Source organism: Centroberyx affinis, unplaced genomic scaffold (assembly GCF_046629955.1).
Source record: "Centroberyx affinis isolate AG114_WGS23_722 - 3 ecotype Tasmania unplaced genomic scaffold, CSIRO-AGI_Caff_v1 ptg003056l_1, whole genome shotgun sequence".
In the NCBI taxonomy this organism is placed as follows: Eukaryota; Metazoa; Chordata; class Actinopteri; order Beryciformes; family Berycidae; genus Centroberyx; species Centroberyx affinis.
Window position 1 is genome coordinate 2,245 of NW_027281143.1, and position 63,336 is coordinate 65,580.

General features: G+C 45.9%; 3 protein-coding genes across 3 annotated transcripts; 1 reads left to right on the top strand and 2 right to left on the bottom strand.

Moving 5' to 3' along the window:
• The first annotated feature begins 3,633 nt into the window (after positions 1 to 3,633).
• Positions 3,634 to 22,532, top strand: LOC139659255 (AT-rich interactive domain-containing protein 1A-like). Its single transcript, XM_071537470.1, has 17 exons — positions 3,634 to 3,717; positions 7,733 to 8,018; positions 9,573 to 9,662; positions 10,281 to 10,454; positions 11,095 to 11,395; positions 12,147 to 12,304; positions 12,442 to 12,551; positions 12,682 to 12,891; positions 13,053 to 13,257; positions 15,456 to 15,588; positions 16,216 to 16,391; positions 16,478 to 16,613; positions 16,763 to 16,882; positions 17,082 to 17,178; positions 17,378 to 18,197; positions 18,790 to 18,920; positions 19,080 to 22,532. Exons 1-17 carry the CDS (start codon positions 3,634 to 3,636, stop codon positions 21,009 to 21,011), a joined length of 5,163 nt encoding a protein of 1,720 aa, XP_071393571.1. The 3' UTR covers positions 21,012 to 22,532.
• A 20,454-nt stretch (positions 22,533 to 42,986) lies between these two features.
• Positions 42,987 to 46,104, bottom strand: tpbg1b (trophoblast glycoprotein 1b). The gene is made up of 2 exons (XM_071537478.1): positions 45,645 to 46,104; positions 42,987 to 45,094 (listed from the first exon to the last, which is right to left on the bottom strand). Exons 1-2 carry the CDS (start codon positions 45,896 to 45,898, stop codon positions 44,245 to 44,247), a joined length of 1,104 nt encoding a protein of 367 aa, XP_071393579.1. The 5' UTR covers positions 45,899 to 46,104; the 3' UTR covers positions 42,987 to 44,244.
• Positions 46,105 to 47,141: 1,037 nt separating this feature from the next.
• Positions 47,142 to 56,728, bottom strand: tmem222b (transmembrane protein 222b). The gene is made up of 6 exons (XM_071537479.1): positions 56,589 to 56,728; positions 54,997 to 55,081; positions 53,505 to 53,536; positions 53,202 to 53,298; positions 52,981 to 53,111; positions 47,142 to 51,421 (listed from the first exon to the last, which is right to left on the bottom strand). The coding sequence occupies exons 1-6, from the start codon at positions 56,705 to 56,707 to the stop codon at positions 51,334 to 51,336; spliced, it is 552 nt and encodes a 183-aa protein (XP_071393580.1). The 5' UTR covers positions 56,708 to 56,728; the 3' UTR covers positions 47,142 to 51,333.
• Positions 56,729 to 63,336: the final 6,608 nt, after the last annotated feature.

Below are 63,336 nucleotides of genomic sequence, written 5' to 3' on the forward strand. Positions count from 1 at the left end.
CCACCAATCCCCATCCCCTGCCCAGCCCAGCTCCGCTCTCCTGCTGCAGCTAAGCTTGTTTTTGCGACATAGCTCTGGAGCAATCAGCCTGACAAGGCCGGCCCACTTTTTCTCTCCTACCCAGCCCAACCCCCCTCCCATGCTTTCTCTCTCTTCTTTTTTTTTTTCTCTCTTCTCAATATTATACTGTATTTTTTCGCTGCTTTTGCTCCCTCTCTGTCTCAGTTCTTTTTTGGTTTGACTCTCTCTGCCTCTCTCTCTCTCTCTCTCCTTCCTCTTTCTATCTAAATTCTCGTTTTCTCTTTCCCTCGCCTGCGCGCGCCCTCCTCCCCTCCTCCTCCTCCTCCTGTTCCCTCCCTCCCTCGTTCTCTCTCTCTCTCTTCTCTCAGTAAATCAGCTTTCGTAACGCTGTGCAGCTCAGCCTTGTTTTGCGAGGCTCTGTCGCTGCAGTATTCAGAGTCCGGGGCCAGTTTCCTGTTGCTATTCTGGGGCCCTTGCTTCCTGTGTGGACGTGTCTTATTCAGATTCCAGGGCGCCCCGCTCTCTCTCTCTCTCTCGCTCGCTCTCGCTCTTGCTCTCACCCCCCCCCACTCTTGTCCTCTCTCCCTTCTGTCTCTCTCCCCTGCTCCCTCTTCTGTCTCACCCTTTTTTCCCTCTATGTGATTTTTAATTAATGTACTTGAGAAAATTCAATCTGCTGACAAAGTGTATTGTTTTGCATTTGCTTCAGTGAATTGTTTTTAGGGCTGCAAAAACCCAAGCCCTGTTTTGCTCTTGTGAGCACACAGACACATACACACTCCCTCTCCCTTTTTGCGCTCTCTCCGCTCCGCTCACACTCTCTCACACTCGCTCACACACACACACACACACACACACACACACACACACACACACTCACTCTCCCATGCCCCTCCCCTCTGCCTCCATTTCTGCTGGGCTGAGCTAGTTTTGCAGCACAAAGACTGAGGCTGACTGCAGCACTGTCTGTCCTCTGCTTTCTCCTGCTCTCACTGGAGCGAGCTGCTGAGCCCGGATGGATGAAACCAGCCTCGCAATGAAATTAACTCGCTCTCTATGAAATAACCTTTATATTATTCTTTTTTTTTTTTTTTCCCTCTCCCCAGTTAATTGAGTGGTGGTGTCAGTTGCTTTGGCAGCGCCCTCTAGATAGGGTTTTGCTGTGTGCGTGTATGTGTGTGTGTGTGTGTCAGTAGGAGGGGAGGGGCGGTGCTGCTCTGGAAAAGCAGGCAGACTGGCTGTAGGGGTCTGGAGCCTCCCCACCCAGCCCCCCGCCCCCCACCCAGCCCCCTTGGCCCTCCGTATCCCAGCACCCCTCACCTCGGGCTGGGCAGCTGCCTGCCTCACTTGGGCATCTGTGCGCTGCCCTGGGACTCCCTGCTACTATTGTGATCGGTACAAAAGGCCCCCCACACACACACCATCGCTCCATTATTCACAGCAATCAGACCGCCACCCCCCCCCCCCCTTTCACCACCTCCCTCCATCTACTCTGTATTAGCTACACACAGGCTGCTGCAGTGTGTGTGTATGTGTGCGTGCGCACTCTTTTTACCCCTACAGAGAGGCTCAATTAGGCATATGGGAAATGTTTATAAAAGGAATACCTATTTATTGATCAGGCTTCATAGTTGGCCTTAATGTTTTTTCAACAGCAACCCTGTATTATGCAGGAATGTTAAGACTGAGCCGTATTGGTCAGTGGCAAACGCAGTGTATTTTTTTCCCCTTAGCAATTTTTAATTTTGCTGCTTCACTCTTTCCTTCTGCTACTTTTGTCCGTGTTATTAGCCGTCCCATGTGGCCGCCGGTGATAAAGTAACGGTGTAATGGCGGTCCCTGGGGAGCCGGGGCTGGCGAGGAGGGAGCTAGCCTGTTGAGGGGAGCGCACATTGTTTCTATAGCAGCGACACTTCAGACAAGATATCTAACCCCACCAGGGTGCTCCCAGGCTCGGGGCGTTTTTGTCCTCACGCCGCTGTCGTCGGAGCCGATCCCATGTGCCGAATTTACCTCCGCCTCGGCCAGATGAAATAACAACACCCCCGTGCGTTCATTTCAGCCGCCGTCCGCTTTCCGAGCCGCCCGCCGTCGACGGCCTCGCGGCCCAGGTCAGGGACGCACGGCGCGCCTATGGGGTGCTACAGCAGTGTGTAGAGAGTTTCTCCTCAGCCCTGTGCTGTGTGTGTGAAACCCTGTAATGGCTGCTGCTGCCGCTGCTGCTGCTGCTGCTGTATGAGGCAGGGGCCTGCCTTGCTTCTCCTTTCTCCAGTTCTTCTTCCATAGTGGGATGGGAGTGCCCCCTTATGGTTGAGCTCAGCCCTGCAAACCTCGAGCCGGGGCTGGAGCCTGCCTCTCTCCAGGCCTTCTGCACATACCCAGAAGCCTCCCCGCCCCCCCCCCTGCAGCTCGGCCCGGGACGCGGGGCGGACCCGTGACCGGGGCGGCTATGGCGTCGGCGACACCCCTATACCCTTCAATCCTCCCTGTCCGGCTCGAGCCACCGGGGGTAACGGCGGACATTCCTGCTGTCATCCTATGGTAATGCGGCGCTGAGTGATGGAAGACGGTGCCATGCGCTCGACTGATTGAAACCGGGCGGCCCAGAATGTTCCTTCGCCTGAGATCTGACAGCCGATAGATGGCGGCCAGGAGATAATACGCTCCTGGGCTACCGTCGGGGTCAAGTCGGAGGCTGAGCTGCGAGGAGAAACGGAAGGGAGAAAAAAAAAAGAAGCCCTCTTGAAAAACGTGTGCAGAAAAATTCACTTGATCTTAAGCATAAAAGGGAAGGGACGACTTTTCCCATGCCCCCGTTTGAATATCAAAAGCCCCGCTCTGCCCCGAACGAGAGGTAAAAAGCGCTCTCACCAGCGAGGTCGTAAACATTATAAACATAAACACCGGGGACAGAGGCGAGGCGGCGAGAGCAGTTCAAGGTTTTTTTTTTTTTTGCTGTCTGTATTTGTCCACTGTGTGTTCAGCGTGTGTGTGTTCAGCGTGTGTGTGTGTGCGTGTGTGTGTCTCCCAGGCCTCCTCAGCGCAAAGGCCCGGAGGCTGAGTGTGTAATTAAAGTGGTGGCGGTGCAGGGGGGGGGGGGTGGGGGAGGAGGAGGATCACGGCTTTGGTGTGTCTGCGCTTCCTGTAACAATGACGGGCCTCTTCTTTTGTAGTAGCTGACTGCACCGTGACCCTGCCAGGCACACGGGGAGGCCGGGGGGGGGGGCGGGAGGGAGAGAGAGAGGGAGGGAGAGAGAGACCTAGAGACAGACAGAGAGAGAGGGAGAGAGATAGTGGCCGATGGGGGGTGGGGTGGGGTGGGGGGGGGAGGGACGGTGTCTGCTCTAATGTGTCAGCCCACGTGGATCGCGGTAACCATGGCAGCCCCGGAGATGCAGCCAGCTTTTTTTTTTTTTTTTCTTTCCTTTTCCTCCCCTATCTCCCCATTCTCCCTCCTGACTCTCTCTCTCTCTCTCTTCCTCCAGCACATCACTTTTCCCCCTTTCCACAGAGGAAGTGCGAGCATGTGCGCAAAGTATGCATTTCTGGTATGAGAGCGCATTTTTTTTTTCTTTTTTTCCTTTTTTTTTTTTTTTGTATATTGTGTTTAGCATGTGGAGGCCTGAGAACAGGAAGCCTGCCAGCCAGGCGGTGGGCGAGGAGCCTGAGGCTGAGAATGACAGAGAGAGAGAGAGGGTGAGAGTGGGTCAGGAAGAGTGTGTGACTGAGGGATGAACTCTGCACCCCCCCCCCCCCTTCACCACCACCACCAGATCTAGTTACACTACTGGCCAGGGTCACACATTCCTGATTCGGTTTCATTATCTCAGGGCCGATGCGCTACCTTCGCTTCCACTTTCTGTTTCTCATGACCGAAAAGAAAAAAAAAAAAAAAAAGGAAAGAAATCGGCTGGCTTGGCAGACTAATGGCTTTGGTCGGGCTTGATTGATTCAGTGAAGTAATCTGCAAATGGAATACATTAGGACGGCGGAGGGGAGAGCAGATGACTCAGAGACGGCATCGCCACACTCAGAAGAGCAGCGGAGAATATGGGAATCGTGGGAACAATCAAGGCTGCTGTCATTTTCTACATTCGCACGCAATAATTGCATCAAGTATTTTTTATTTGACTTAATTTTCCGATTCGTTTTCGGCCGCGCTCGTCGCTCGAATCCGTCTTTTTTTTTTCTTTTTTTTTTTTAAATTTCGTTCCTCCCCCTCGACCCTCAAAAACACTGTTTTGTTTTTTTTTATTCTGCAGTTCTCAGCTCTGAAGTTCCATGTTAGGCAGTGCTGGGAAACACAAAATGGCTGCCGTGGAGGGGGAAGCTTGGAGCTCCACAGAAAAAGAGCTGCGGCACTCTCTCGCTCCCTCTCTCTCTCTCTCTCTCTCCATCTCTCCACAACACGGCTCGCCCCGGCTTTCCCCCCTTTTCTTGCTTGCGCGCGCGGGGGAAAGGAACGTTATATTTCTTAAAGACAATAAGTGCTACAACCTCCCCACCCCATCCATCCATCCATCCACCCACCCACCCACCCACCCACCCATCCAGCGTGCTCGTACACTCCCGGCACCCCTCTCCACACACACACACTGACACACACACTCCAACTTAGCCACCCCAACGTCCCTCAACTCCCCCCGCTTTCCTCTGATCCACGTCCCCTCTATCATTTGCCTTCTGTAATAAGCGGTTAGTGCGTTGAATAGCAGAGCCAAAGCAGCTTCAGTATTTAAACCCCCCCCCCCCCCCCCCAACTCCTCCACCACCACCACCACCGCCCCCCACCCCCAACCCCCCCTCCCCTCCTCCCCTCCTCTCTCCTCTCACTGTCCGGCTTGTGCAGTCAGCAGAACAGGCTGGTGCTGTGCAGTATTGAGCCGGGAAAAATCAATGACTGCAGAGTGGGAGTAGGCAGGAGCTTGTGTGTTGAAGAGAGAGAGTGTGTGTGTGTGTGTGTGTGTGTGTGTGTGTGTGTGTGTGTACGTACACAACGCTCCTGCCTATCCGGGGCTGAGGGATCAGAGCTGTCAGTTGTCAGATATTTACAGAATGTTAAAGAGCCCGCCCCGCACACTGCATACGTGCTGGCGGAGCGGGCGTGGGTGTGGATGCTTAAAACATGTTTTTTGCACATTTGCCATCGTTTTTTTGTTTTTTTTGTTATTATTATTAGTCATTTTGGGGATGGCTTCACGGATCTCCACATGCATTAGGGCCACAGACTCGCATCTGATAAGATTTAGTCCCAGGGAATCCCAATAGATTTTTGTTGTTGATTTAGTGTTGAATTCTATACCTGTCTGCACTGTACACGGGGAGAAAATAGTGGTCAGAGTGAAACCTATACATTCTGGAAGCGTAATCATTTCTAGTAAATATCAGTAAGGAGACAGTGATGGTTCCTCGTTCTGCTCGGAAACCCCCTCAAGGACCCCTGAGGGGCCCCCCCAAAGCCCCACTTTGAGAATCGCTGCTTTATATCACCATGAATCCCGCCTCGTTATTACAGCCTCGGTCCCGCGCAAGTGTTGGAAGTGTGTGTGTGTGTGTGTCTCGTGCGGCCGTCTTCCCCCGCTGACCTCCTGCTGCTGAGGTGAGACTCCCCGGCGTAACTCCAGGGATCGACCTTTGGCCCCTGCTGGTCTGGGGGGTGGCGGGGGTGGGGGTGGAGGGGGTTGTGCAGTCTGAGAGCCCAGCATCAGATGACTCGGTCTTGTGATGTCTGCATGGAGGTGCGGGGGGGGGTGGAGGTCAGCTGACGGGCCCCGGCCGCCGGAGCAGGATCCCGCCACGGTCGTTTAAGCAAGGAATGCCCCCCCCTCTCCCCCCCCCCGCCGACCGGTTTCTTAACATTTCTGAGCATTAATTGGGTAATAGACACCCAAAGAGTCGGTGTGTAATACCCATACATACCCACCCCTACCCCACACACACACACACACACACACACACACCCTCCTCCCGCTGGTTCCGCATGGTCACACAGCACATGGTTTTTTTCGTAGCTGCCACATCTCCTGTGCGGGTCAGACAGGCTCGGCTCTGCGCAGTCAGAGAGAGAGGGAAGGAGGAGATGGAGGGAGGAAGGGGGGTGGGGGGGAGGAGGGCAGAGGGAGCAGGGTGGGGGCGGATTGGGGGGGAGGGGGGTGGCGTCTGAATCAGCGTTCTCCTCCTGTCGCTCCCTCTGGGGTTCCTCCATCAGGTCACATCCCAAAAATAGCAACGGGCGCCGTTTCAAGTGCAAAAACCGCCGGCTTCGGGGCTGCAGCCAGCCTGCGAGTGTGAGATTTCTATGGGAATAGTTGGCCACCTTCCAATGAGTGTTTTTTTTTTTTTTTTTTTTCCCATCTCCTCCTCCTCCTCCTACTCCCTCCCATTTTTTTTTTCCCTCCTCCGATGTGACTGGCAGATGAGCTTGCATTTCTGAGCAGCACATGGGATCCACGTGAGCGGGCCGGTGTGTAAACATTCACCTTCCCACAAAACAATCATCGCCCCGCCGCCCGCCTACCTTCCCCTCCCGCCCCTGCCTGGCTGTCTTTGTGCCACGGCCAGCAAAGGCTCAATAACAACGCCACATGGCACCGGCGACCGTGCCCAGCACCAATTATTTCAACTGCCTCCCCAGATGACTTGTTTCAAATATGGTTCTTTTTTTTTCCCCACCACCCCCCCATTTCTCACCGCAAGCCACACGAGCGGAGCCCTCCTCGCCGAGACACACAAGTATTTACGGAAGCGATGTGGAGTAGTGTGAAAGCCACTGTAGCCTCAGAGTGTGTACGCAGCACGGTGGGGCCGGCACTCCCGCACGAGGAGAACGACACGGACACACCCCGATGAAGGCCGAGATTGCTGTAACGCTCGTTTGACTTCAACTGACATAACACACTTCCCTCATCCTCCCCATACACAAACGCCTTAATGTCCGGAAAAGCCTGATTACGCCTGTCTTACAACCCCGCTGACACACACACACACACACACACACGGCATACCAGACTCTTTTGCCTTTGACATGGTGTATCAGTTTTCTCCCTAACTTCCCTGTTACTCCCTTGTAATCCCAGCTTCCTGAAACGCTCACAGAGGATTGATAACATCTCGAAGCTTTTGTTGCTTTGAATCATTAAAGCGAACGTGCTCCCGTCCGACTTTCAACATAAAACTTTTGAATTGTTGCAAAATGTAAAATGTGAATTCGGTGCGTTTCCGTCGGGCGGGTTGAAGTGAATAAAATTTGTCTTTCTGAACGTGAAAAATTTGAGTTATACAGAGGAAATTTTTATCAAATGTTGCCACTTCCGTTCTTCTTTCCTATGTCAACACATCATTATTCATAAGGAATGAATTAGGAATATATCAAAATTCAATATATTGCAATACAAAAATCTGACAGTATGTATCGTGGGGCAGAAAAATTAATTGGGATATTAGCTCCATTTTATTCTGCTGTAGAAATCAGAAATGAGACGACTTGTTCATCACAATTACACAAACTCTCCATTGAAATGATATTATTTGCACTTTGTAATGACATTTTTAAATTGTTGTTTACATTCTAGCGAGCCAATGCCATCGCTAGAAAGATCTGTGTCTCAGAAATGAACAGAATTCTGCACAGTCAGACTTTGTTGTCGTTGAACTTTTATTTATTACATCGCATCGTGGTTCTATTGAATCGTGAACCACATGTATCATCCAGTCCGTTAACTGTATCATTAACCCGCCGTTGCTCCTCCTGTTCCAGGACCTGTCCGGCTCCATCGACGACCTGCCGACCGGCACGGAGGGCGCGCTGAGCCCGGGCGTCAGCACCTCGGGGGTGTCCAGCAGCCAGGGCGAGCAGAGCAACCCCGCCCAGTCGCCCTTCTCCCCCCACACCTCGCCCCACCTGCCGGGCATACGCGGGCCCTCGCCGTCCCCCGTGGGCTCTCCCGCCAGCGTCACCCCCTCCCGCACCGGCCCCCTGTCCCCAGCTGCTGTGCCAGGTAAAGACGGAGAACTGACAAACAGGATATCCGCGGTCTGAAAATATCTACTTTTAGGGTCTTTAGAAGTATTAAAATGTAATTTGAGATGTTATTTTTTTCCCCATGTGTAATAACTGGTTGCTTTGTGCTGCATGTGCACTCTTAGATTAATACAGAACAGGGTTAGTAGTGCAATATGTATCTTATCTGCTTTACTAAGCACAATTGGACTTCATGTCCCTTAACAATTAATTTCCTGTTGTCTTCCCATTCATAATTTCACAACTTTCATTATGTGTGTTGAATCAGAATTAGGCTGGTTCGCCAGCTTTGTTTCTTTATTTTGGTTTTTCGATTGGTCTTAAATTCAAGGAGCATTTAAGCAGGTAGCATGGAAAAGGTCTTTGGCAGTCTTAAATCTAGCTTTAAAACCTGCAGATGCCCTGGGGAAACAGGCACTGGTGGAAGGACAGTCTTAAATTTATGCACGAGGCATCCGGGAGTCAGATGCAGTCTTATTGAGGAAAAGCAAAGATGACTTTCCAAAGACGAAAAGTTGGTTACTTAAATCATTCTGTATGATCACGAGATGAAACTTTACAGCAAAGAAAAATGGAATATAAACAAGAATATAGCAAATGAGGATTAAAAAACATGGGTTACAGCATTATGAAGGTATGCAAAGTAATAGCAGCAGAACTTACTGACAAAGAAAATAATGAATGCAGAATATGTATGATAGCAAAAAAATAGAAATATGTGGAAATATTATGAAATATCAACATACAGTGTCCAAAATGTACTTTTTGGCCCACCTGCCAATGGTTGGTAAACTAAAAAATGTACCTCCTACGAATAATATTTGCCGGCCAAAATAACTGAAATACATTTTTCATTGACAAAAATGTCCTACCCGCTTTCAGTGCTATTTTGTGTATAGAATCAGGTGCTGTGTGAAACATTCAATAAATAGACAAGTGCAGGTTTAGAGTTTTAATTTAAAACTTGGTCGTTCACGTATACAACGGAACGAGTTTGTAATTAATCATTAAGTGACTCACCACATTGGAATAATGTTAAGTTTCAAGTTTCAGTTAAGCATCCAGGCAGCAGAGGAACTCTGTGCAGAGCATTGTAACAGCCAGCCAGTCAGGAGCCTGTCTGATACAGAGCCATTGCTTTGCTTTGCTTTGATTTGATTGGCTCACGGTCAGAGTGAGTTTACAGCGGCCAGCAGGGACAAATTTTGAGGACAGGCACAGACCAAAGACTGAATATAACCGAGGCATGCATATGTTATCGTCCCAAAGTTGCCAGCCAGTGTAACAAGTGACTTTTATTGATTTATCCACCAAAAACCAGCATTTGCTGCTTGCCGATTGCCAATTTCTGACTGTGAATATACTGTATGTGCAATATATAACAATTGGAATATGAAGAAAGCAGAATGTGCAGAATGTGCTGGTTTGGATGTTGTTAGTTGTCCCCTTTATCAAAACTGTGGATGTAGGTAGAGACTCATAAATGCTCTAAATAAAGTTTCTGAGCCTTGCTGTTATTGATGTCCTGCAGGTAATCAGATGCCCCCCCGGCCGCCCAGCGTCCAGTCAGACGGCATCATACACTCTTCCATGAACCAGTCAGCCATGGGCCAGGACAGGGGTGAGTAGGGAGGCACACACACACACACACACACACACACACACACACAGCGGCGCGTAGTTTCAGGAGTTTGTGAACGAGACGTGGACAAATCACTGTTGAGCTAAGCGCTTAGCCCCTCGTCTGCTCCAGTGCAGTCGCTCAGTGGCCAACAAGAGTGTGTTTCTGTCTACTTGGCAACTCCTAGGTGGGATTGTTTGTTTGCATGCATCCCTCCCTCCCTCCCTCCCTCCCCTGCAAACACTCCCCCAGGCTGTGGCTTTAAATAAGACTGTGTTCTTGGGGGCGTCCTGGTGGATCAGCAGTCTAAGGCTCATACCATGTAGCTGTGACGTCCTGTGTCCTCTCTTTCTCTCTTTAAAAAAAAAAACAAGTTTAAAAAGACTGTCCTTAGTCAACTTGCCAGGTCAAATGAGGGTAAAATACGACAGACACACTGTACTGCTGTAAAGAGCTAAGTTCTTCTCTCTTATATTGTGTGATTTTAGTCCTTTCTGTGAAGCAGGTGCAGAGGTTTTAGAGAAGTGATGTGCATGAGGTGTTTGACAAATGAAGAAGTGTGCATCTAATGACGTTCTCCCCTCCCCTCCGCCCATGCAATCCTCTCCGGCTCTCCAGTGTACATGCGTAACCCTCAGATGCCTCCTTACGGGTCCCCTGGTCAACCTGGCTCCGCCTTATCTCCACGCCAGTCTTCGGGAGGCCAGATGCACGCTGGGATGGGGCCCTATCCTCAGAACAACTCCATGGGAAACTACGCCGGGCCTCAGGGGGGCCAGTACGGCCCACAAGGTGAGTGCTGCGGGCGAAACGCAGGGGGGGAAAAGGCTTAAGAGCAGGTGGGGAATCTGGAGACGTAGTGGTGTTATAACTGGCCCTCTACACCGGTTTAGAACACGGTGGATTGTAGAGCCGAGCGCTGTGCTCCTTCACGTCACGCTGGTTTGTTTGAAATGCTAAAAATACAGTTTTTGAACGAGTTTACAGTTGTCGTCCTGTGACCATCACAGAGGTAGCCTAGATTCAGAGAGGCTTTGAAGTTTCTTCTCACTACGTAGATTTATGAAATTGTATCACTTCACTTTGAAGTCTCAGATGGTTTCTGTGGGCTTTGAAGAAGTTGTGCTATTAGTCATATCAGCTAACAGCGAGGGCCAGATAAAGCCTGCCTCATCAGGCTGCTTGTCAGAACAGGCAGCACAGAGGTAAATTTAGAGCTGGACTGCTGAAACTCTTGTCTAGTCAGGCAGAAATGACTAGAAGTTCCTCCAAAGATTTCTCTGTTTTAGACTGAAACTCATTTTATAAATAAAGATCCCCTGATACTGGAGGCCCACAGTAGGCTGGTGTGAAAAGGTGTCAGATGACTGAGTGAAGCAGCCCGTACCAGACAGTACCAGTCTAAACGTTTCTCTTTCTCCGACCCTTCCAGGTTACCCCAGACAGCCCGGCTACAGCGGGATGCCCAATGCCAACTACCCCGGAGGTCCCGGCATGGCCGGCTCCATGAACCCCATACCTGGTCAGGCCGGCGGGGCTCCTTATGGAGCCATACCTCCCAGCAGAATGGGCCCGGGGCAGATGGGCGCTCGGCCCTACGGTCCCGGGATGGGCCCTAACATGGCCGGCATGCCTCCTCAGGTGGCGTCCGGGATGTGTCCTCCCCCTGGCATGAATAGGAAGGAGGGTGGCCCCCCCATGCACCACGGACCCTCCAACTCCATACACAACAGGTGGGTGGCTGCAGCTACTGGCTGCTGCAGTGTCTCAATGAGACACCGGGGAGCAGTTGACTGTCAAGGGTCATTCACCAGCACTGTTGTATGGAGACTAGCGTTAAGACTCTTGAGCCTGGAGAGTTCTCTTTTCATCTTTTTAGCGGAATAACAAGTGTGTGTGTGTGTGTGACAGTGTGTCTGCGTGTTTGTGTGCACGCTTGTATGTGCTTGTATGTGCTTGTATGAGTGTGTGACCCTGAAAAATGATTGGTTCCTCCCATGGGCAAGCCAGGCTGTGGTGTATGTTGGTGCCTGAACAAGCTGCAGAGTAGATGGGAGTAGACCAAGCATCTACCAATGAGAGAGACAGAGAAAGAAAAATGGAGAGAGAGAGAGAGAGAGAGAGAGAGATGGCCTCTGAGATCAGTGAATCACATCCTTCCCCAGTCAGGAAGCCAGCTCAGCCTACAGAGAAACAATCAGGTGGGCTTGGCAAACCCTGGAACCATAGGCAGTAAAATTATTCCTGCAGAATAAGCTCAACCCAGTAAACACATGGCAAGGGAAAGCAGAGCTTTGTAACAATATAAAGACATCTAAGTACAGGAAGACATGAAAAGTATAGAAGACTCTTACATTTTCTCTTCATTTCATGTAATTTCATGATATGTTTTACTGTGAATGCCATGACATAATGCAGAATGTCTGTTGGCTAGTGGTATCTTTTTTTTACCAAGTGTTATTAAACCACCACTCCCTTCTCTAGGCCGCCCGGCTACCCTAACATGTCCCAAGGCATGATGGGAGCAGGCTCTCCGTATGGCCCTGGCATGAACAGCATGCAGGGCATGATGAACCAGGGAGGGCCAGGGCCAGGGCCCGGGCCGTACCCTATGGGAGCGAACATGGCCAACAACACCCCCGGTGAGTGACCGCCATATTCCAGTCCTGCTCAGGCTGTTATGGTACCGCTGCGGATTTAGACCTTTTTGTCCATAAAATAGTTTTATAGATTGGTAATGTGTTTTATATTTTATACCCTCCTCTTATCACCTCTTAAGTCCCAGGGATGGCTCCCAGTCCGGAGTTTGGCATGGACAAAATGAACCCTGCCCAGAAGATGAACAACAAAGTGGAGGGCACTCCTAAGCCTGAATCCAAAAAGGTAAAAGTGCGTATACTCGAATTTTTCTAATCTTCTTAGTTCAAAATCCATAGGATCAAATTTCAGTCTTACATCAGGTCGGTGTTGTCCGATCCCATCTCACAATTTCCTCCCATCTCCCTCTCCCGCCCTGCAGAAGTCGAGCTCTTCCACCATCACCAACGAGAAGATCACTCGCCTGTACGAGCTCGGCCCGGAGCCGGAGAGGAAGATGTGGGTGGACCGATACCTGGCCTTCGCCGAGGAGAAAGCCATGGGCATGAACAACCTGCCCGCCGTGGGCCGCAAGCCCCTCGACCTCTTCAGGCTCTACGTGTCCGTCAAAGAGATCGGCGGCCTTACCCAGGTACGGCCGCATTGCATCCAAATTTCTTTGTGCTTGTGCGCGATAACTCGCCCGCTGGCAGGTGTTCTGTGTTATTACAGATCAGAACAGATACCGTTGCGATTGTTGTGAGGTTTGCTGTGCGCGGCTTTGTGAGCCTCCCCCTTGCTTCCGCCCACCAGGTGAACAAGAACAAGAAGTGGAGGGAGCTGGCCACCAACCTGAACGTGGGCACGTCGAGCAGCGCGGCCAGCTCGCTGAAGAAACAGTACATCCAGTGTTTGTACGCCTTCGAGTGCAAGATCGAGCGCGGCGAGGACCCGCCCCCGGACTTTTTCAACACGGACGCCAAAAAGAACCAGCCCAAGATCCAGCCTCCCAGCCCAGGTGAGCGCCGGAGTCCTCCCGCTTCTCATCACCTCCCTTCCCCCACCACCCCCTCCTGTCCAAAACTGAGTTACACATCGAATTACACTCAAATCGAATGAATGAAAGTTTATTTCATTTTTCCTTCTGTCCCTTGGGTGTAGTGCGGTTTCTATGCAATTCATCACATCCTCCTCGCTCTCCTTGCCTCACATCATCTGCCTATAAACTAGTGTATTTTATTGTATCCTATTAATTGCGATGTTAAAAGGCAATCTTACACTGTCGTTTGTCATCTCCTGTACGGGCTGCCATCCCCTATAAATCATGGCTGTTTTGGCTTGTGGCGGAGGAGCTGTTAAACGACGGCGGCGTAGCAGTAAGTCACCGAAGTGCGCCGCGTCCTCTGGACAGTTTCACGAGCGCGTCTCCGGGGGAATACTCCCTGGCATTTGCACAGGACGCGCCGATCGACTCGTCCTTCCCCGACTCCCCGTTGGGTCTTCGGCGCAGACTGCCGACGCCCCCGGCATGCCAATCCTCTGAATGAACTTAGAATGTTGGTTCACGGGCAAAAACTCTATGAAACGCCGTCAGTGCAGTGTGTGTGTATGTGTGTGTGTGTAAACTGGCAGTGTGTCATACCAGAGGTGAGGGGCGGAGGGAGGGAGGGAGGGAGGGAGGGAGGGAGGGAGGGAGGGAGGGAGGGAGGGGGGGCGGGTGTACTTGGGACTGCGTTGTCGCCTGGAAGCTGTTTGTTTTGGAGGGATTCCTCTCATATCCATAGCTGCCAGGCCATGCCAGGACCAGCCACGTGCTGCTTTGGTTGGGCGAGACCCAGGCTGTCAGACACGGGGCACTGAGTCAGCGTAAGGGGGAGGGAGGGAGGGGGGGGGGTTACAGGAGACATCAGGGAGCTTGTCAGCTGGCATCAGCCCTCTAGTATGAAGGAAGAGTGAGTGCGGGGGTGGGGTGGGGGTGGTGTGGGGGCGGGGGCGGTGTGATCTGGCGATAGCGATGCCCCGTCAGTGGCTCGTCCTCCCTGCCTGGTGCCTGGCCCTGGGCTACAGAGGCAAGGCAACACTCCCTGGAGATTAGTGCTGAGCCAGAAATGATGAATGGGGGGGGAAAGGCTTGTGTGTGTGTGTGTATGTGTGTAAAAATCACACGCTTTTTTTTCCTCCCTCTCTCTCTCTCTCTCTCTCTCTCCCCAACACGCTATTTTTTTTTCCCGCCCTCACGAAATCCCTCCCCCCACCCCCCACACCCCCCCTTCCTCTCTTCATCTGTTGTAGAGGGAAATCCCTGCCCAGAGGGAGGGAGGGAGGTGGGGGGCGGGGTAGCGAGTTGGTTAGTGTGTGTGTGTGTGTGTGTGAGAGAGAGAGAGTGAGAGAGGGTGTGATGTGAGAAAATGTGAATAAATGTGACCTGCCAGTGACCCCGGTGTGTGTGTGTGTGTGTGCATGTGTGTGTGTGTGTGCCAGTTTAATGAATGGGAACCCGTGAGTCATCAGACTGGCGTGCTAATAGTGAGAAGTCCTGAGCTGAGGTTAAGGATGAGCGCCACCACGTCGCTCGCACACACACACACACACACACACAACACAAACAAGCGATCACTCACTCTCATGCACACATGCACAACTCTCTCTCTCTCTCTCTCTCTTTCCCTGGCTGTCTCCTCTCTCTATAGGCCAGGCGGTAATCTGTCAGAGTCAGGGTTTAGATCATTGTTTCCTGGTGACTCTAAGAGCCGGAGGTGGGGGGGTGATGTGGTTGGGGTGAGGGTGTTGGCATGCTGTGATGAGCTGAAGGATTCAACACTCTCGGCTGGCTGCTCGCTCCAAAGCCAGTCAGCTCCGACACAAACGGCGCTCCTCCGTGCAGCGCTCAGGAATTTCTTAATGGGATTTAGGATTGCCAAAAAAGCAGCATGTGTTCCAGAGAGCCCCCAGCAGCGCTCGGCCTATCCAACCACAAGGCTATCCCGCCTCCGTATCAACTATCAACTCCCCCCCCCCCCCCTCCGTTATCCTTGGAGTAAAAAAGAGCGGGTGGAGGGAGGGGGGGGGGGGACTGGATCCTATCCTCAGGCGCTGGATTCTTCGAATTCTTGGGAATCTTTGAATATTACAAGCTGGCAGATTTTGGTCCTCGCTTTCCCCGGTCTCGGCTTCTGTAGTCAAAGTGTGTGTCGTCTGTGTGCTCTTGTTCCGCAGCGGGCTCCGGATCTCTCCAAGGCCCCCAGACTCCCCAGTCCACCAGCAGTTCGATGGCGGAGGGGGGAGACCTGAAGCCCCCCACCCCGGCCTCCACCCCGCACACCCAGATGCCCCCGATGCCCGGCGTCAGGTACGAGTCAGGATCACATCCCGCATGGGTTAGGTTTCTTATAATGGTGACAGTGTTAGGAATAAGCATAATGATGGTGATAACATAAAACTCAAACGATCCCCATGGGGAAATTGGGTCGCTGCAGCCGCAGATGGTAATAGAATACAAAAAATAGAATGTAATCAAGAAGATAGCAAAAGTTAAAAGGTATGGGTTAAAGTTTTATTATGGTTTGCAAAATAACAGCAGCAGAACTTTATGAGAGAGACTGAGCACATTTTACGATATGAAAATATACAGAAGATATGAAACATGCAGTATGAAAGTTAAACAAAATGTCCAATATCAAGATAAATGTAATATACAGCGTTCCCTCACAGGTCTAGAAAGTCTATTTGCTAATATCCAAGGTATCCATACTTATCCAAGTTTGGAAAAGTATGGAAAAAATGTTACTGTCCTGGTATACGTATATGACTACATATGACCCCTATCATCTCACATATTTTTATATATCTCGATGTGAAGAATAATCTTCATCTACAGAGTGATATGGCATAGTTAGTAGGAGCAAAACGACTCATCAGCAAATCATATTGAAGGCTATGCATATATTTTACTAATGAGCCTCCTGTCCTTGTCTAGGAGTAGCGTGAACCTGCAGGACCCCTTTGCCGACAGCGGAGATCCAGCGTTTGCCAGAAGGAACGCCATGACTCCCAACTCTCAGGGCTACCAGCCTGGGATGGGCGGGCCGGAGATGATGGCCCGGATGGGACCCTACGAGCCCAACAAGGACCCCTTCGGTGGCATGAGGAAAGGTGAGGGCCGGCCGACCCGCCAGCTCATCCATGAATATACAGTTTGAGCTGAATCTGACAATATTGTGTCCGTGTTTTTTTTTCAGCTGGAGAGCAGTTCATGACACCAGGCCCTAACAGTGGGATGGGAGAACAGTATAACAGAGGCCCACCAGGCCCTATGGGCAACATGCAGATGGGCCAGAGGCAACAATACCCATATGGACCGGGATACGACCGCAGGTAAGCCCTCCACGTCACGCTGGTCTTTACCCAATTAGGATACCCATTTTAGCGTTTATTTTAATCATAAAGGCTAGTGCTGATTAACATCCCAGACACCTTTCTGTCTGTAACAACATGCTGATGAGCATTGTTTATTGTGTTTACAGACAGGAGCCAGGCATGGGCCCCGATGGCAGCATGGGACCAGGAGCTCCCCAGCCCAACCTGATGCCTTCTGGAGCCGACACAGGGATGTATTCGCCCAGCCGCCCTCCACAGCAGCAGCGGTCAGTACCGTTCACCTTAGACCACACAAGGCTATGATTGGCTTTTATTATGACTGAAGGAAACAGACGATAGTTTTAAGGCATATTGTGATATTAAGTGAGAGCAGGATTATCGACATTTTTGCCTAGAAATTCCTGTGCAGTTCATAGGAAAAAGAAATGAAATGACGTGTGAAATGTTTTTTGTTGTTGTTTGCAGGCATGAGACCTATGCTAATCAGTACCCTGGCCAAGGAGCTCCCCCTGGTGGCCCATACCCAAATCAGCAGCCAGGAATGTATCCACAGCAACAACCGGTAAGAACATTTTGTTCGTTGTTCGCTGTGTTCCCATCGCAGCTTGATCGCCCTTGTAAATGTTCCATTGATTTAAGATACATTTCTTAAATATTACTATCTGTGCTGGCTACATGATTAACAGGTTCATGCTTTCAATTCCTCTGATTATTATAAGGAAAGCCATTGTAATTGATAATATTGTCTCGTCTGCTGACAGAACTACAAGCGGCCTGTAGATGGAGGCTATGGCCCTCCTGCCAAGCGTCATGAGGGAGAAATATACAACGTCCCCTACAGTGGTCAGCAGCAGCCAGGACCCCAGTCCTCGGGGCCTCAGGGCCAACAAGACATGTACAACCAGTACAACGCCTACCCTGGGGGGGACCGCAGACCACCAGGTCCACAGAACCAGTTCCCCTTTCCCTTCGGCCGGGAGCGAGGACCGTCCTCCGGAGGGCCCAACTCCCAGTCCCCGATGCCTCCCCAGATGATGGGAAGCCCCATGCCTTCAGGTCCCGACGGCCCCCAGGGCCCCATGTGGCAGAGCCGCAATGAGATGGGCTACCCCAACTATCCCAACCGACAGGGACCTCCTGTACCGGGCCAGGGCCCCGGCTACCACGGCATGAACCGCTCCGAGGAGATGATGCCGGCAGACCAGCGCATGAACCACGAGGGTCAGTGGCCCGGACACGTCAACCAGCGGCAGCCCCCGTACGGGCCCGGAGGCTCTGGACCGCCCATGTCCAGACCCCTGCCGTCCAACTACCAGACCACCCAGAACCACATTCCCCAGGTGTCGAGCCCGGCGCCCATGCCCCGGCCCATGGAGAGCAGGACGTCGCCCAGCAAGTCCCCCTACATGCACTCGGGGATCAAGATGCAGAAAGCCGGACCCCCGGTGCCCGCCTCCCACATTGGCCAGGCCCCCGTGCAGCCACCCCTGATCAGGCGGGACGTGGCCTTTCCACCCGGCTCCGTGGAGGCCAGCCAACCCCACCTGAAGCCCCGCAGGCGGCTCACCATGAAAGACATTGGTACAGAACTCTTGTCTGGCGTCTCACTCTATACTTGTCATTAGAGGTGCACGGATACCAATTTCTTCAGAAACGATACAATTACTAAGTACTCAAGTAGATCAGCCGATATGAATACTGATCCAAGTGCTAATAATAGGCTACATAACATAAGCTAGAGGATGAAGATAAAGAAAAAAAATATTGACAGACTCAAAAACTGCTTATTCAGAATATGTTAACATTTAAAAACAACAGATAAAGAAGAGTGTGGTAGGTTAAGCCTAATATAACAGAATGACATTTTGCCTGTATAGCCGACGTTCCTTGTCTAAACAACAGATGCTCTGCTTATGAACTTCACAAATATCAGCATTTTCACACGCCAGGAGACGTTTTTCCTCCTGCCGGAAAAGTTTTACGATCTGATATCCTTAACGTTTTGATATCGGACAGCTTTGTTTGTTGTTCCAAGTACGATTACTTGGATCGATGCCAAACCAATACTGAAGATGCAATTGGTGCGCCTCTAATTGTTGTTTACAAATGAAATAACTGATCATGATAAAGAAGCTTAGTCATCCATGTTCATTCTATTTTTGTCTTTTCACAGGCACTCCTGAGGCTTGGAGAGTGATGATGTCCCTAAAGTCAGGCCTACTAGCTGAAAGCACTTGGGCCTTGGACACCATTAACATTCTACTGTATGATGACAACAGCATTTCTACTTTTAACCTTTGCCAGGTAAGTTCCATGAACCCACATCCATTAAAAATACATGTAAAGCATTAATATAGTGACTAATCTAAGACGCCTGGTAATGAAATGTCACATGGTGCATGTTGATTTATTTATGGGATCGTTTTGGTAATAACCTTTTTTTTTTTAAAAATGGTTTCTCAGCTGCCTGGATTTCTGGAACTGGTGGTGGAGTACTTCAGACGTTGCCTCATCGAGATCTTTGGCATCCTGAAGGAGTACGAAGTGGGAGACCCCGGCCAGCGCACCCTCATAGACCCCAACGCCGCCGAGGACAGCTCTGACGACGAAATCCCAACCGCCGAGGTAGAGGACATGGACACGGACGAAGAGGAGGAGGATGACGAGGAGGAAGAGGAAGAGAAGGCTAACCCGGACCCCTCCTCGCTGGTCCAGGTGAAACAGGAGGAGGAGAGCTCCCAGAAAGAGAAGACTTCAGAGGAAGAGGACGAGGAGAGGGAAGGGGAGTCCTCCTCCAAGGAAGCCAGCGCCCCCGCCTCGGGGTCGGCCCAGGACCCCGGCGTCCCCTCGGAGAAGCCCAGGCAGGCCAGCAAGTTCGATAAACTCCCCATCAAGGTGGTGCGGAAGAAAAATCCCTTCCTGGCGAACCGCGCCTCCAAGTACGGGCGGCGGCAGAGCTTCGACAGCGGCCTGATACACTGGAGTATCGGCGGGGGCGACACCACCGAACACATCCAGACCCACTTCGAGAGCCGGGCGGACCTTCTCAAGCTGCGGAAACGAACGCCAGCAGCCACTGCGAGCCGCAAGAAGGTCCAAGCGCTTGAGACGGTTACAGAAAACGCAGAGAAAACCAAGGCCAACGGGGAGGATAAGCCTCCGCAGCAACAGCCCCAGTCTTCTGAACCTCAGAAGTCCCCCGCGGAGAAGACCCCCCCTCCTCCTCCCCTTCCTGTCAGCGCGCCGGTCACCGCCACCATTGACGACGTGCTGTCCGCCCGCCCGGGATCGGTCACCGAGGAGGTGGTCCGCGGCGGCGCCGAGGAGCAGAAGGAGAACGGCAAGTACCTGTTCAGCATCAACCCGGACCTGCAGAGCCGCCGCAACATCAAGATCCTGGAGGACGAGCCCCACAGCAAGGACGAGACGCCGCTCAGCACGCTGTCGGACTGGCAGGACTCGCTGGCTCGCCGCTGCATCTGCGTCTCCAACATCGTGCGCAGCCTCTCCTTCATCCCCGGCAACGACCAGGAGATGTCGAAACACCCAGGCCTCCTGCTGCTGCTGGGCCGCCTGGTGCTGCTGCACCACAGGCACCCCGAACGCAAACAGGCACCGGTCACCTACGAGAAGGAGGAAGAGGAGGACGAGGGCGTGAGCTGCGAGAGAGACGAGTGGTGGTGGGACTGCCTGGAGGTGTTAAGGGAGAACTGCCTGGTCACTCTGGCGAACATCTCGGGCCAGCTGGACCTTTCTATCTACCCGGAGAGTATATGCCTGCCGCTGCTGGATGGCCTGCTCCACTGGGCCGTCTGCCCCTCGGCGGAGGCCCTGGACCCCTTCCCCACGCTGGGGCCCCACGGCTCACTTTCCCCCCAGAGACTGGTCCTCGAGACCCTCAGCAAGCTCAGCATCCAGGACAACAACGTCGACCTCATTCTGGCAACGCCGCCGTTCAGCCGCCTGGAGAAGCTCTACGGCTCGCTGGTGCGCCTGGTCGGCGAGCGCAAGGTGGCCGTCTGCCGGGAAATGGCGGTCGTCCTGCTGGCCAACTTGGCCCAGGGCGACAGCCTGGCGGCGCGGGCCATAGCGGTGCAGAAAGGCAGCGTGGGGAACCTGCTGGGCTTCCTGGAAGACAGCTTAGCGGCCACGCAGTACCAGCAAAGCCAGAGCTCCCTGCTGCACATGCAGGGCGCCCCCCACTTTGAGCCCACCAGCGTGGACATGATGCGGCGGGCGGCGCGGGCCCTCCACGCCCTGGCCAAGGTGGAGGAAAACCACTCAGAGTTCACTTTGTACGAGTCGCGGCTACTGGACATCTCGGTGTCCCCCCTTATGAACTCTCTGGTGTCCCATGTGATCTGTGACGTACTGTTTCTGATTGGCCAGTCATGACAGCCGTGGGGGGTTTCAGCTCCGCCTCTTTCCGTTCCCCCTCCCCCCTTTTTTGTTTTTTGTGTGTCTGTTGCGTGTGAGTGAAGAGAACTAAGAGCAAAACTGACTGTCCTTTTTTTTTTTTAATTTATGCAAAATCACCTCGGATTCCACTGTCTTTCTACCCCCCTGCTTCTCACTAAAGGAAGGAATATCATGAAGTAGCTGTGGATTTTAAAAAAGTCGGGACGAGAAAGATACTGGCAAGAAGAGCAGATTGGGACCCAGGCATAGGAGAGAGTGCGCTGCCCTGCGGGAAAAAGGACTTGTTTTTTAATGAAAAGAAAAATCTTCAGAAAAAAGAAAAACAAAAAACTGTAACCAAAGTTGCTGTCTCGTTTACAGTGAGTTTGGGGGATATGTGCCCGCTTTCTCCCTCGGGGGGTCGGCAGGGGGAAGAGGGCATGGACAAAACAATATTCTGGTTCATGTTTGGAGGCTAAATAGACTCATGGACTCTGGTGTGGTATAATTGCTGTAACTTGGATACTATATACTCAGCCCCACAGGAACCACATTATTGGCTGTGAACAGACATCTGTCATGGGAGGCCTGTGCAGTAGATTGTAGGACTTTTTTCTGTACTGTACACCTTAAAAACTGTAAACATACTGTAATAATACTGTTTCACACTGAGATACGCTGGCTTGGCAGCAAACTGTAGTTTTTAAAAACAATTTTAGTTAATGTCGAGAGAGAAAACGGCTTTCCCCCCAAAGTATCGTGAACCTACAACACCCCGACCTCTTCTCTTTGTCCCTTGATTGTATGACTTGACCCTTATATGAAAAAAGTCACCTCTTTAGGACTGGTCCTCAACTCTAGATGCAGTCCAAGCTGCAGTGTATATATGATGTTGTACATTACACTTCTCTCTCTCTCTCTCTCTCTCTCTCTTTCTCACCTTCTGTTGCTCTTCACCATTTTTAATCTTTGATGAATTACCAGTTCAGATTCCCCCCTCCCCCCCGCATCAAGTACGCCATGTGATTACTTGACCCCACCCTCCCATCCCTCACCCCCCCCCTCTCCGTTATTTTTTCGGCACCTCACCCTGCTCGTATCGCGCTACCAGGGGTGTTTCGCTGCTGTCCAACGCAAAAACCCCCAACAACCACCACAGTTTTGACTTTTCAGTTCGTCTCCGGTCCGGGTGTAGAGAATATAACAAAAATCATGTCTGCGGTTCCATTTGAGCTCCTTCAGAAATGACAAACTAGACCTTGATGAAGAAACCATTTGAATTTTTTTTTTTTATTTTATTTTTTATTTTTTTTTATTTTTATTTTTTTTTCCAGTGATGCGGATTCTGCATATTTGTATTTCAGACGATGTAGCTAAAAACTTGATGTAAATTCCTCTTCTTTTTTTTTTTTTTTTCCTTTTTTTGGCTTAATGAATATCATTTATTCAGTATGAAATCTTTATACTATATGTTCCACGTGTTAAGAATAAATGTACATTAAATCTTCGTAAGACGTTTGCTGTGGATTTATTCATTATTATTCCCCTCATGCATGATACATGGCGCTTTTTGGGTCGAGGCAACAGTAAATAATAAGAAAAAAAAAACAGTCCTGAATTTTTCATTCAACTCGCACTTCGGTGACAATTTGATACGTCTTTTGCTGAGGCTGTTGATATTTACACATGCATGGATAGGCATAACACACACAAACACACACACAGCTCTGTTGAGGATGCTGCTTATCAAATGCACAGCCATGTTTTCCATCCGCGCATTGATTGACATCTCACCCCAATGTTGCATGCCTCTCCTTGTCCCTGGATCATACATGCTGATATTTACATACATATTTACATTAGTAGGGAAATGTGAGCAGACGAGAGGAGCTGCACGCTGCATACAGATAAGCTGGGAGTTCTCATTCGCTGAAGGGTGGAAAACAGTCTTCTTTCCCCCCCAACAGAATATTGCCTGTGAATTTCATTTATGATCTTTGGTTAACACAAATCAGCAGGGTAGAGGAAGTCATTTTTAGAGGTGTTGGTAAATAGGTGCATATAGATGAATGCCTCATAAGCCCTGATGTTAAAATCTTCATATTCATCAAGACTAAAGCTGGCAGTTTGACATGCTTGTGAAGAACACTGAGCCACATTTGACTTCATTTTGGGGAAATAGAAAAATACACATGGAAAATGTTAGTTATAGCACTTACTTCCATTGTGGTCCTTGATGGAAGACAAAATAACTCAACATCCACTAAACAGTCAATCATAAGATCATGAGAACCAGATGAACATGGCACTAGCTCAACTGTCTTCTGATTGGCCACTTGTCAATTTGTTCCAAAGTAATGTTCTCATTTCCTTTTTACCCATTGCTCCAGTAGGACAGGCTTTGATTCGGTGAAACCCATGAAATGCATTTGGCTGTGCTGATATTGTGGAAAAGATTGGGCCTGTTTTCACCATTAGAGCCTATTTATGAACTCTAACAGAGACAGGAGACTTCTCATAGACTGGGTTTCTTAAGAACTGCAGACATGATGTGATGCAACATGAGTTTTCAATTGTTTTCTAGCACTCTGCTACATTTTTGTGTTTGGCTTGAAGTCCACTGGCTCATTTCACATGTCAGTGCTATTCTTAGGTTCCTTTGGCAGTAGTGGATAGTAGTGCTTTCATTGTCTGTCCCATTGCACTCTCTAGAGGTCATGTGTGGGTAATGGCACAGCAGCTCAGGCCCTTATGGGGGAAAGAATTATGATCAGTCAGCTTGCATTCAGACAGATTGCATTTGAAAAATGAATATAGGAAAAACACTTATTGACATTCCAAGAATTCCAGCAGTGAATTACTTCATTTGAATTAAGTAGGCAAATTGTTATGTTGTTATGCAGATATAAACACAATTTCCACAGCAGGCATTCAAAATACATTTTTAATTACTTCTGAGTATTTTGTAATTTGCATTGGGCAGACATGAGAAAAACCACAATGGAAGCCTGATTTTACTTTTAAGATTCTTCAAAAGAGATACCACTGTAGACACTTGATGCTACTTTGACACATTTTGTGATTGTGATTTTAATGAGGGATGAGGCATTTCCAAAACATATTTCCTCATGTGGCACTACTTGAGTCGATTTCTATTTTGCTCGTCTTTTAGTCCAGTTTGACAACAAACCACACTTCAGTGCTAATCAATATTGCGTGCGGCGTACTATTGTACCGCAGCTTTTCAAGGTGCTGAAGTGCTACTTGTACAGCTCAGTGTTGCCATGGGAAGCTGAAGAAAGTACTCAATGATATTAAATGACAAAACAACTAAGTGCCCAACGGGATGAAGTTGTAGAATGAATACTGTGCTGCTATGAAAGGCCATAGAGCCCTTCTGCAGCTCCATCCAAGGCTCTTGTAAACTCCCAAATCGAAGCAATAGAAGCCGCTAAAACAACCCCAGTTCCTCTCAGTCAGAGCGTTTCATTGATGAGCATGAGGATCTGCGCTTTGACTCCCTCCCATTCACATCAGCGGCACCTGAGAGGCTCACTGAGGCCTGAAGACGTCTGCGTGGATTTTTGCGAGAGCCATGACAAACAGGCATGAAAGGAAGCGGTGAACATGCAGTGCCAAAGATTTTCCACGTCTCTAAAGAGATTCTCGAGCGGTTCTAATCGCATCAACAAAGTGCCTAACACCTCTTCCAAATCCCCCCCCACCCACCCCCACTCCCCGAATCTGGCAACGCTCCCAACAAAGTCTTGACAGCATTGAATATTACAGAGGATATTGTGTGTGCGCAAGCTATTCCTCGGTAGAGTCTCCATATCTGTACACTCAAGTGTCTATTTCACAGCATAAGTCCCAGTTACAGATCCCCAAGATTTGCAGTGAAAACAGCAGTCAGGATGCCCACATGCAGTGTACAGTATCATCTCATTACATCAGGTTCGTTGGTGTATTAAGTAACTGAGTATTTGAGTACAGCTTATGAACTGCATTTACTTTTATTTAATGTCCTGGACAACTAGCCTTAGTCCAATTCATGGAAATTTTTAACTTTAAGTAACAGTGATTTTACTTGTCATGTATTTCAGCAGGATACTCTTTCTACTCTGAAGGCATGGCGCCCTCATCTGGTCAAAACATAGTACAGTATTGTCTTGTCCTGTGTAATGAGGGTCTTGTACCATTAGGTGGCTACTTTGCCTGTGCTAAATGTATACACAAGAGGTAGCATGACAAGCAATAGGCACTGAATGATACAGGATACACAACACCTAGGACAACTTACACAGAACAAAACACTGCACAGGACAGGACACACAATGATCTAACCCTCTCATATTTACATGTATTTTGTTTTGATACACAAATCTTTGATATAGGTTACTTATCAGTGGTGGAAAGTGATAAAATGCTTTCATTCATTTACAATGGTTTTGAAGTCATTGCCACAAACATGGCATGTGCCCTTGTGCTTTAAAATAAGAGAAGATAAGATGAAATGTTATTGATCCTCGTGGGAAAATTGGAGCACTGCAGAGGCAAACAACAATAGGATATAACAGGGGGAAAAATAAAATAAGCACAAAAACAGAATACAAAATAAACAATTAGAATAAAAGTGATAAAGAATAGAAAACAATATAAACAGTTGTATGGAGGCTATGGAATTTTATTGATCCCTCTGTGAAATTAGGTCACTGCAGCAGCAACAGTAATAGGAAACAGCAGGGGGGATAGAAGTACAAAAATAGAAAAAAAGTAAGCAATAATAATAGCAATAAAAAACATTCAAAAAATAAAATATAATCAATTGTGGGGTTATATCAACATATGCAGCTGACAATTTGTTAAGTAGGTTCTATGGTCACAAGTACGGGAAAGAGTATGGATTACTTATTTATGGATTTACTTACTGTTTTTACTTACACATGTGGCTAACAGTCTTGATTGCTTACTTAAATATGAAAGACTGACTATGGAATGTGTAAGTAAACAACGTAAACATAACATTTCAAAAACAGTGTAATTCATACAGAAATAGTATAGAATACTATAGAACAAGTATCAGGTTTGAGGTAACATTTCAACGTCAACAAATCATTCATATTCATTTTGAGATGTTATTGTAATTACTGTAAACTGCCGGACTACAGCACAAAACAGACAGAGTGAGCTGTTCTTCCAGCACAAATGCAGCTAAAGGTTTCAGAATTTGTGGAAGTGAAAAATGGAAATATCAATTCCAACATGTTTATCCTCTTCAGTAAAGCAAAGCTTCCCTTTGTGACAGCAAGAAACTTCATTTTGAGAAACACTAGCACTAACAATACAACTGGTGTGAGACACAGGCGACCAATCATCTCATTTGTTTATGGTAATTCTGCCAAACTTTCACAATTACTTTTACAATGTATACTGATGATTACGAATGCTACACATAGCACCATTACCAAGATGATTTATGATCATTTCTAGAGCCTCCTGTGAGTCAAGGGTATGGGCTTTTAATAGAAGAGCACTTAATATTTCTCAAGGTGAGATGTTCATCATCACAAGGCTTATGTAACCATTGACACATGGTATAAGGACAACAGGGACTCACAGTATGAAGGGGACAATAGGATGGAAGACTATCCATCACTCAACATAATATGTAAATCAACTTATAGTATGGTTGCAGCGGTGGTGGAAGTCAAGTGACCAGCTGTGCATTGGTCCAGTGTGCTTTGTTGCTTTATGTTTTGCACTGCCACTGTTCAGTTCAATGTAAGGTCCTATTGTCTTTGAACCATGGGTAAACACATACTATGAAATTGAGTTTATGATGCGTCTCATTAATACTGGAAAAAGAACCTGACTATAAGGTAAAGACTCTGGTCTTGGTTGCAGGCTTTGAGTCATTGCATATTAGCATTGCTTGCTTCATACAGTCAAGTTTTGCTTACCCAGCCTTTCTTTAGACCAGTGGCCCACAGAAATTTGAAAGCAGAGCACACACAGTCCACAGTTGATTGGCTGACCCAGCGAGTGTTAGAGGTATCACAGCATCAAACATACGGTACTCTTTGAGTCTACTGACGCAGTGTTGTACATGTAGTCTCAGGTCAGCCAGCTCTTGCTTGCGTGCTGAACTTTCCTTGCCGGTCTGCCCGTTTGGATCCAGGAAGGGAGGCATGGCCAGGGTGCCATGCCTATCTGCAGGTAAATCTTGAATAAGGATGCTCTTGGCTATCATCACCTCATCCCCTTCCTCTAGAAGATCCAGAACCCCTGACTGCTTTGTAATTTCTTGGTCTGAGATGCTGCCGGTGTACAGGCTACTGACAAAGCTAACACTGCCAGATGGGGCCATGCCGATCAAGGACTTAAATGTGGTGGTTCCCTTGTGGTGTGAGCAGGTGTGAGATTTGAAGACCTTGGAGCTAGCGGTTTGAACACGGAATTCTGCGCAATCTACAAGCACTCTTGTTTTGGGGAAGGTTGTTGTGAAATACTTGGGCATGAGCTCATCTACTGTGGTTCTGCTTGGCCAGGTTGGCAGACTACCAAGCATGACATAGAGGTAGTTAGCCCAGGTAATGCAATTTCTGCTGACCGTAGACTGCGAAACACTGAACCTTACAGCTAGATCTTGTTCCGATAGTCCCTGCCTTACGTGACACAAAAACATGAAGAACTGGTCTATGAGGGGTAGCTGTTCCCCGAAACCAAGTTCCTGCGTTGTTTCGTCGGATTGCATTTTGAGCATTCGGGCCCGGCTCCACTGCACCATGCGCTCTTCGGTTGGATGAAGGGCAAGAAACACAGCTTTAAGCGTGTCATAATCCTGAAATCCTGTATGGAACCGGATCATCTTTGGGTCACACTGGAAGTGGCGAAGGAGAAACCGCTGGCTTCTTAGTTTATCGTTGTCCAAGGCAGAGCCAGGAATCTCCTTCAGTGCATCCTCCAGCCGCTCTCCCACAGTCGAATCCCTCACTGTGTAGTCATGGTCCATGTAAGTCACCTCAGCAGGCTGACTGCAACTGATTTAAAGAAAAACAGAGGTGTTGAAGGACATTCCATTCAGTGCCTCCAATGAGGCCCGAGGTTAATGCAGTCCTACTCCAACTACAGCTGTTTCAGGGCAGAGCAGCTGTGGTCAGAAGGATGGATTAGTATTCACCACTCAAGCCACTAAGTGAAAATTCTTTTTCTTGTCTCATTTTACTAGGGAAATCATTACTTTCTTACTCAAATGGGGAAATTTGACAGGAGAAATTCACAGAGAACCAAACCTTGTATGTATTGTAACATACAGAGAAAGGAGGGTCAGATAACATGTTTTAGTGTGTTCCCCTACATGTAACGTCTCTTTTTGGATATTTATGTAATTTTAATATTTTAGAATATAAATGAATAAAAAAAATGAATGCATGAATTTAAACTCCTTCATGGCGATCTTGCCATATCTTCTTACCCGTCTTTTATTGAGGACTGACCTTTATTTACACAGACACACAACACTTCCACCTGGCCACTGTTGAGGCACGGTCTATAATGTATATTGTATATTGTTTCATGGTGGATAATGTTATGGATCTACAGTATGTAGATAACAAAGACTCACCTGAGTATTTCGCTGCTTTGAGTCTTCTTTTGGTTCCAGCTGAAGATAGTGGGAACTGAACCCCTTCTCAGCTTCACCATCCCAGTTAGCGTTTTCAAGAAACAGTCTAGAGTGAAGTGTTTGGAACACACCCTTTTATTTGGTGTGACCTGTGTGAAACAAATGAGCTCTTACTATGTAAAGATGTGACATTAGTTCAGTAGTTGAATACTCTACAAGCTACAAATTATCGAGAAACATTTTAATTTGCAGTGGCATTCCAATCCACTCACTTCATTCATCTAGGGTCCATACCAGAGCGCCTGCTCTTTTCTGTCTGGAGAAAGGCACTGTCACTGCTATGATCAAAATAGGGCAAAAATGGACGGGTCTACACTCACCTAATGCATGCAGAACCATTACATAGGAGTTCTATTCACTTGTCAATACTACGCACAATTCACCTGACCATCTGTTAATTCATAGTATTCTGTTACACCACATGGCCATCTTGGTAGGAAAATAACACAGTGATTGTAATAAATTAACAGGTGATTATAATCAAATTACTGCTACAGCCAATGAGCTGTGCCTATGGCAAAGCACCATATTGCATGTGACATCATGGGAATATTATGAATATACAAATTAAGGCTTAAACTCTCCTAAATGTTGCCACCACAGACCAGGAAGTGATTATGGGACGTAACATGCATTTCAAGAGCTTGGCATCCTAAAAATAAAAGTTCTATGCTATGTTGTACTTGAAAAGCACACAAAACTGACAAATACTGATTTTACAAACCTCTCCTCTTTTGCAGTGTAGTGACAGCGTGAAAATTGAGGGCATAGTTTTGTTCACCCATAAGTAACCCATATAAAATGCTGGTTTTGACTGGGATTCTTTAATGGCTTTTCAAATGATCCAACAGTGAGTGACGCAGATCATTGTACTTAGTGCATCAATCACTATCAAAATGAAAATAGGCAATTCTATTGACCCTATGTCTCATCTATCCATCGGTTAGTGTTAAAAATGAATACCCATCAATCTTAACACTAGCTCCATGGTTGTTTTAAAAATGCTAAGTGAGACTACACCATGCAGGGAAATCACAACACACACCCTCTAAAAACCACCAGAGACCTGATTTTATATTTTGTATCATCCTGCAAATCTGTTTGTTTCCATCCTATTGTTTATTTTGAGGATGCCAAACTCTTGAAATGCAATGGAGTTTGGAGACTTTAGGCCGGAATTTACATATTTACAGATGGTCAAGTGAATCGTGCCTAGTATTCACAAGTGAGAAGAACTCTAGTGGTTCTGCATACATTAGGTGAGTGTAGAAACGTCCAGTTTTGCCCTTTTTTCATCATAGTGGCGAGTGTGCCTTTCCGCAGACAGAAATGACAGGCTCTCAGCACCCGCTAACCTTACTGCTTCAAGTCTTATCATTTATAACATATTACCAATAATGCATGGAACTTCTGAAATAGCTATGGAACAAATGACAAATAGAACTACAGCAGGGAAGTTGACTACATTTCAAAATAAGTGGAAAGCCAAGTTTGCTTTGGACTGGAGTCTAAGCTAGCATAGGCTAAGCTACGTAGCTAACGTTAACACTGCCATGCCTGCTCTTCCTTACCTTGAAATTATGCCCTTCATCCCTTGTTATATTTACAATCCAGGTATGGCGGAGTTGCACGTCCAATGGAAATCGGTGGTAAGTCACAGAACTGTCATTGTTGTGTCTTTTGTGAGAATTGCAGGCGGTTACAATGCAGGAGTACATTTTTGTGACTGAATATAATGGCGGCTTCACGTCAACCTTGCCTCGTTTTCGTTCGGACCCTATCCAAAATGGCGACATGGGCGGTTTGTTCCCTGAGTGACGACTGTAAGGCCCGCCCCACTTTTCACGTGGCCAACCAAGCGCTGTGCGTGCGGGGCCTTGCTCAATCTCAGCCAATCATCGAGCTTTCAAAGTCCCCAAAACTTTATACAACACTTTTTGTGCGTCCATGTGCTGGTGGGAAGGTCCAAACCCGGAAGACAAACAATAAACAAACACGGACGTCAAATTTGATGAATTTAAATGAAACAACTGTTAGGTGAGTCTGGCTAGCAACAACTTTGCCTTGTTGAGAAGGTTAAAGGTAGATGATAGATTTGATAGATTTAAGGTCATACAATGCTGAGAATTGAACTTCTGTGTATTTTGAGGATTGTAAAAATATGTTAAAACAAATAGTGTGTCGTGTTTACAGTCAGATAACTTCATCATGAAAAACTTAAGGTTGAGAAATATTGCTCGAGTTTTGTATTCCAACCTGAAGGGCTGTTCATTTGCATTTTGTCTGGAAAGAAGTCAGAATTTCTGACCTATTCTTCCCACTTGGTTAAAGAGTTGCACATCTTGTCATTTGTTTTATATTAGTGAAATGAATTGTGTTGGGAATATCATATCAACTTCATAAATCAAGTTAAATTCACTGTTTCATCTAAGTTCTTGCACTGATCTTTGGTGTCAACATTATAAATTCCCGAATTTCCCCAAGGGGATTAATAAAGTGATATCTTATCTTATAAGTGTCCAACTTTATGTTGCCTCTCTCTGATCAGTCCAAATAGGAGGCACCAGCTGGATGGCCACCTGTAAAGTTAACACCCATGCACAATGTGAGAGGGAAAAGAGAGAAAACACCCTGCAGAGCCTGGAAGATATCCAGAAGGCCACAGAGGAGCGAAAGAAAGGAAGAAAGAGGCCAGCCAGACCCAGACGTGTTGCCAAAGATGACATCAGTCCGGAACCTTTCCCAAGAAAAGGATGAAGAAGAGGTGGCTGAGGTAAATGTTCATAAAAAAACACTACCACTAATCTATGGAATAGCATTCAACAGTCTTCACCAAAACACATTACATTACACTATAGTGATACATTAATTTAACATCTAGCATGAAATAAAAACTCAAAAATACTTTGCAGCATTGTGTCTGTTCTATGTTTTGATGAAAGCTTCTGCATCAACTCACACTCAGAATAATGGCAGAAAAATTGGAAATCTTTATTGACTTTATATGAAAGCCAAGCAGGACTCAGTGAAGCACCTTTGACAACGAGCAGTTGATTCGTTGACATTAATTTCAATTTTATTGTGAATGAACTTAAACATACAACTTTCTATACATTGTTTGCATAATACTTGGATACTTGCATGTTATTATCTGGAAAATTTCATCTTTGTGGGACTGAAGGAGTGGAGCTTCAGTTTGAGGTTCCTGAGATCCCACAATGCAACAGTCTTAGAGAAACACAGACATCGACGGGCTTTACATGAAAACCAGTGTTGGGTAAAGATTGGATTGGTTGTCGTCTTGAGTTTAAATGTTTTAATCGGGCCAGCAGACATGGTACACCAATATTATCAGCCAGTGTTGGCCTGATATTGGCACAGTTACTCATGACTGATTTTACATTTACACCAGTCCTTTGATGAAAAGCACAATTCTGTACAAATCCCACAAGATTCAACTGGCTCAGAATGCTATTTGGGCCTTAAGAAGGCAACAAGTATCAGTTCTTTTAAATGACAGTCAGTGTCAGTGGTCAACTCAGTCATGAAAGAGTTTTTGGATTCTATATACACAGCAGTCTCAAATGTAACAAATAGTAATCAGAGTCAGAATCGACTCCAGACATTTGGGAGTTGTGCACCACTAGGTGGACTATAGATTGGTGTCTGACTGTCCGTTTGTCCTTTAACTAAACTTTGGGAAATGATGCAACTCACCACTAAGTTCTGGCATTTTCAAATGTACACTGATTGACCTGACAATGAAATTGCTATATTCTTTGCTGAATTTATTTAATTTTTAAACAGGAGTTAAACATTTGCAGTGTTTGAGGGCCTTTTGCAGGTAGAATATAGTGGCGTGCTAATTTCAGTGTATCATATTGAAATTTCCACCATTTGGGGTTTCTTGAAAAACAAAACAAAATATCAATGCTTATTTCATATTTTCTTGTAATCTGTGAACAATTAAATAAGTACATTTCAGAAGGTCCAGGTGACATATTTGTAACTGATTGGCCCAAAGGAGGACTACAGCGTGAGGGAAAACATGTTATCTGTTGCCTGGTTTATTTTCAAAAGTGACAAGTTATTAAAATTCCAGTCATATTCTAGCTAACACTCATTCACATTCTCAGACATGACATGCGCTAGTCAAGAGAAGTAGGGTAGATTCAGAAAAAGTGGGCCACTTTTTGGCAAATATGCTACTATCATACATATTCAGTCACACTAATTATAAATGATACAAGTCTGCCCAACTAAATTGGGTTTTTGGGTTAGGGGAATTTCTAAAATGAACAGGTAATCAACCATGCATCAGTCGAGTAAGGGAATTCATTTTTTAATATTTAATGCATCTTAACCTCTTTGTTTAACCACCATCTACTCAACAAAAGCCCTTACAGAAGTTTGTATCAAGTAGACCATCCTTCCCAGCACCTTGCTTTCTCTCCATCACTCTTTTTCTAACAGGTATTTCTCTAATTGGTGAATGATAATGTTAAGTCCATAACATGCATTTAAATTCTTTAGTATGTCAAATGCATGCAGGTAGTGTGTGCACGAGTCAGCCATGAGACTCCAACCTGTGACACCAGCTGAATGGGTATTAACCCTGCACTAGTTCTTGTCTAACTACCAACCCTAAAGTCATATGGTATACAACATGTATTTGCATGGAAGTGTGGGCCTTTATAGCTTCACTGCATCCGGAATGAACAGTGTCCAAGGAACAGTGTCCCACTATATGTGCAACACTGTTCTACATGTTCAGAAAAAGCGGGACTGTGCCAAAACAAAGCTGATATAGTCTGTTGGCATTCAGACTGATATAGTACAATGAGGGGTCCAGGTCATATTTAGTTTAAGTTGGTGAGAATCAGTCCCACATTAACACTTGGTTAATTGTGGCAAATTTTGATTCTTAGTTCTGTGTTGTATGAGTAGTTGCTTTGCTATTGAGTAGAAATCCTTGACCTATCCTAGTTAAGAGTAGCCAAACACTTAGTGCCTAATTTTTAGTGTGGCATATTGCTTTTATAAGACTGTATTAAAGTGAAGATGTGACTTTAGTCCATTCAAATGGACCCATTATGCAGATGTGTGATTAGACTTTATCTACAGTTAGCAAATGTTTGAGTAACCACAGGTGAAAGAATTCAGTTCAAATTTGTGACCATGTCTGGTGAATCTCCCTCTGGAAAGGAAACCATGTCTATGAGAACAAGTGGTCTTGCATACAAGCAAAAAAAAGTTCCAGTTAAGTCTCCTGTGCATCAAATTATTAACAGAACACTGATCCAAGATTAAATTCTTGTTATGCACTGGGCATTTAAGAGAATTCTGGTTCAGGCAGACTATTGTAAAGCATCCTTCTATACACTAGATGGCACCCAGTCTACATTTAAAGACATCCAAACTTAGATTTAAGCCAGCATGTGCAAGAGTAGCACATGCTGTCAGCCATCTACACAACTGACTGAATTAAACACTGACACCCAATTTGGGTTAAGACTTTTATTGGAAAACATTTCAAAAATTCTTCATCTCCAAGAACACCTGCTGCACCTGTAAAGACAAGAAATTAGAAACCAGGCCTTAGCACAAAGAGACAGCAAGAGATAGATATTCAGGAGCTCACCTCAACCGTTAACTTGGCCGTACCCTCAGCCACTGGCTTTGAGGATGAAGGCCCTGGGTCTTTTGAATATAGGAGACTCTCTGCTGTGGGGGAGCGGTGTAGGTCGGCTGGGCGGGCTGTGGCTTCCCGACTGGCTCGACAGGGTCTCTGAGCCGCCGGATAGCGCTGCCGCCGTAGCGTTCAGGGATCCTGTGGGTCCTGGTTGGGGCAAAGCGCTGACCCGAGGTTCCCGCCGCCCCGCTCTGGGCCTGGCCTTGAGCCGAGGCAGGGAGGTTGCGAGCTCCCTGGGTTGGGTTTCTGCTATTCCAGGAGGCTTGGGGAGAGCTTGCACTGTTGGGAATTTGTTTCTGAGCAATGGAGGTGTAGCTGGGTTGGTAGCTGACCTTTGCCTGACCTGTAGGCACCTGTGTGCCGTGTGGCTTCTGGAGGCTGGGAGCATTCTGTCTGTAGGTCGACACTGGTGCAGATTGACCATAGCTGGACTGGCTTGAGACTTGTTTCGTTACCTTGGGAGTGTAGCTGGGCTTGTAGCTTCCTTGGGCCTTTCCTCCTCCGCTCCCAGAGAAAAGCAGGCTCTGGTGTGGTTTATTAGCTTGAGACTGGCTGGGGTTATAGTTCGTTTGGGCATAAGCACGAGGGGAGGGTTTCTGTGGCGTTTGAAAAGCGGTGCGACGCGAAGAAACTCGACGAGCTTTGACAGTGGCCGACGATCTTCCCGACGGCATGGAGTACTGCTGCGATGCTTGGCTGCCTCCAGTGAACAGGCGAGGAGACGCTTTAACGTCCTTGAAAGAGGGGGAGAAGCCTCCTCTTGGAGCGTTACCTGGAAATAACGCAGCTGAGCTCTGACCATAGTAGGCTGGTGTTTTGTTAGCAGCGCCGGGCCGGTGGGGTTTGTTCTGTGCAGCAGACTGGTGGGAGGTTGATGCGGAGTAGCTTTCCCTAGATGGACTCTGAACAGAGGCAGCACTGCTTGATAGATACTGGCCAGTACGCAGTGTACTCCCCTGAACCGGCCATGCTTTACCCTGGTTTAGTACAGCCTGGCTTCTACCACTAAGGTCATTCTGGCCCCGGAGTTTGGAGCGCTTACTGAACTTACTCACAGAACTTCCACTAACTATATCAGTAGAAAGACTAATCTTCTGATTTGGGGTCCTGCGATCGTTCACCTGATATGAGCTGGTGTGCCGACTAGGGTTGGATATTGCAGGGGAACCATAACTGCTCTGCTGCGGCAAGCTAGCTGGCTGTGATAGGGGTTGAGTATGGCCCCTATTGGAAAGTCCCTGGCCATACCCGCTACCAGCGACAGTCTGTCTGTGGATGCTATTGCTCTGGGCTGAGCCTGGAGCTGTGGAGGCTTGTCTGAATTGATTCTGGGGATAGCTGCCACTAACTCGCCTTTGTCCAGTTTCCTGTTGTGAGAAGCCAACATATTTGCCATTTTGTCTTTGGGAGCTAGAGCCAGGAGCTGCAAAAAGAAAAGCCCAAGTATAAATTCACAAGCAGTTAATCACAGAACTGAGTGACAGTGACAGTTTGTGTTTTTTGCTCACCTTGTGCATCCCACAAATGGCTTACATGTTCTGCTTGTACTACGCAAATCAGCAAAAACCTGCCCGGAAAACAAGACATCAAGGTCAAAAAGAAATGGGACAGCGAGCAGCAGCAGCAATATAACACAAGCTACTCATTTAGGCTGCGTCAGAAAACCTACCCCAAATTAATTCCAGAAGCCATTTCTGTGTGCCAAAGCATCCAAGTCCGGACAAAGCAATCGCTACCCACAACAGGCCTGCTGCTGTGAAGCCTTGTACTCTGTGAACAAGCTGCATAGTCTGCATGCTTGCAGCTACTTATTACGAGGAAATGCAGTCTGTGTCCAATCACTGCTTAATTAATTGATTGTCTGCAGCTGCCTGCTGTTGTGACGTTAGGCTGACTTTGGCACTGGAGGTCTGTTGGTTTTTGACCTTATCAGAGAAGAAGTTTCCTTTTTACTCGTTTTCTGTCAGAAACAAGAGATGAACTGTGTATCGAAGCCTTTTCCTCAGTGTTTTTTTTACACAACCATGTTAATGTGTTGCTGTAGAACGAGTCAGTGATTGCTATACATGGGTAAAGCAGCAGTTCACGGCTCTTTGATCCCTTGCGTCACTGGCACTTCTAATCTCTGCATCAAGCTTGACCCTGAGACCAGATCATGTTAGTCTCGATGCCCTTGTTAACATTATTAATGATCCCTCCTGTGCCCCCCGATGCTGAATAGACCCATATAGCATGCTGCAGCAATAATGCCGTTGACCTAGCCGTGACCACCGACAAATCAAAGCCTCCACCTTCTGTTTCCACCTTCTGAATTACATACATCAAATAATTACAATACCACAAATGAAATAAATATCAAATACCATGTTCATTTAAATGCTACTCCTCAAATCCAACTGCTGCAATGACCAATAAGCTATAGTGTATATACACACAAATTGCATGATGTCATGTTAGCCTGTGATATCATCAGTCAGTCCCTGCTGCGTGGTTTGTGACTGATCTACGACTCAATCTGCCACCATGTGGGATGCTCCGTATGAAAATGACCCTCAACACGGTCAATGTAGAAGACACAGACACACACATGCTCCGCGGCGTACACTATGCCAGGTACAGTATGTGCTCCCCAGTAGTCTGGCAGGCATGACTCTCCCTCTCAATCTGTCCTTGGTCAACAGTGTTCATTAGTGACACTCTCCTGCAGCCGGGGGAAGCATGATGCAAGTCTGCCTTGCCTGCAAACAGGTCCTGGACAACAAGCAAATCTGTCAACTCTGTCCCACTTTCCCCCTGGCACACGCCTTCATCAACCCCAGAGTGAAAGTTTCAAAGATCTATTTTTCACGTTTCAGGCGGTTGTGTGCAGCTTTCACATGGGCGTGCTGTTGCAGCGTAGGAAGGAGCGTCACCTCGCATGCGACGGCCATGCGAGGGCGGTGGCTTAGATCAAAGACACAATTTCCTGTCAGAGGAAATGATACAGAGGGACTTTTTAGGAACGGGTTTCCTCCTCTCTGAATTCTTTCCATTACGCCTGCGAGCGTTCGCATGACAGAGTGAAAGAGCAAAGTGAAAGTCCTCCACTGGCATCAGCAAAAAAAACAGGCTTGATGACACGAGTCATTTAGACAAGGGGGGTGGGGTGGGGGGGCTGGGGGGGGGGGGCGGGCTTTAAGGAAATCTTGCACAAAACGTGGAAGGGTATCATAAATCAAATCGGAAATGAGATCTATTCATCAAAGTGGGTGACTCTTTTCTCCTTGCGGATGCTCTCTCTCACTGATTCGGAATCTGCTCCCATGATGTCTCATAAGTGCGCGTTGTCCAAATTTGTGTCGATTTACCATAGAGGAGCCGGCTGCTGCTCCATAACAAGGGAAAAACCTTCTTCAGCTGCAGAGACTCTTGGCCTGCTGTCACGGAGCCACGCTGCGTCCGCTGTCAGGTCCCACTCTCTTAGTAGCTTGTGGGTTTCCTGCACGCTAAGATAGATTCACATGTATATGTTCGGATCCACTGGGAGCTCTGTTACAAATGGGGTGTGATGGCAGAGAAGGCAAACACACAGCATCGCCATCTAATTTAAGCGCAGAGCTGCGCAGAGACCTGGGGAACAGTTGTGAGAAGGGGCCAATAACACTGGAGGAGTGGAGAAGCTGGGGGAGTCTCTATATCACTGTTGTCATTTGAGAACCTTGCAACTTCAATGTTGGTGATTTTTCGCTTCAGTTGAAGGATTAGTGGGTTGAGAAAATTCTATGACCATTGCACTTATGAAACCATTTCAAAATTCACTGGATAAACTCAAGCAAAGACAAGGGTGGGGAGACATGAGGTTTTCATCTGATAGTAGCGATTGGGGATGTGGGATATAGGATATGGGTTTTTGAAGGCCGATACCAATACCAATATTTTTAGACTGAAGTCGCTGATACCCAGTATTTTTTCCAATATTCAATATCATCAAATTTGACCATTTTCATGCCTAAAAACTCCAAATGTTTCCTTTTTACAGCAAACATTCCAAGTGTTTCCTCTAGAATTTTATTCTTCTGAATCAGCATTTAAACAACTGAAACCATTGAAACCACACCTAATGGTAGGGGAAACTCTGGAATACATTACTGCCTTTGAACAAATGTATTTACAAGAAACATTGAACTTAAATGAATAGATAAAATGTGTAAAGAAAATACAGTCTCACTGCAGGTTTTAGAGGAGTTTTTGGGAGGAACCTCTATCATATTGGCAGTGGATCATATGACATGGCCGATATCCGAGATAATATATCAACATCGGCCCAATATATCAGTCTAACACCCAGTAATGACATTCACATATATTGCACCATAGTGGAATATTATAACCCCAACATCCCAAAAACCAGCGAATCCCTTTCATTGTAGCTGAATGTGCATATCCGTCTCCTCAAAGTCTTCATGGCAAGACGCCGCAAAGTCAGAGAGACAGCGCGGAGAGAGACAGTCAGCAGATGGTGTCTCCTTTCCGGAAGAATCTACCCTTTGACCTCCAGACCGTTCTTCTCCTCCTGACCAATCAGGTACCTCAGATCCCCGTTGGGTGCGCCGGGCCCCCTCCCGCTCCGGCATCTGGTCCACCATTTGCAATAATGAAGCTAATAATAATGAGCTTAAGGCTCCTCCCTCTGGGGAAGCGAGAGGTCAAACTACCTACGGAGTGTCCACACCTAACACATCCCACGTGCCGCTCAAGTATTCATCATCAGCGGACAGGCAGGCTGCACTCTTTCCATTCCGGTTTACAGCTAATGTTGCTCTTTTACCCAGATTTAATATATATATGCAGCTCATAAAATCCACAATATTGTAAATGTGCAAATAAGACAGATAACTATGCTGGGATGAAACCACAGGCAGAATCAAATTAAGTGTTTGGAGATGAATCATTCTGGGCTTATGCCTCAGTAATGAAGGGGGGAGTTGATCCCAGGTGCCTTCAAATGACTCCTGCTTCCAGCTGGACTATTGTATTTGCCCGCTCCTCCGCTCCACTCAAGCCCGTCCCATTGATGCATGGAGCGGATGATAAAGTAGCGCGGGAGTTTACAGTATCGTCTCCTTTCTTTTAAACAGGTCAAGGCCATTTATAATCACGCAGGAACACAGTCCCCGCGCAGCTTCTCTGAGAGGACCAACGGAAAGGTTCTTCAATGAATCACACTGCAGCTTCCTCTGGTATGCCCGATCAATTGAAGTGTGCGATTGTGTTGTGGTCTCCACCGGACCAATACATCTTTATACTGTATTGTTCTCCCTGGAGGATCTCTATAAGGGCATAATGCACAGAAGAAATGTCTGTGTTTCCTTTTCTTTCAATCGCAGATAGAGAGAGAGACTGACAGACAGACAGAGAGGGAGGGAGAATGGCTGGGGCGGGACCAGAGCGAGTGTATGGGACACAGAGGGAAATATGTCTCTCTAATTGAAAACTCCCCGACCTCATCTTCCTCTAAACAACCACAGCAACAACAAAACAAAAGTTCTGACAAGCCACATGTCCTGAGAGGCTGACGCCCGGCCAGCTGGGGGACAGCGGCGCCCACAACAAGGCTCCGGGACGGTCTCCGTATGAGCGGAGAGGGCCCCGGGCGGGGGGGAGGCTGAGGGGGGGGTATGGGCCCACGCTGTCGGTGCATTTACAGTCGTAGTCAATTCAGAGATCAATGGGGGCGCAGTCGTGAGGACTTCAGAGGGAGGCTGCATTGTTGTGGCGGAGTGTTTTACACGGGCCTTTTCTTTCGCGTGAGACTTCGGCGAGCGCATTTGTTTCTCATTTTCCTCGAGTCGAGCGATCCGCTGCGGCCGGCGGGCCTACGAAACCGAGAGGCTTTTGTTTAACTTTCAAGAGCATAAAGAATCCCATTATGAGATGTGCGCACATACGGGGACATCGTGTTGTACAATCTCTGCGGTAAATATACCCAATTGGGAATGATAGATTGTACAATCAAACTCAAATCAAATCCATTTGTGTTCTAAACCATGTTGAAGAGATACTGATGTCAGAGAGAAGGAGCGATATCTGACACATTTTTACGGTTGTGTACAAAGTTCTGCCAAGTACCATGGTTCAAGGATGTGTGTGCGCACATTCACATGTGTAGGTGTGTGTTTAAGTGTGTGCGGATAGAGCCAGCCCGTATGAAAGTGATGAATGGGAGGCCAGTTGGCTTTAATGGGTGTTGGGCCAGCTGTACCAACTCCTCTTCTCTTGCATCCTCTGGCAAACACAATTAGTCACATTGATCAAGCGAGCAGGAGAACAATGGGTGATACCCCTTTGGAACCACTTCTGTGGGTTGGTCACCGCCTTTAGTGACCGGACTGGTTTGACATGCCGGATAGGAGACATGCAGGAGCCCGGGCAAATGAGAGCATTGATCTCAGATCACAAATAAGATGTCAGGCAACCATTGTTTAAAGAAGGAGAGGAGAGGGAGGAGAGGAGGGACGACTCTTTGTCTGTTTCGCTGTGTTGTGCGTGGTTTTGTTTTAAATGTTGTATAAGGCATCAGCAGGAAGGCAAATACAAAGCAGAACACATCAGATGTTGGGATATTATTCAGCGATGACCAATGCCAGTGATGACATGGGTCCCTAGCTGAGGCAGAGGCCAAGGAGGACACAGAAACCACCATGGAGAGAGAGAGAGAAAGAGAGAGAGAAAGAGAGAGAGAGAGAGAGCTGTGTTCGTCATACCACGCCGGCGGAGGGGAGTGGATGCCACTTTGTCTTTGTCGTCATGCTGCTGACTGTTGTGGTCTCTCTTTAACATGTTCAATTCCTCACAGATGTGGTGTTCACTTTTAAGGCATATTCCCTATCACGGCCATTAAATCCGTTTAATGACGCCAAGATGTTCCCAGAGACAGGAGCCATATAAAAGCCTCCGTCGCTTCAGAGGAACATTTTCAAAACTTAAAACATAAAATATATATTTTATTCAGTCGTGTAAAAAAAAACACACGCTGCGCTTAGACTAGAGCAAAATATAAAGCTATTAAAGTCTTTTAAAAATGACTTCCTCAAAGAGAAAGCCTTCATAAACAGCTTCAGGAGATGGAGAGCAAATTGTGAAACTGATATGTTTTCTGGGTCAAACAAAACAGGAGACAGAGCTGTTTTGATAGCCGTATTCAAATAAAGATGAAAACACGGTCTTTAAATCAGATGTGTCCAATATGCAATGTGAAAACCAGAGGTAATTGGCTGGATTTGTCTGCTTTTTAACAAGGCTTTCTTTTGCCTTCCCGCTGAGACAAATCTCACACAGCCTATAGCAAACAGTGTATTTCTCAGTTAGACCGCTATAGACTCATAACAATGTAAAACAAACACAGCTCCTAATCCACTCTTTAATGACCGAGGAAGGGAAGAGCCTCTCCTCCCTCCTGCCCCGCCAAATTGACACCGGTAACCCGCGGCTTAACTGAACGCCGCCGGCCCGTGACACATCGCGTAGCGGCGAACGAGAACCTCCTCCCGGTGGAGTTTCCTCCCACGGGCAATTATGAAGAACGATGACACTTCCCCAACAATGGCCGGATCAGAGCGCTCAACTTTGTCACCGGGAGTGAATCCTATTACGCGGCGGCATAATGGCCCTCTTGTGAAAGCGGGAGGGAGAGAATGAGTATCACAAGGCATCTTTGCGTCGGGGGAAACAAAGCGCATCTCACACATCTTGCCGTCCGAGCCGCCCTATGTGTCTCCGCGCCGGGCCTCAATTGTTTTCTCCTCAGCGAGTGAATTGCCAAAAATTCACGCGCTTCTGCAACGACGCGCGACACAGCTGCAGCGTCCATCAAAATCCATCATACCTGGAATTTACTAGAAATATTATGGACCCATGATGATTTGGGGGCTCTGTTCTGGAGCACACCTTATTGCGTCCGGCGCTGCTCGACGCTGAATGAGTATGCGGACGTCATGAGGGCAACATTTCGAAAAGCTTTATTTTGTCGTTACACATGCAGCAAAGTGGATCCACACTCTATAAACATTTCTGGATCGCTATCAGAGGAGTTTGGAGAGCATCTCCGTGGGATGACGACACTTCTTTGGCTTCAGACAATGGGAGGCTGTGTCTCGCTCAGCTCCATGTCCCCCCCCCCCCCCCCCCCCCAGTCCCGCTTCCAGATACCCAGATAGCCAGCAATTTGGGCAATAACAGCAATAAAGCAATAACATTTTCAGGAATGGCAGTGTGCCTACCCCCTCCCTCCCTCCCTCCCTCCCTCTCTCCCCCTCTCCCTCTCTCTGTCTTTCTCTCACTTCATGGCATCAAAATGGTCACAGAGAATTGAGCTGCTTTTGTCTGGGGGTGGGGGGTGGGGTTGGGGGGTGACAAACTCTCTTCATCAGCCACTTACAAAACTATAGGGACAGCAACTATAACATGAAAGGAAAAGAAGACCATGAAGCATTACATTCTTTCACATTATGGTGTTTCAGGATTACAATCCACTTTAAAGGCTTTAATGAGATTCAGTTTAAACATGCATGTAACATTGATATTAGCAATGCTAGGGATTTGACTATGCATAGATTTCCAGATTATTTAAGGAATTATGGCAACAAACCATGACAGACTGCAACAACTTCCACTAGAAAAACATTTTCTTAACATATTCCCCAATTGTAAAAGCATTAAAAATGAGGGGAATAAATGAATCCCCACAGAGTAAGAACATATTCCTCTTCATAGTTTCATAAGGCTAGTTCCTTTAGTGGTAAGAGCGAACCATTGAATGAAACTATGTAGCTGGTGTTTCAGAATCATCTGTATCTTATCACTGGGAAAAGTCCCCTAAACAGAAAAATGTGGAGAGCCAGGCTTTCCTTCAAAGAGCCTCCAGAGCGGCTGTTGTCTTCAAGGAGGAGGGATTGCTTTCAGCGGCCTCAGCCCGGGACTGGTTCTCATCATTTTGACAATAAAACTCGAGGAGTTAAAACAAAGCGGCGTTTCATGAAAAAAGGGGGCTAAGAGATTTCCGCCGGGCCTGCGCCGAATTGTCCCCTTCCAATCCGCGGCCAAGGAGGAGCGGAGCGCTGATTTTAGGAGGGCTTAGGAAAAGTTTTCCTCCCCTTTGGAGACTTAATTCCTCTCTGGCACCCCGGGGCTGGGGGACAGAAGACCAAAGGGCTCGTCCTGCTCGAAACGCTTCAAAGATGAATGAGAGCTTGTGCCTGAAATTCCCAGAGGGCTTGGTTTCGTACTATCTGCATTTTATTGGCAGACTTTTGTGGCTTTACACGAGCTTGACAGGAATTTTGACAGAGAATACTGTGTGAAAATGTGCCACATAGAAACTGAGTTGTTCATCTCACTCCATTACTTCAGTTCAATTTCATGTTTCTCTCCCCTTCAATAATCCTGACAATATAACAGTCCAACATCTACCTCACTCCTTTGTGACCAACCTACAAAGGCACTTACTGTTACTCTAGTTTGGACATAAAGAACAGGCAAGAACAGAGTAAAGGTCTATAAAGTTGCTAATGAGGTCGGTGGTTCTTCCACGTAGCAATTGGCTTCTTAACGCTCATGTCCGTTTGCCTCGAGGGAATAAACAAATCCCAGACTGTGTGTATTAAAAAGGGGCATTAAGTTGCGTAATGGGTTCCTACGGGAGAGACAGGCAGTGCATGCTTCAATCAACAAAGCTAAAACAGTATGAACACGAGTGTATGTATATATTTACAGACAAATATGTACACTTTTTACATTCTTCTACTGATAAATGCATTAGAAAAGAGTCAGGGTTTTCATATGAAAAAAATGGCAACGGTGATTGTCCTCTCTCTCTCTCACACGTCGGCGCTTGTGGAGACCTGTGATAACCTGGGGTCGGAATCCATCTCGTAGCGATAGTGGTAGCCTTCCCACACCTCCCTGCAGGCGTCGCGCAGGTCATAGATCCGCTTCTTGATGCCCTTGCGGTTGAGGTAAAGCACGAAGAGGAAGACCAGGCCGACGAAGCCCAGGACGATGCCCAAGAAGACGTACGAGGTCTGCAACGCGAGGTCCGCCCCCGCGGCCCTCTGGTGGCACCCCAGAGTCAGCTTGCCCACCGCCAACAGCGACGTGTTCCTCATGCCGGCCGGGAAGGCGCACACCAGGCCCTCGGCGTCCCGAACGCGCCCCTGCGACCTGTTGAGCCACAGGGCGAAGGGCTCGATGCCGCAAGTGCAAGTGAAGGGGTTCTCCCCCAGCAGGAGCCGGGCTTCAGGCAGGGCGTCCAGCTCCTGCAGGCCCTCCTCGGGCAGCGTCTTGAGGGCGTTGAGGGTCAGGTCCAGCTCCTCCAGGTCCTCCAGGCCCGAGAAGGTGGAGTTGTGAACGGCCACCAGGGAGTTGTTGGAGAGCTGGAGGCGTCGCAGGCCGCCCAAGTGGGAGAAGATGCGCGCGGGCAAGAAGATGAGGCCGTTGCCGGACAGGTCCAGGCCCTGCAGGGTCCCCAGGGAGCTCCAGCGCAGAGAGGTGGCCAGGTCCATCACCGCCGTGTGGTTGTACAGCGCTCGGCTGAGGTTGAGCTCCCGCAGAGAGTGGTTCTGCACGGTGAAGGCCTCGGGGTGGATGACGGCCAGCTGGTTGTTGCTCAGGTCCAGGGAGCGGAGGCTGCGGAGGCTGGCGAAGGTGTGGGACTCCACCTCCGAGATCCTGGCGGCACGCGGGACAAAAGATTTGACGAGGTCTCATGAGATTTCATTCACACTATACACGACTATGGCAGTGCAAAAAAAACCCAGAACAACTTGTCAGATCTTTATGTTTCCAGACATGAGGCGTAACTGGGCTAGTTTGTTTTAGGTCAAAACTCAGATCAGACTGAACAGGGCCGTTAATTCCCTAAACCCTGTGGCAAAGTCCCTGCATCTAATGTCATTTGCCACAAAACTTCCACTTCCACACCTGCTGATATACGTATTTACTAAATATGGAGTACAAAGTGGAGCAAAGGCTGATGACTGAAAAAAATAATACTTGGTCAGTGTGATAAATTATCAGCTTAGAGGGAACTTTGGTCCTGGATGCTGCCTGATATGCTTTTTTCTTAAAGCTTCTGAATAGATTTTTGCCATTTTTGCTTGACCTTTGCTCTCCATTATAATAATAAAAACTACCAGAAATCACTTAGGCTCAGGTACAGCGGGTGCACACACCTCGCCATACCCTAACTAAATAGAACCAGCACGATGTGTGTGTTTACCTGTTATTGCTCAGAGACAGGGTGGTGACATTATCCAGTCCTTTGAAACACTCCGGTCCGAGTCGACTGATTTGATTCCCCGTTATGAACAGATTCCTGGTGTATCCGGGGATCCCGGACGGGACGCTCCGCAGCTCTTTGGAGACGCACTTGACGGTGTGCGCCGCTTCCGAACACTCGCAACGCGGCGGGCAGGACGCGCAAACGGAGCAGAGGAGCGCGCAGAAAATCACGCGTTGCGCCAAGTCGAGCATGTTGGGAAGGAAACTACGCGATTCGGGGAGCAGCGAGCGATACTGGTATTCGCAAAAAAAAAAGAGGAACAACGGGTAAACGGAACGATCAGCTCGCCCACGACATCATCTTCATCATCTGCTGTCACGGCCGGGAATGCTCTTCAACTTTGCATCTCCGCAGAAGCAGTGTGGCCGGGAGGCAGGGTCTGATTTCCATGAGAAAAAAAAAAAAACTGGGGGTCTTGCTGATCCGAGGGGGTTTTTGATCCTTTGCCGTGGCAAAGCGGGGCGTCGCTTCTTCTCGAACAATGAAGTTAAAAGGACCATCGCCTTGTGCAATGATCTGCGGGGAGGGGCTTTTCTCCTCCCCGCGCCCTGTCCGGACCCACTAGATCTCCCTCCCAGACTCTAAGTATAGGCTTCTGGTATTATAGGAATGAATGAGGAGGAGGAGGAGGAGGAGGTGGTGGTGGGTAACACCTCTCTTTCTCTTCTGTTTTTAGGATCGTCATTTTCACCAAGTCACATAGTGCAACCTAATATGATCATTAGTCAGTTAGGTATGGCCAGTGTGTGTACTCACCATACCTCAGCCCGAGTGAGTCCAAATCTGAGATGATAATTTGGTGACCTTGGTCTAATAATCTGTCACACTGACCAAATAATATCAGTTATCAGTCATTGCTTCACTTTGTCCCCCCAAATTTTATTCATATAAGGGGGTTTGGAAGTTTTGGAGATGTTATTAGATGCAGGGACTTTGCCTTATCTAAGAGTTTAGTGAATGTAATGCCTGATCATTCCCACCTACCCAGGTGGTGTTTTAGCCAGGTGGGGGAGGGGGGGTTCGGGGGCCAGACTGCAGGGCCTTTGATCCCCCGTTTCCTGAGTACTGTGATGTTTTGCAGGATAATGGCAATTGCCATTGAATGGGAGTTTAGCCATTTGATAGCCAAGTAACAAACCAGCGATACCTATTCCAGATCAGCGATGGCATCTGTTCCTCAGTGTTTCTTCCACGGCAACTTAAACTATGAAGATTATCACATGAAATCCTTCTGTGTTGGTATTTATAGTGTCTTGGAGGAGGAAGAGAGCAGTTTAGAGTCTCAGGTTTTGCCTTTCATGGCTCAGGAAACCTTGCAATACTAAGATCAGCCCTCCTTCTGACAGGCTTGATGAAATACAGCTGACATAAAGAAATGATGTAAATCCATGAAAAACTCCCCCAGTTTTCTACAATAATAGACATCTTTATTGGTATTATAGTTAGAAGTCATAAATACATTCAGAGTTCACACAGTCACTTGCAGGTTTCTTAAAATTCCCTATGGGCTATAGGCTATGATCTACAGCATAAAGGATATTTTAGGGGATTATAGAAACAAAAGAGGGTTTTGGTGTAGCAGACTGGTATAAGTATATATGGATAGTGGCACTAGTAATAGCATCCCGACTGTCTTTTGTCAACGGACTGAATTGGTGGAACCACAGGTCTCCACATTCCAGGACCTGGCTCTTGGATACAACAAGGCACCGCAGCAGGCGACATCTAAAATCCATTCAAAGGGTCTGCAGAGAATATTGCATTCTTGCACATGCACTCTGATAAAGGCTTGGTGTAACATTTATCATCTCATTTTCTATTTCACTTCCTAAAATATATAATTTTCTATGATGTTTCCCTATTTGATAAGCCTTTTTGGGGGTCTCAATAAATAAATTGAAAATGTGTTACTGGTGCCACAAGGTGTAGTAGATGTAACAGGTGTTATCTTTATTTATTTCTTTTATTTATGTTTTACCAATTTTATACAAAATTATTCATCAATTGGCGTCACGAACAGGATCCCAACAGGAGTCTGCCTTGCCTAGTACTGTGCTGTTTTCTGTTGCTCCCCCGAAAAAAAAAAAAGAAATTGGATGCAATAAGCAAATGTTTCTATCATTGCAAAGTATCACAGGAGGCATGGTACAAGCAAATTAAAAGGTTTTGCAGTGTCTGGCCTGCAAGAAGAATCTCACTGAGCATGTGCGAACTATGATGCTGCAGCTTCCTTTTCAGCTTGGATACACAAATGTATAAAAGTCATGGCATTTCAGCCGTACTCAGCATAGATGTCCAGGTTTCTTTATTTATTTTCTGTATGGGCTGCACAACTTTTAATATCAGTATTCTGGAAAAAGCCTGCTGGTCAGTATAGATTTTAGGGGCATCAGTCTGCTCGCTGTCATCCCAAATCCAAAACCTCAATTTCCAATTAATTTTAGGGATAAATATTTGAGAATCTGGGGCATAAAGTTGAGAAGTGCTTATGTTGTGATATTAATAGTTCACCTCCTCAAAATCCAAACAAAAAAACAAAACAAAAGCAAGCACAATCTCAATTTTATAATTGGCTTTGGGGCAACTGCTTGAAAAACAACCCTGCATCCATTTTTCATGCTTAAAAAAAGGGAACAGAAACAGAAAAAGCAGCAACGATGTGCTACACTAAAAAGGATTATGGTTGTACCCTTGTCCCAAAACAATGAGTTTTATAAAGGAAAGACTTCACTCCCCAAATTGAGTCCAGATTCTCCATTTCTCTCTCCTCCAGAATGTCAGTGAACGGTGACAATCCAATCTTTGTTCATAAGTGGCGCCATTAAGAGACCAAATAAACCAAATAGAAATCTGTGTTCCCTCATTTTAATGCTTTGCAGTGAGTGACTTCCCTGAAGCTCAGATCAGTTCGTTGCCAGTTTGAGTAATCACTGGAGTCGCAAGGAGAGGAGAAAATGACTCTGCAGTTCTAATCTACAGCATCTGTACCTAACACACAGTTCAATACAGGCTATGGCATCGAGTCAACATCATCAACTTAAGCAGGCCTATTATAGTCTAGTTTATTATATACTTGCTATGGGTTCAAACGTACCAGCAATCACATAAAACCTATATCCTTAGAGAAAGATATGGAGTAATAAATGTATAAATGAATCATTAGGCAGTTGGCTGCAACGATATGCAGCATATTAATTTCAAGAAGCCACAGTATGAGTTCAACACCAACTTCTCTGAAAACACACACACACGCGTCCCAACTTTGCTCGTAGTCTCGCATGCATGCAATACATACATGCTGGCATGCAAGTCACGTGCTCGCTCACAAGTGTCCGCTCGCATTCACTCGCTCACACACACACACACACACACGCTCGCTCGCTCAGGCACGAATCTGCTTTGCTGCAGAACAGTGATGCGATATGCACTGTGTGTAGAAGTGGAATAACTACAAAAGAACATTACAGTATCAATTATTCACAGGATAAACCTGTAGAGTGAGAGATCAGATTTTGCAAACGATAGAAAGAGCACCTGATGTAGAATGTGTGCCCAAATATTTACAGGCAACATGGGTGAAATGCACACGAGGCCACAGTGTATCTTTAAACATGAACCCAATAAGGAGAGCCAAAACTGGCATATTGGCATTGTGTAACCCTTAGCATCAAGTCCTATCTGTTAACTTAAAAGTGGAAAATAAAACAGATTTAAATGCATAAGGATATGTAGGAGATCCACCTTGGATTATTGCAGTACATTGGCCAGTAAATCAAAGCGTTGGGAAACAGCATTGACATTTCACAATGACCTTCTAATCTGATCTGCAGAGCTGGGAAACAGCAGGAGTGACGCTTGTCAGGCGCTGGAGGAAACTCTGGATATTCAGCAGGAGCTGGTGAGCGTGAAAAACCTGAGGATCCTGGCTACCTGCTGCTTTTTGGCAGCACCGTGGATAAAGAGAGGGCTCAACACTTTTTCTGTCTGATTGCAAACAATGAAGGGATTTGAATCCACTCGCGAAAGCCATGGCAACGGATTTTGAGTGCCAGCCATCATCTGGGATTAACGTCATTTTAAAACGACATACAAAACCAATATAGGTGGAGTGTTTACACAAACATTGATACAAAGTTAGCTTGAAACCAAATATAAAGGATCTATGAAAGAGGTCATTTTTAGGCACCAACTAGCTTTTTTTCCTCAATGTAAAAGGCAAAAGCAATAATGATGAAAAACAAAAGTGTTGTCTCTGGTTGAACAAAATGTCAAAATACAGACCGAGGTTTCTCGATTCCAAATGAGGTCAAAGGGCTTTTCATTCAGTAACTTTTTAGCTCAAAATGAAGAGCAAGTTACGTCTTCAAGGACACAGTTTGAGTTGGTCTCCCGTCTTCCTACATTTGGCACAGTAATAGAAAACCAAAGGATTCCCCAAAATTCTGTTGGTTTCTGTGGGTATTTTCCACAGCCACGTTCACTACGGTTGCTACAATCATTGCACTGATAATCTGCAGTTAATGAGATATGAAAACATTTATCACAAACCTATTAAAGTAGTACCATGAGGTGATACATCTCAAAATACACAATGCAAACATTTCAGAGAAAAAATATTCTTTTAGAAGATGCAGATTTTCTGTTACCCTATGGAGTTATACTGGATATAATCTAATGCAGTAAGAAAATGCACAAAAATACAAACTACTCCGGCATATTAAGGGTTCAGTTGCTGTATAAGAGCTGTATCAAATCAAGCATGAAATGCAATAAATTCCTAGAAAGGCATATAATCGATTTAACGTGTTTTTGCTCCCCAATATAAAAATGTCATCCAGGAAGCACTGAATCAAGGGATTATAATCCCAATCCATTACAAAGTAAAATAATCAAAATTCGAAAGAAAGGCATGGATGTTTCCCCCCAATGGATTCAAGAACATTAGTGCCTCGTCAGCTATAAAAGTAAACACCAAACCCAAATCTGTGTTAAACCCGACATCTAAAAGGTAAAAAGCATGCTACTTAAATTGCCAATTGCTATTGGCTGATTATGTGCTATTGCCAGGTAATGTCTCCAAACATCACCTGGCACCAAAGATCAGCCAATAGCAGATGGCAGTTTGAGTAGCATGCTTTTTTACCATTAGATGACAGGCTTTACACAGATATGGGTTTGGTGTTAAGTTACTCTTTAATGTAGCTAGCCAAACTTCTACTTTCCAGGTGGCGATGGCTTACACCCCCTGTTAAGCTTTCACTATTTATAATCCATAATGTGTGTGTGGTCCTTGTGGGTAGTTTAGCGCCACTCAACTCATTTCTCAAATATTCCTCAAAATATATTATTAAATTGAAATCAATTCCCCTCCCTTAAGTATTCCAGCTTCACCACTAGAGTGACGCCAGTAACAGCTCGCCTGCTTCCCAAAAACCAAGCAGGCGTTGGTGTAGACTCGGAAGATGTCCGCCCTCCTCTTCAACATCCTTCTCTTGGGGGTGAGTAGTCCTTATTTCCTCCGTTACGATGCGCTGAACACAGAGAGATGCCTCCCTAGTCATTTACAAGGTCGACCCCGCGTTCGACCTGCAGGGGTTCCCCCGTTGTCCTTAACCCGCCTTCCAGGTCACCGGAGGTTAAGGGTCAGGGCCACTGTAAGGATGATGCCCGTCAGCATCAGGAAAGGCAGCCAGGTCTTCAGAAACCCTGCACAGCTGGACGCCGCAGAGAAAACCCCAGGGAGACAGGAGATAAAGGAGAATGGAGGTGAGGAAAGAGCTTGAGGAAAGGGCTTGAGAAAGAGCAGAGTGGAGGCAAGGTCAGGGCCGGATTAACCAACCACGGGGCCCCTGGACACACACGTACTATGTCTATGTCAAATGCCCCCCTGTCCCACCAGCATCATATTCACTAAATGCATAACATAAATAGGTGGCAGTTTTAATATTGTGATTGGGGCATCCGTGTCAACAGAGATCGTATTTACGGCCCCCATGTCAATAGGGCCTCTGTATCAGTCGAGATCGTGTTTAGGGCCCCCAGGTTCAAAATTGTGGCCTACAGCTAGAAATACAAGAAATACAGAAATATAAGTGATCATCACCGCAGAGTGCTAATCAAATTCTTGTGTAATTTCCCCCCACCCATTGTCCTGACAGCACGCTCTTGAGACAAGTCCCACGTCATTAATTATCCCGCTGTTGCTGTAACCACGGCAACCGCAGCCAACGCCATAACAACTACGCAATCCACCCCATTACTGGGTTGTCTTGTCCGAGCCGCTCCATAATTCCCAACTCTCACAAGAAGGCCATGGGGATGCGCAGTCCCATTCCTTTAATAATAAACAGCAAAGGCCCAGCGGAGTCATGGCCTATATAGACTCTTACTACTTCCCAAGAATCAAGAATCAGGACTCTCTCTCTCTCTCCCTCTCTCTCTCCCTGAGACACAACAGGTTCAAGGCATATCTTGTGAAATCATGCCCGTGCCCCTGGGATCTCAGGCAAAAAGCTTTTCACAAGCTCCTGCTCCAGCCCCATTTCTCATGGCTGCTTTGAACAGAGCAGAACAGCTGTAGATAGTAGGGTTTGCAGGATATTCATTTATGAAGGCTGACAAAATACTGAAGCTGCTGGTATCCGATATTTTCTGTCAGTATTCAATATCTTTATATTGACTATGTCATTGCCAAAACATTCCAAAAAAACATACAAGGATTCAGTGTTTCCCCCACAGTTTTATTCTTGTCAGGGTTCAAAGACAGGGTTCTGAAACAGCATTTAGACCATGAGACACTAAACCTCTCCATTGAAACACAGTATACTAATACTGTTACTACTAATGCTACTACTAAAAAAAAACATGCATTCTTCTGTTCTCAAACTTTGTCCATGTTGACCACCGTACACTCTCTGACCGTGAGCCAATCAAGTCAACGCAAAACAATGGCTCTGTAACAAACAGGCTCCTGATGGCTGCATGATACAAAGCTCTACACAAAGCAAAGTACTGTCTAAACTTCCGTTTGTCTGCTGTCTGGATAACTATCCTAACATTAGAAGGAACTTGACGTTATTCCCATGTGGCCAACAGGTGGGAGGCGCCAAAAATAAAAAATGAAGACCAAGACAAAAAAAGATCCACTGTAAGTGGACGAGTTAAAATCTGCTCTTGTCTCTTCAGTGAATGCTTTACACACAGATGCTGTACACAAAACAGCATTGAATATGGGAAGGAGGATACGGGACACTTGGCCCTGCCTTCACCTTACCTGACATGTTTTCCGTGGATGAGAGCGAGGAGGCAAAGGTTGACCATGTTCCATGAGGTGCTGTTTTCATAACGCATTAGATTCAGAGCCATGGCAACATGCGAGTGACAGTTGTCACAGCAGAGGTTGTGCTTTGGAGAAAAGAAGACTACAAATGAATATTGGCGTATTCCGTTACACAAAAGCGGATATAGTGCGTGTCCACAAAACCATGTATTTACCATCCTGTGCTTATACTCCTCTGAAGCATCGTGCACTGCTGTGTCCCAGGCGTTGGAGCCGCTGGCGTACACTTTGCTCACATCAAGCATCCAGTACCTGCAAATGAAGAGAAAAGTCGAAACTCGCAGGGCAAGGCAGCAGCATATATTCTCAGAGCTGAAATCACAACATGGTGCACAACTTTAATTCTAGGGAAGCAAGCTGCGTTCTGAATATTGCTCCCCGGAGATCGGCAACATAATGTTCTCTGAAAAATTAAAAACAGTGTAATCAAAATACCCCAAAGCTTTTCATTTACTTACTTTGTTGGTCTCCCAAAAGCCATGTTATCTTCCTGCAAAAAAGAGAAAACTTTTTGATTAGTTCAGACAAAATTAACAATAAAAATAGTTACGGACATAAACAACATTATTGGAAAATTCCCATTAGAAAGGAGGACTTTAATACCAGCAGACCAAAGATAGGTGTTAAGTGAGCAGGGAGGAGTGTGGGGAAGTGGCCTGTCACACAGCAGGTCAAACAAAATATCCTCATTCATGTATTCATGTTTCCCTGATTCACCTGAAGTCACCGTATCTTCTGTTATTACCACCAAATTAAATAGTCCTCTGAAGCCTGACATCATTTTTCATTCCAAACAAGGCATTCTGGATCCCGCCCCCTTTCAGACTAATGTGAAAATCTACAGGGGTGTGAAATGACTGCCTTTAACTACGTCCAACACTAATATAGACTTTTTGCTTTCGAGGGTTCCTCTGTTTTGCATTTCTTTATTTGTTGAGGTGGATTCTGATGGGTTTTGAAGCTGCAATGAAAGGAACAAAAAAATCGCTATAGCTATAATTAGCATTCCAGCATTTTGTTGCTTTGTGAAGAGAGGACGCACATCGGCACCATGGTTGTTAGCAAAATATTTCTTTTAAAATGTTGAACTATGTAATAACTTCATATATAATTTGTACTTAATTACTTTTAAGAACAGGACAATTGACAAATGGGATCCAAAAATTCCATGAAAAAAAAAAATGGATCCGGATACAATCCGAAAGCCGTGAAAGGAACACTTGAGAGGACTATTAATGCTTGAAAATGTACTGCCAGGGTCTCACAAGTAAAACACAATAATATTTACAGCCAAACCACAGAACAGATGAGTCTACAGTAAACAATAACAGAGATGGACTGCCTTTTGGGATGGAAACAGAAGTGCTGTTTTTTTTCTCTGTGGCTAATCCTCAAGCAAGTCTCTATGCCTGGCAATCCCTTGTATGATCCTGAGGGATGGTCTTTTTTGTAAGCTAGCTTCAAGGAAGTTGGAGTTGAAGCCTTTTATTGATCCCTGGGTGGACTAATGTAAGGTTTTATATGACATTAGTAAAATCAATATTGATAACAGTATCCCAGAATAAAGTGGGATCAATAACTGCAGACTGCTGTATGTTTGCCATCTTACGTCTTGTTTAAGTTTAGCGCAAATTGCAATACTTCCATGTCTTCAGTTCGTGTGTCAAAAGTTAGCTGATGAAAGAAAGCATTTTTAAGCAATTTAGGAATTAAAAGACAACTCAAGCCTACTTAAATGTTCCAGAAAAGTATTCCCAGGAAGTGCAATGTAAAATACAAGCAGTATGCCTAGACAATATATGATGTAATATGTGGCAAGATCCTTATATTTACTTCTACACAGACTAGCTATCAGTTTGGCCGATGGTGATTTTTTAAACACATAATACGACAGTATCTTTACCCCAGAATGACTTGTCTAAGCCTTAGACCACTATAGTCATTACTCACTGAGACAAAGTAAGGTCCAGCGAAGTCCCGGATGACACCAGTGGAAGTGCAGATTCCCATGTGTCCAATGAATGGAAGCAGCCATCTGAAACAATAATATGCAAGTTAACATCACAGCAAATAAGACGCATTCCTACTATAAAACCACAGAAACATTAAGACACCTAAATCTTAGTAGCCAGACAACCTCTTCTTTGGCCATATAGGACATACAGGCCAGTCTGAGATACTACATTTTCAATGTACAGTACTCCTTTAAATTCTTGTGGCAGGGAGTAAAATAATGCATGAGAGTGGCACAGAGGCAACTATCACAGTCTGGTTTGCTGCAGTAGAAACTTCAAAGGTGTGGACATTCACTGGATTACAAAAATAACTAAGAATGGGGGGGTAGGTCTACTTTGAAGCTTCAGGCTTGTGAAGATAACCAATTTTTCAATGTAGGTTACGTCACCATAAAATAAAGTCATCCTTATACATTCTCTAATTGGGGTAACTTCTAGAGAACGGAATTATAATGCAATGAAACTACTCCGGACCCCACTTTGAGAACCACTGCTCTAGGCTGCAGCCGTTATGATTTTGAGAGCGTGTAAATGGAAAGATAACTTTGATCTCAGCTGTTTATCACTACTAACCAACTTAGTCTAATATTGGCTGTCAGCTATGGAACTTTATGTTACTGCTACCTATACTCGACAGTAGAGTACACCAAATACACTGATGTGTGCAGGCACCCTAGTTAAAGCCCAGTGGCAAAACCAGAACCAGACCCCCCCCAAAATGATCTTGCGACCCCCTGACGGGGTCCCGACCCCCAGGTTGACAACCACTGCTATAAATAAAGCTAAAATTGGCAACCAACACAGGAGAGACAAGTTAGACGTCAACCAATCATGATGCTAGCTGTTGCAGCTACACTGAAATGCCCCAACATCAGAAATACATTGTTTAAAGGGAGGTGCTAGATTTCTTGCTGTTTTCATCCTAGTTGATGAGAAGCATAACAAATAAACCCAAACTCACAGGTATTTAGCTCAAGCGTTAGCTTGCTACGTGCCGTTCAAGTAATTTGTCAGTTTAATGTTTTCTAGCTTGTCGGAGGTACACACCTCGTACAACATGACTTAAGGCCTTTTGGGAATTGCTGGGGTGTTCTGATAAATTCGGCATATAGACAATCCACCAAGCAGCGATTTGTTTCAATAAAATCTCAACTTTTTGAATTGCTTCACACCACTCGCTGCGACCCACCACAGTGTAACGTTACTTTGGTGAAAAAAAGATATTGCGTATAATAGGCAAACCGACTCTAAAACTTAAAATCGTATTCATAAATGTCTGTTGCTGAATTGGATGTATGCCGAAAGGAAGACTGGTTCCAGTTAAATCTGTAAGATGGTCTTAAGTCATGTTCTACCGGTATACGTTTGCCGATAAACAATGCCACATTAACTGTCAGATTTGTAATGGAGTTTGGCCAACAAAAGGCATGTATCGGGGCTAGCTAGCTAGCAAAGCTGTCACTTCGTCCCATGATGTCCCAACGATTGGGGCAAAAGTAGGCATGCAGACTGGCTGCGATAACTCACGATAACACGGGGATAGGTGTCCATACGATACAGTAAGGATAGCGACTGCTGTCGGGGTCAATTTTCTCAAACGCTATGTGGTAATTCTTCATGGTGTCTATTTCAACAACATCCGCCATCACCAGCTGTGGAAAATGAACTTCATTCGTTCCACTTCCAGCTGCGTCAATTCAGCCAGATAGCCAGAACAAGCCCGGAAAACATGTGATTTGGGCTTCAAAATAAAAGCGACACATTTGTCAGTTTTAGAGAAAAATGTCGAAGAAAGCATTGGAGTGTGCACTATATCACAAATTGCTACAGAATACTCAGTGTAATCTATATATTGTATATGTAGATAATCTACAGCTGAAAAACAGACACTGGCGCATTATATTGTATTATAGTGTATGGTAGTTCAGGAAAGGTTTTATATTGGAAATTTGTATCGGAAGTCTTGTCTTTATCCTGGCTAGCGTGATACGATTGTCCTTTTTTGACAGCAGCAGCCAAGCTTCCGGGGTCTCCTCGAGCCAGAAAACAGCCACCGGTGGGTAATAAACTGCGTTGGAGAACAAACAGCTCCAAAGTACTCTCAAAATGCAACCAAACAAGCCAATTAATTCATTCAGCAGTTACCCCCCTACGGCAAAAATATATGCCACTCTTAAAACTGTTCGTTACATTTCGTTCCACCACCACTTTTGGAAGTAACAAAATACAAAAAAATAACAGTGAAATCACAGCCAGACGGTTGGTTGCTTTGCTTGAATCATTAGGCAGGTAGCTTAGCCCTAAAGAAAAAGAGCCATACTAATCCTGTAATACACTGTGGAATGATACTGTGCAAATTCAGTGTAAAAGTCCACGTATAATACAGGACTACTGCACTGATACTAGGGGAAATAAAGAAGAAGAAGGAGAGAAATAGCCTATATGCATTATTACTGGCACTGAAGCACTTAACCCTTATTGAATATTCCCCTCTCCTCATCATCCACAGCAGTGGTTCTCAACCTTTTTCATATCAAGGACCCCTAATTTAGTCCACATTAGGGCCACGGACCCTCATTTGATGAGATTTTGTCTCTCGGACCCAAATCAGAGAATATTTTTTATTGTATATCTACTGTAGATAGAGAGATAACAGTGAAGCTATGATCAAAATAGTAATTCTAAAATTACAAAATAATGAAGTTTAACAATTCATCAATTTGCTTTGGACCCCTGGAATGCCCTCAAGGACCCCTGGTGGTCCCCGGACCCCACGTTGAGAACCACTGATCTACAGGCAGTCACACTGTCTGCATGTACAATAGGTCAGAGGGTGACCAGAGGAAGATTAAAGTGGTGATGGGCTCCTGTAGTCCCCCCACCTGAAAATGCATAGGCCTAAATAAATCTCCACTGCCATCAGCATGAGAGCATAGCAAGAAACACATGTTGACTCAGGATACTGGCTGTGCATATCACAAACTGGTTTCACTATAGGCAAATACACCAACGCAATAGAAAAGAGGAAAAAATGCCAGCAAATTTTAACGGATCAGAGAAATCATGTTAGATCTCAACAACCCGACACCAAGAGAAATTACAATAAGTGACTTCCAGTAACTTTCCGGGCACCGGGCCACATCCACTTCTCAGTCATTTGTAATGACAGACACAGGAAAATTTGTTTAGATGAAGTGCATTACATCCTTGGTTGCACTACATATCCATAAGACCAGGTCTATTTAATATCTTATGAATATCAAAATCCATCAAAACTTATGAATTTTGAAATTTGTCAACAACCAACTCCCAATATTGTCTCCACAGTGTGTTGTGAAGGCCCAATATTGTGATGCATAATTCAATTCTACCACAAATGGCTTAATGGGACTTCTATCCAGTTTATTGCACTGTGGGTCCATGCCAGCACACAGAGAGCTGTGGAGGATGGCGAGCCGTGGGGCCGCAGCTATCGAAGGAGGTATCTGTGGCAATGGTGGAAATGGAAACAAAGATGAGCCCAAGGGATCCGCCGGGGCTCTGTGTACTCCGTACCGGCTCCCATTAGACGTGACAGGTGATATATTGTGCGAAGGGCAAAAACAAACTACTCAGCAAAAGCGGGCAGACGTTGATAAACGAAGGCACTGTGGGCTCATCATCGGGGAGCTGGGGGAATTCTCCTGCAAAATGCCATCTCGATATCTGGCCGAGCCGTCCCACCCAATTAGGCCAGGAGATGTGCTGCTTTTTGGACTGTAACTCAATGACGTGCTCCTTCTCAGTCAAAGGTTTTCAAACGTAAAATGTCAAGTGTCCACCGGCGTCTAAAGCTCGGCTCCCTGGACTGTGATTATCCAGCCAGGAGATGAGAGGAGGCTCTGGTTCTGCAGCTCTCCACGCGCGCTCGAGCATTTGAAACGCTCAGAAAGGTTATGTGGAGTTAAGAGTGTAACATAACACATCACAAGGAAGTTGTATTTTTTTGCATACAAATAAAAAAAAAAAGCACTGATTGCAGGGAAACAAAAGCACTGAGCAGGCACTGTTCAACGATTATTTTAAATATGGCACTTAAAAGGCCCCGTGAGGTCAAATGCTCCTCATTAAAGACTAATGAAACCTTGCGAAAGATCCCATAACTGAAAAAAACACACGCATACAACAGCCATAATGAATTTATCAATCGATTCCATGTAATTTGTTTAAATTGTGATATTGATTTTCTGTCCACCAGTAAGGTAAGCTTCAATTTTTTGACCTTTTGAGGGCAAGAGTGAGGTTATTATGATCCACAGTAAACCTGAAATTCATGTTGTGTGCACTCTTTATTTTCTCTAGACTATGGCCTTCTATAATGCTTTCTAAAATTGACTTGTGGAGTGAGAAAACTACATATTTATCACTGTGTTTCTCTGCCAATGGACCGTGCCATATCCTAAAATAGAGATGAATAGTGATAATCCATCCATAATTAGAAAATCTGTTTTGGCTTATCACAGCAAATGAAGGAACTCAATGTATTCACAAAATAGATGAACAAGTCTAATGGCATCTGTTATTTTATGAATGAGGCACTATGTCCAACAGTGTTACAAAAGGAAACAGTGCCCCTTGGTGGACGTGTCATGGTCAATCCTGAAATGCACAATAGACAGATATGAGGCAGTGAAACAGGCTGAACCGCTAAAATAGCTCTACTGTATGTCGAAAACATGCAAAAGAAACAGGTCAAGGTAGAGAAAAGTTAAGTAAGTCAAGATGCATGTTGCACCATACCGGACATACAGATACAGTATGTTGAAAATTACATACTTTTCAGTTTTAGCGATTAAAGGAAAGCAGAGTGACAAAATGCGATAATAAAAAACACAATGAAAAATATGCAAATGACTGATTATTGAAAAAAAAATGACAGAAAAAAACAACAACAGATGGACTTCACTGAAACATCTCACCTCAAACAAAGAAACAAAATGACAGGCTGAGACACAACATGGTGGAGAGTGGCAGAGCAACGACATGCATGAAATGAGACAAATAAAAATAAATTAAAACGCAGGAAATGAAATTATTCAGGAAGTGAGAGTGGTAAATGACAGGAAGTGTGTGTGTTTGTGTGTGCGTGCGTGCGTGCGTGTGTGTGTGAGAGAGATAGATAGAGAGAAATTGTGACAGTTCATATGTCTATATTTGAAACTGTAATAGAAAAAGATTCACTGGTAATGTGAATGTAACTATTACAGTAAACCTATAGAGAAGTGACAGTCAGTAGAGAAGGAGTCAGTTGTTAGAGTGTCTGATGTTGTAAGTATGAATTCTGTTGAAGTACATTTTAAAAAATCTTGATAACAACATATGAATGTTTTTATCTGATGAACGAGCAGAGCTGAGTGTTTAGCTCTGCTGTCCAAAATGTCTCATCTAGCAAATGCATTCTGTTCAGTATTTCAGAGTGTTCCTTAAGTTCACAGAAATACCTTCAGGCTAGTTGCCATGATCCTCAAATAGAAAAGAAAACATAGCCCACATTGAATTAATGGCATTCCTCACATTCAGAGGTTCGGTGTGTGTTTGCGTTTTTTTTTTTTTTAGGCTTTTGTGTGGAAGTGTGTGCAGATGACATGCAGAGAATGAAGCTATATGACAAATGAAAGGCCTGACACAGCTGCATTGAAATTGCATGAGAGAGGAATATTCTGCATTTAGTCCATATCAGCTGAGAGAGAAATTTAGTTTTAGACTGAGAAATTCCTAGTGCAGATCTAGAACTTCACATTTCACTACCACCAAAGGTTATGAAACAAATGAGCTTCTACAATATTAGATATTGTCAGATTAGATAATTATTGTAGGCAAATATCTGAATTAGCCCCCTCATTAATCAATTTGATGACACAGGGCCAGTTTTTCGGACATGATGTAAACTTGATCCTATAATAAAATGTTAGAATAAGAATGATGTGACCAGGCTTTATCCACGTCCCTGTAAGTGGACCACAGTTTGGTGTCTAGTACACTGTGAACTACTTTCCTACAGGACTGGAGGGAACCGTTGATTATAGAAAACACTTTCTCCACCGGTAAGCATCTTTAATTGCTTTTTAATACCTGACCTGGGACTGCAGATGAGACTTAGCGTTCCTGCTAACTCCGGCACAATCCGCAGTAATGCTGATTAGTGTGCATTGTCAGTGGGAGATAAATAATACCAGCCTATATTCTGCCTATAGTGTTGCTTCAGTGAACTGTACAGTCAGCACAGCAGTGAGACCTTTCACATTTGTAGTATCGGTCCCCCCCTCCCTCTCTCATTTCCTCCTTCCATATACACACACACCCACAAATATCCAAACACATGTGCGCATTCTCTCCCTCTTACACATATTCCCAAACACAAACACTGAGACACACACACATGCAAGGGAGTAAACTATTAATTGAAAGAATGATAAACATTAGTTTAAGGGCCTGGCTTGCTCAATCTCAAAGGGCACAGACTAGTATGACTGCTGGTTTAACTAAAGAAACAACAGTTAGACTCTAGATATGGATTCTAATCTGAGAATACAGTTTATTAAACTGGAAGAATAGATATGGCCATATTCTTTTCTCACCACAGAGAAACTTCACGCATCTGAAAGCCGAGTAATGAAGCCTAAACTTCATTTTTTACATTCTTTCCACATACTTGAAACTTATTGTTTTGCTCTTTTACATTCCAAAGGAAATATCTCATTTTTCACTCCATTACGTCATCTATCTCCTGCAGTGACTGTATACTTCAAAGGAAAAAGTTTTGCCAACAACATACTGTATGTGATAGAAAATTATATGACACACATTTCTTATGATGTGTGTTCATGGTTTCAGCCAGTCATGTTTAAGAGGAAACAGTGAGAAACAGTCTAAATGTCTATACTTAAACTGTTGCTGACTTTAACAAAGTGTTCAAAATAGTCTTGTTAAATATACTGGATAAGCACCATTCGGAAGAGCTCGAAACCCCCGGGCCAAAACTGGCCACTGCTCCAGGCCAAATAATTATGTAATAAGTCCTGTTGTCTTGGATCCAAACAACAAAGGAGCCCTCTGTTAACAATCTGGCTTTATTCAAATTTGATTTAATTAGCTACAAGGATACTGAATGGTTTGGCGATGTGCCAGGGCCAATCTCATTTTGCTAGACAGTTAGTGTAGTTAATTACAAATGATTTATACCTTCCTAAAACATTACTAAAGCAATTACAAACCAGAATAGTGGCTCATACATGACCGATAAAACCTCCAGTTGATCATTATAAGGCATACAACTACAAATATTAACACAATTCAGACCATTAAGATTTATATCAGCCTAAAAAGTGGAAAAACTAAGTTTAAGTGGTTTTACCCTCCACTACATCCCTGTGGAAGTATGCAAAATGTGATGAGTATCTTAAGTGTGTTTTACTAGTTGATTCAAATGAAATTCAAATTGTGTGGTAAATCATAGCTGCTGGCAAGGTATCCTGTAAACATGTGTGTGCGCGTGAGAAACTCCTGTACAAACACACCTCTGAGGAAGAATGTTCCAGGAGGCTGCCCCTAACCGCCTTGCGCTGCACCCGCATAGTCTCATACTTTGCATTCTCTTTCATGAGAAAAAGGTTACGCCAGACGCCATTCAAAAATCGGTGAGTTTAATGCTGCCTTGGTTACTGGCATAGGGACATACAGGGTAGAGCGTGACTTAAAACAATGTATGAATATACTGTATATGAGCCACTCTTCAATTCGAAATACATCCAATCCGCCAAGCAGCACTTATTTCAATAGAACTTTGGTTCGCCTCTTAATCCCATAAACTTCTTCCAACAAAATACATAATTGGGGGCGGTAGTGAGTGGTGTGAACCGACTGAAAAAATTGAAGATTTTATTGAACTGCGACGTGGATAATCAATATGCCGAATTTATCAGAAGTCCCTTCTGATTCGTAAAAGTTTTTTAAGTTATGTTCTACCAGGTATGTACCCTGTGTTTACCGATAAGCAAGGCAGCACAAAATTGTCATAGTTTTGAACGGAGTTCGGCATGAAGTTCTCTCCATACAGGGGAGTGAACGTCACGTCGGTGCTATTTCTTGAGCAAACAAAACTCTCCTACCATCTTGCTATGTTAGCCAATCAGTCTGGACAAAACTACCGGTTAGACTCTAATGGCAAATTAAGCATCCCAATAAGCATTTTTTTTTTCACTGGAAGAAACAACCGCCCTCTTCCTCCTGGTCCACT

Coding starts and splice junctions, on each gene's coding strand:
- tmem222b (XM_071537479.1), bottom strand. CDS start 56,707: ATGGCGGATGTTGTTGAAATAGACACCATGAAGAATTACCACATAGCG. Junction 55,082..56,588: donor ACACCTATCCCCGTGTTATC/GTGAGTTATCGC, acceptor TTATTGTTTCAG/ATGGCTGCTTCCATTCATTG. Junction 53,537..54,996: donor CTGGACCTTACTTTGTCTCA/GTGAGTAATGAC, acceptor TCTTTTTTGCAG/GAAGATAACATGGCTTTTGG.
- LOC139659255 (XM_071537470.1), top strand. CDS start 3,634: ATGTGGAGGCCTGAGAACAGGAAGCCTGCCAGCCAGGCGGTGGGCGAG. Junction 8,019..9,572: donor GTCCCCAGCTGCTGTGCCAG/GTAAAGACGGAG, acceptor GATGTCCTGCAG/GTAATCAGATGCCCCCCCGG. Junction 15,589..16,215: donor CCCCCGATGCCCGGCGTCAG/GTACGAGTCAGG, acceptor GTCCTTGTCTAG/GAGTAGCGTGAACCTGCAGG.
- tpbg1b (XM_071537478.1), bottom strand. CDS start 45,898: ATGCTCGACTTGGCGCAACGCGTGATTTTCTGCGCGCTCCTCTGCTCC. Junction 45,095..45,644: donor CTGTCTCTGAGCAATAACAG/GTAAACACACAC, acceptor GCGTGCCGCCAG/GATCTCGGAGGTGGAGTCCC.